Source organism: Fringilla coelebs (assembly GCF_963513975.1).
Source record: "Fringilla coelebs genome assembly, chromosome: 13".
NCBI classification, from domain to species: domain Eukaryota; kingdom Metazoa; phylum Chordata; class Aves; order Passeriformes; family Fringillidae; genus Fringilla; species Fringilla coelebs.
Window position 1 is genome coordinate 1,476,839 of NC_140039.1, and position 71,702 is coordinate 1,548,540.

Below are 71,702 nucleotides of genomic sequence, written 5' to 3' on the forward strand. Positions count from 1 at the left end.
CAGCCTCCCCTCTGGGCACTGGGAGGAGCAGCAGAGCCAAACCTCCTCTTGCCACCAGCTCTGGGATTTCTCTTAAATCCTTTTAAGAGCATGGTTTTGAGTTAATTTCTCTTGCCATGGGCAATTTCCTGATTCCTACAGTTCTGTCATTAATCTCTAATTGTTATTCTAAGTTTTGTGTTAACTTACCAACTTGCCTGTAAATTATCATTCTAAAGAGAAGTAGAATTAATTATCACAATGCCTCATATTGATTTCATTATGCAGATATTAGAATCTATTTATTAGAAGTAATAAATATGAGGACACCTGTAAAAAAGGAAGGTGGATATGCAGACCCTGTGATGGTAGGTAAGGATTGCTGTTACTACAGACCACTCAAAAGACATTGTGGTTGAAAGGATGATTTAAGGTCTACAGAATTTTAAAAATTATTAAAAAACCTGAGAAACTTTGCCAAACAAGCCAAACTACCTCCTGTAATCTGCACAGGAATGTTATTTTATGTATGCTTCAAATGCATCTAGGTCACAACTTTTTTAGGAATGAATAGAGTAAAAGAAAGTCATTAATTAGTCCAGTAAGTTATTTTCTCAGGAAAGTTTGCCATTCTACACTTTTCCTGAACCCCAAGAAAACGGTTTGCTCATCCTTGACCTGTCCCATACCAGTGTGCTGTGTTAAACAGCTAAGGTTGAATTACACTGATCATCACCAGCTTTCACATCAAAAATAAAGAAAAAATAATCAGAAAAATGAAGCATGAAAGCTGCGGATGTGTTTTCTGGAGGAGCCTGTGGAGTGTGGGCAGGGCAGCTCTCCCAGATTCCCGAAGCTCTGGCTGTCGCTCACCTGTCCCTGTCGCCCCCTGCTCGTGGCGCTGGAGCGCGCACAGCTCTGCCAGCGCCCACCGCGGGTTCCCTGCTGCTGACGGAGCGGAGTGGGGCACGGCCCTTCTGCTGCCTCCGAACGGCACTTCACTCTGCTGGGGGGTTTCCCCACCCAAGGAGGACCTGCTTCAAGCCTGGAATCTGTTCTCATCAATACCTGCTGCCTTCTACTCACCCCTGTGGGCTCTGGCCCATGCCCTTGTTCCTGGTGCTGGGTGCGCTCCAGGGATGGCAGTCTTGATTACATTGGAGGCTGCAAGAGCCTCGGGGCGGCTGCTCCCACCGCCCCAAACGCCCTGGAGGTGCTGAGGGCTGCCCGCTGCTGCCCGCTTTTCCCTCTCCCCTCTTCCTTCTCCCCTCTCCCCTCTTCCCTCTCCCCTTTTCCCTCTCCCCTCTCCCCTCTTCCCTCTCCCCTTTCCCCTCTCCCCTCTCCCCTTTCCCCTCTCCCCTTTCCCCTCTCCCCTTTTCCCTCTCCCCTCTTCCCTCTCCCCTTTTCCATCTCCCCTCTCCCCTTTTCCCTCTCCCCTTTCCTCTCTCCCCTTTTCCCTCTCCCCTCTTCCCTCTCTCCTTTCCCCTTTTCCCTCTCCCCTTTCCCCTTTCCCCTCTCCCCTTTCCCCTCTCCCCTTTTCCCTCTCCCCTTTCCCCTCTCCCCTCTCCCCTTACCCCTCTCCTCTTTTCCCTCTCCCCTTTCCTCTCTCCCCTTTCCCTTCTCCCTTTCCCCTCTCCCCTTTCCCCTCTCCCCTTTTCCCTCTCCCCTCTCCCCTTTTCCCTCTCCCTTTCCCCTCTCCCCTTTTCCCTCTCCCCTTTTCCCTCTCCCCTTTTTCCTCTCCCCTTTCCCCTCTCCCTTTCCCCTCTCCCCTTTTCCCTTTCCCCTCTCTCCGCTGCGCTGTCCGCGCCTGCAGTTCCGGCCGTGCCCGCCAGGTGCCGCTCTGACAAAGAGGTTGCGGCGGGAGCTCCGTGGGGCTCGGGGCTCTCCCGCACCCGAACCGAACCGAACCCCGAACCCGAGTCCCCGAAATCCTGCGCCCCACACCCTGCACCCTCCGAACCCTGCACTCCCCGAACCCTGCACCCCGCAGTCCTGCACCGCCACCCCCCGCACCCCCGCATTTCGCTCCGTGCTCCGTCCCGGGCCGAGGCCGGGCCGCCCGCTGGCTCCGGGCGCAGTGGGAAGCACGGCCCGGCTGCACGGAGAGGCTGCGGGGCGCCAAGGCGATGGGAATCATCCGCCGCACCGGGCAACGCGGAGCGATGGAGAACTGGACTGGGACACCCCTTCCCTGCCCCGGGAAGTCGGCAGGGACGGACCTCGCCCAATCCCCAGGACCGGCTGCGCCCGCTCGGATCCCCCTGCGGTGGATCGGGAGGGCAGGGGGTCCGTGCGGCCGCTGCCCCGCGAGAGGGGTTCCAGCCCGGCTCCTCGGGGGGCTCTGCCCCGGCTCCTCCGAGGGACGCTGAGGAATCCTGTCATCGTGTTTCTGTCATCAGAAAAACATTATCAGCAGAACAATTCCCGCACCACACCCCTGTTATCATTTAGGTAACCTCCCTGTTTGAAATATTTTAAGTGGATAATAAAATAGTCACCATATCCGTGTAAATTCCCGCAACGAGGAGCCGGGATCCTCTTCCCGGCCGGGCGCGCGCCCCCGCCCGCGGCAGGCGGGCGGCTCCGCGGAGCTCCCGGGCGGCCGCAGCCCCCGGGCCGCCCCCAGCGTGGGCTCGGACCGCGGACACGGACGTGCGTCCCCCGCCACGGGGACCGAGCCCTGCCCTGTCACTGAAGGATCGGCCACGGACCCGGCGGGGAGGTCACTGCGGGCACACGGGGCTCTCCCTCGCCCCCCCCCCCCCCCCCGCACCTGCCGGTGCCGCCTCGCCCCCCGGTGCGGGCGGGGCGGCGCTCCGGGGATGCTGCGGCCGCCCGGGGCTCACCTCGGCGCGGGGACCGGGAGGCTGCGGGACAGCCCGCGACACGCGGGAGGCAGACCGGGGGGAGGAGCGTCGGGACAAACGCATAAAACCGGCCCCAGGTGCTCGGCGGCCCCGGCGAGCGGGCGGCGAGCGCGGAGTGAAAGCTGCGGCCCCGCTGCCGGCGCGGAGCAGCGCGGGGTGCGGGCCCCCAATGCCGCCCGGCGGGCCGGGGCCAGCCCCGGGGGCGTCCCCCGGTGACACCCCCCGGAGCCCCCGCCGCGTTCCCCCGGGCCGTGCCCGCAGGAGGAGGATCGCACCGAGCCTGCCCGCAGGCAGGTGATCCGTCTGCCGCTCCTGTTCCCCTCCTGCCCACCTCCCCGCCTCGCTTTCCCCCCCCCGGCTGGACCAACTCCCTCCTTTGGAGAACACGCCCAAGTAGCTGAAAAAGAGAGAAAGAGAGAAAAAAAAAGGGGGGGGGGATTGTTGTGTGAAGAAGAGAGAGAGCCAATTCACACCGAAGGTGGGGACGCGGCTGGCGCTCGCAGGACCCCGCAGCCCGTCCAGCCCCGCGCTCCCGGACAGCGCCCGCGGCCGCAGCGGGGCCGGCAGCGCGGGCGGAGCGCGGCCCCGGCGGGGCCATGCTCAGAGGCGGCGGGGGCTCGGCGCGGAGCCGCGGGCGCTGCGGGGCGCGGCGGGGGCTGCCCCGCTCGGCCGGGCGGCCGTGACCGCCAGGGACGGAGCGGCCCCGGCCCCGAGCGCGCCGGGCATCGTTTCGCGTGTTGGTCTGAGCCACAGCAAGCAAGGAATATGAACAGGAAAACAAGGCGCTGGATCTTCCACATCTTCCTGAGCCTGGGGATTGTGTATATCAAGATTGGGTAAGTAACTTTTTTTTTTCTTTCCTTCATAACAATCGCGCTCTCTTTCGCGCTCAGACCAACCTGCCCAGACCTGTTACTATTTAACTCGAGAAGTCTCAAAAAAAAAAAAAAAAAAAGTGATGATGTTGGAGATCACGATTATTTCCCAAAAGACAGGTAAAGCGCACCTCGGAGCGACCCTCCAGCGGGGCGAGGCGGCGGCCCCGGCGATATGCGGGGCTGCGAGGGGCTGGACGGCGGTCCCTCCCGGGAAGGGACATCGGGGCGATCCCAGGGCAGCCGGCCCTTCCCCAGCCCGGCCGGCGGCGCGGTGCGGGGTGCCCCGGCCGCTCCCTGGCCGGTACCTGCCCGCGCCTCCCGCAGGGACATCCCTCGGCCGCCGCCGCCCGGGGGCACAAGGCCGCCCGGCCCGGGAGGGGCGCAGGGAGGGCGGCGGCGCTCCGGACCCGCAGCATCCCCGGCCAGGTGCGCTGGGTGCGGGAGGAGGCGGCGCGGCCCCGGGGCAGGGAGCGTGGGTTGTCCCCCTCCCTTCCTTCCCTCCCTCTCTCCTTCTCTCCCTCTCTCCTCGAACTGCTCGGCAGGTTTGGGAAAGCCCTCCCAGCCCTCTGCCAGTGCGCGGCCCGGGAAGACAACGCGCTTTAATTCTGGAAGAAGGAAGTTTGGTCCTGTTTTGGCAGGAGCCCGCGCGCTGCCGATCTCTGCCTGGGCTTGGAGAGAGGGACGGGGAGAGGGCAGCGCCCGGGGAAAGGGGGGCTCCCTCCGGGGCACCTGCCAGCGCCGGAGCCGCCGCACGGGAAGGCAGCGGGGGCTTCTCTGCCTCCGGGACCAGCCTGCCCTCAGCCACCGCCGGTGTCTTGTCGTTGCAGGGGTTTCTCCTCTGTGGTGGCCCTGGGAGCCAGCATCATCTGTAACAAGATCCCGGGGCTCGCCCCCCGGCAGCGGGCGATCTGCCAGAGCAGGCCCGACGCGATCATTGTCATCGGGGAAGGGTCCCAGATGGGCATCAACGAGTGCCAGTTCCAGTTCCGCAACGGGCGCTGGAACTGCTCGGCCCTGGGCGAGCGGACGGTCTTCGGCAAGGAGCTCAAAGTGGGTACGTGCTCTCGGCTCTGCTGCCGCCCGCCCGAGGGCACGGCGGGCACCGGGGGTGGCACGGGCACGGCTGCCGGGCTTGGCGACGGGCAGGACGGGGACTGCGAGTGTGGGCACCTGGGCGCTCTGCTGTCACTGCCGACCTGCTCCCTCCCGGCAGGGCACCTGCCCGGGCTCCACTGCCATGTGTGCCAGCTCTCACCGCGCTATTTCACAGCCCTGCTCTCTAAAATCCTCTCAAAAAAGCTTCCCGTTTGTGTGCACAGGACCTGATTCGTGTACCTAGGGATGGGAAAAGGGGCTGGCTCTTGCTGAAGGGAGCAGTGAGAGCCAGAATGCTGAGCAGAGCTGGAACTGCACTTGTGGGGTGCAGGCACCCCCAGGGATACTGGCCTGATGTTTGTTTCTGGTGGGACCCAGGCACAGCCATCAGTCTCGCTGTGAGAAATTCCCAGCACACAGAATCCTTCCACAGCAGCTGTGCCTCTGTGCCACGAGGAAGAGTGGGTGTGTTCTGCTTTGGGACATCAGGGCATTCACAAATGCTGGACCAATCAACTGACAGAAGATCCCACTTCCATTTCCCATGTTTTCAGTTATTGCAGCAGTACAAAATATATGCAAATTCTGAACGAAAGCAGCATTAATAATGACTAATGTAAATACCTGAAGAAATGGGGCTGAGATGAAAACTCTCATGCCCCCATCCTGCTGTAGTGAAATTTACCCAACGTTTCTTTGATTCCACTTAAAATGCAAAGACCAAGGAATGTGTTTTCCAAATACAGGCTAGTCCTTTTTAGAGCCACCACTGAAAGCTCACAGCACTGCATTCCACATCCAGAAGGATCTGTGGTTTCCAGTGTCTTCCCCATGTAAAATGAAGTTGCAAAACCCAAGAAACCCCATCAAGCAATGCTTAGCAGGGTAGAAAATGTGGATGATTCATGAGGAGAGAAGGCAGCACAGAGAACAGGGGAGCCCTGAGCAGCTGTGGGGGAGCCCTGGATGGGCTGGCCCCAGGCACTGCTCAGTCCCATGGCAGGATCTGTCCCAGGCCCTCATTCCTGGCGCTCCCGTGAAACAAGTGCAGCCTTGCCACTGTGCTCTGGAGCCCCTGAGAGCACTGAGAGTGTGTTTTGCCACAGGAGTGCACACTGGCAGGTGTTCTGCAGAACTTAGGTAAGGGAAGAGCAGGAAGAGAAGAACTCAGCTCGGTTTGGAAACCTTGCCTTTAAAAACCTTTGATAATCAGAGGGACTCAAGTAGACAAGGTAAAAAGCCCCCTGCCCAACACTGGGAAACATCTGAAAATGGAGCATTTATTCAGGTTAGCTCATTGTTTCTGTTCCTTGAGCTGAGCCCTTCCTGTCAGCGATGCAGGCAAGTGTTTGCCACTTCTGTCAGTGAAGAGTCCATTTGGATGGCTGGCAGGTTTGGGCTCTTTTAGTTCAAGAGTAACATTTCCTTAAACAGAAAATGTGAGAAGGAGTTTTCTTCTCCCAGAAATTAGAAAATTGCAGAGTTGTTGTGGTCTGTTGTGTAAACATGCTCTCAGTTCCTTCCCTCCCTCTGAAAATTGAATTATTTAGCTAGCAGGTTATATTTAGGTCCTTTTAAAGAAAGTCAATATCAAGGAAGTAGACTTTGATCTGTCTTTGAGGTGATAACTCTTAATATGTTCTATCTATCCATTATGAGGCTAAGATGGATAGGGCAAATTCTTCCTTGGTTTCAGAACACAGTCAAGAGTTGAATGGCATCCAAATTACAAAACTCCATAAAAATCATTTAAAGCATAACAAGCCCTCAAATTTAAACAGGTCATACATGTTATTTTTAAAGTAAACTTTGGTAAAAATCGCAGAGGGTTGAAATCCAATGGTGAATTTTTCTTTTGCATAGACATTCCTGTGGTCTCAAGGATAAAACTACTCAGGCTCTCAAACACCACAAAATATTTTAATGTAACTGTTCCTGTTCAGGTGGTCTCCTTGTTCTTCTGCTTCTTCCCTATCAGCAGGTATAGAAACTCTGAACATCTGACGCAGCTCATCTTTCTATGGCTATGGGGAAAAGGCATCTCTTGCTCCTTCCCAAGGAACTCTGCCAGGGTGCATTCCAGGTTACCATCCAGAGAAATAATATTTTCCTTGGTTAAAAAGGGTGCAACCTATGTGCCATAAATCCATAAGTCAAATTTGGTGCTCAAAACCAGGAGAACAGGCCAGAGGGCCTTACCCTGAATAGGAAAGAGAGATGTGGGACATGAAGGACCATGAAGCCCTATAGGAAGGGTTTCAAGGTGACAGAGCCCCAGAACAGCCCAGGTTACCATTTGGTGAGGATAATGTACCCTCGGTGCTTTTTTAATTAGTCTTTGATGAGGTGTGTTCCAAAATACTGTTCCAACAGCCCTGAGCACACCAGTCCCTTCCCTGGCATTTCAGAACTGACTGAGCCTTTCAGGCAATGGCACCCTGAAGTTACTGCCTGGAAAGTGCAGGGCCCCTTTGTCTTGACATTTGCAATAAAGTCAGTGAGCCGCAGGTGAGCTCATCCCTCTGTCTCTTCGAGGCTTCCTCTGCCTCTGGAGTGGCCCTGCTGGGCTGCTCTGTGACGAGGAGGTGACTGCAGGGTGACAGTGGTGTGGCTGTCCTGGCCATGGCCCTGAGGGGTGGGTGCAGCCAGCAGGGGCTCGCAGCAGCCTGGGAGGATGTGCCTGAGTAACTCCCGTGGAAATGGGCTTTGTGTTATCAGTCCTTACAAACAAGCTCCCTTAGGTACCAGAGCATCTTGTGATCTCTTTCCCAGCCCACAGCTTTGATGGCACACCAAGCCACATCTTCAGTTCCAGCTTTCTTTGCTTTTACCCTCGCTGGGCAATCTACTCCATGAATGTTATGCAACTGTACTGCAATTATTTAAATTCTCTTATTGCCCTTCAGGGCGATTCCCCTCCTGGCCCTGCTATTGTGTAGCTAAGGTTCATGGCACTCTCTTCTGTGTTTCTCTTTTCCTATCTTTAAAATGGCACCAGGAATATTAACCATTTGAAACACTTGGAATTCCCTAGAAGGAAAGCATCAAACAATATTTCCCTGTTCTCACCTGTAGCGTGTGAGTATTTTTTAAAATCCACATACAATTCATCGTCCAGTGAAGTGATAGTTTATTTGTGGAGTTTATTTGTAGAGTTTATTTGTAGAGGCGCAGTGAGAATCCCTTTGAATTCATCCTAGAGCATTTTTGTGCTCACGGGCTTGAGTTTCCCGCTGGTGGCAGTGAGCTCCCAACCAGTGCCCCACACTCACTCTCCATTACCTGGGTCATTTTATCTGCTTGGCCCATCCAAAGAGAGATTGTCCCCTCCCGAACCCCCGTGGATGTAACGCCGTGCCAGCTGGTGACAGCAGTGCCAGGAGCACAAAGAGAGGTCACAAAGCGCCATCCGACTGCTCTGCTCCAGTCCCAGAGGGAGCAATGGAGTCCAGATCGACACAGGGACAATTTTTCTAGACCATTCCACAGACACCTTATTAATAATGTAGAGTGGCAGAGAGAATTTCTAAAATAACCGTGGAGATGACGCAACGCTGCAATTACGGACACACTTAAACCCAAATATATTTGCCATGGTGGTCAGCAGTTCTGTTCCTGAGGACGGCCACAATCAAAACCAACGTTTTTAAAGCAGGATAGGCCAAAACCCTTCTGCCTGTCTGTCTTCAGGTGAAACATGGCTCAAGCCTAAGGATCTGAACAGCCAGAGATGCCTTTGATAGAGTCTGAAAATCAGATTTGGGCTCTGCTGGATCACAGGAAGAGTGAGAGCTGTGGCAAAGGCTTTCCATCAGGTGCCTCAGGGGCCCGTGTTGCAGGGTGCAACCTTGTGAGCAGGTGGCCAGCAGTGACTCTGCTGGTGTCTCAAAGGACTGCCTTGGGACACAACTACATTTCATGGGATCTAGAGGACACCACCACATTGGCATCATAGGGGGAAAAAACCCATCTCCTTTTGCCACAAGTGAGCAGCACCGGCACTGTCAAACAAGAAAGTGAAGTGGTACAAACTGTTTGACTGCACTTCCACAGAGGGACACGGCCAAGTGGAGACTCCTCAGGACAGACCTGAGAGAAGAGAGCTACAAGAGCCCTGCAGAGGCTGCAAGGACCCAGCAGAGGGGAGGATGGAGGGAGTCCTGAGGTGTGAATGGTGGTCAGCAAGGAGCATTTCAGCAAAACCTTTCAGCCAGGTCTTCATCCTGGCCTTACTAAAATGCATCAATTCTTTGCTCTCTTCTACCCTGGAAAATGCTTCAGTACAATCACATTGATTCTTCACCCACCTGACATTACTCTTGGGAATAAAGAAAGCTGAAATCAGAAGAAGAATCCCCATAGACAGGCTGGTCCCAAAGCTGATGAGCACAGCAGGGCAGCCCAGCAGCTCTGCACGCTGTGCCCGATGCCTTTGGCTCGGAGATCATCCCGGGCTGCCCTGAGGCACACACTAAACCAGGAGAGCCTGCTGGCTTTCCTCTATCCACTGCACTCTTGGCTCTGCACTGCACTGAATTAGCAGCAATTCATTTGCCAGGTACTAAAATCAACTTTTCTTCTGTGGCTTCAAACAATGTAAAGGAAGAGGGACATTCCCACTCCTGCCTACTGAAACAAATGGCAACTGTCCTACAAGGCAAAGCCTTCACTAACCTGTTCAGAGCTGTCAGCTCTCCTGCTGGTATGGAACAGAGAAGAAGATCTAGGACATTTTCCTCTCCGGCTGGGTAGATTTAACACAAAAATTAACAGGAAAGTTATGAGTAAATCTTTATATTGTCACTTTGTTATAGACAAACACTTGTGAAAGCATCCCAGTACAGGTCTGCTGAAGAACAGATTTAATCTTCAATCATTTCAGGGAGCATTTTGATTTTAAACACTGCTGTAGTCTCTCATGCTAGGTTTTAAAGTCTGATTGAATTCCAGAATAACAGACCAAGTGAACAAGCACTGGTGGAATCCCAGAATCTCCTGAGCTGGAAGGCACCCTGAGGGATCACAGAGTTCAGCCCTGTCCCTGCCCAGACACCCCAGCAATCCCACCCTGTTCATCCCTGAGAGCGGTGTCCAAACACTCCTGGAGCTCTGGCAGGAAAATCCTTTTTGTTTTTGTATTGCATGGAAGATTACCTGCCCAGCTCTGTGGGAAACAAAGTTCTGAGTGCTGCTGCACTATGTGGTTTGGTCAATATTTAGAGCAAAGTTTGAGAAGTACTCTGTTTTCTCAACCACTGCTGTTAGGAAGCCCCCAAGATGCACAGAAAAAAGAATGTAATTAACTGGAGTCTTGCTATCTAGTCAGGTGAGGTCAGAGTCTGAATTTCTGTGCTAGGTTTCCAGCCCCCACCACCAGTTTTTACTGTCAGTGTCTTGCAGGAGAACAGTTATTTGCAGGCAAAACAGAGGCCAGGCTGAAATATGGCCTGATCATCCAAAGCTGCTTTATGCCAAAAAGTCAATCTTTCTCAGCAGGGACTGTCACTACAAGATAAAACATTGCCCCAAGGTCACTGCAGTGGGAATTCCCACCACAAGGTTTTCATACTTGCCTTCAGATGTGTCTTGTGAGTACTTGTTCCAGAGGAACAGAGATTGCATCTGATTGGGAAGGTGGGAGATCTCCTGTGGCAGGGGCAGGGTTCCCCAGGGCTGGGCCAGGGGGCTCAGAGCCCCCTGAAAAGGGGACACTTATTTGAACTCCAAAATAATGGCTCTGACTTTTGCAGTGCACGTCTTGAGTAGTAACTTTACAAATTTAAAGGGGGTATTTTCAGAAATAATCACTTTAGATGGAATGTTTCCTCTGCAAGAGTTTCATGTGTCGATGAAAGGAACTTTAGCTCATGAAAGTGGGCAGGGCCTATACCCCCAGAGTCTTGAATAGCTCTTAAAGCCCCTCTGTATTTTATTTATTTGTACTAATCTTTGTAAAGCCACAGTGCTGTTTTATAGGGAACCATCCTTTTAACTCCAACTGAATACAATATTTTAAGACACCAACCCCCCAAACTTTGGACACATGGGGAAGAAAAAATTAGGAAGAGAATACTTCAATGATTTTTTTTTTAAGCCACCATTCTTATTAATCACTCGTGCTAGGTTAAAGAAAAACGAAAACAGAAAATCCTGGCAGACCATTTGTAGTCTACTAAAGAAGGAGGAGGCAAAGCCCAAAGCAGGCAGGGGATGGGTTCTGCTCTGCGTTTTTCCAGGCTGTGAGTTATGGCCTCTATAGAGAGATGAGGAGTAATGTTTGCTGTGGCACATAATTGGCAAGGTATGCTGTGTTTTCCATCTTTATATTTTCCCAATCATATTTCAGCTCATGTCACTGCAGATAACTCCCTCTCTGACCCTTTGGCTTTAAATAGCAGAAAATACAACCCATGTTTTCCAGTGAGATAAACAGAAATTTGTCTCTCTTTTATTTCACAGCTTAGTCAATTTATGAGGGGGACTGATAAGGCAGGACAGGCTGTTTAGAAGCACCCTTAGACCCCAAACTGCTGAGCACCTACTGACTTCCTGCAAGTAAATCCACTCTGCATTTTGCACTCTCAGGCTTTGTTTCCCAAACAACATCAAGGTATTGCACTTCTTTTAAAAAATAAGTTCACATTTCTAATCCGTGTGAATGAATTTTTTACAAAGTTTTCCAATTTAAAGATTAAACTTAAACCCAAATGAAATTAGTTAAATTAAAAGCAGAATGCAGACCAGTCTGTGCAGCTGGTAGACAGGCTGATCAGTCCAAACCCAGTCTGGCAAACATTCATATCCAAACTCAGAGGCATGCAGCGAGTGTTTGCAGAATTAAGGCTCTGAGGTGTGCATGGGGTGTGTATAACTGTGCTCAGTGTTAGGAGAGAAGCTGCCCTGCTAATACCTGTGTCTGCACCCACCTGGGACCTTCTCAGTGCTTCCCCTTGAGACAGCTGGCACCCCAGGGTGGTGCCTGACTGTGCAGAGCTCAGACACAGGTGCAGAGAGCTTGGGAAGGTGCCCTGCCCAGTGCAGGCTCTGCAGACAGGACTCCAGTGCTTTGGGAGAGGATCTGCATCAGCAGATGGAGCTGCAGAAATTTTGGGAGCTATCAGTGCCAAGCTCTCTGCCATCAGAGCAAATGGAGCTGCAGTGTGCTGCCCATCTCGCTCTAGTCCAAAAAACACAGGAAAAGCAGAAGAATATTTCTGTCCAACACCAGAGAGAAGCCCCTGGGTCCCACAGCACTGAGGCAGTGGCTGGGGCTGGGGAGAGCCCCAGGTGAGGGTGAGGGAGCAGAGCCATGGCTGGAACCTGTCAGGTCATCGGCCCTGTGAATGGCCAGAGCAAGCTCTGACTGCTGCCAGATCCTTCTCTGGAGGTTCCAGTGCTTGGAGTTGAGCTCTGGAGTGTTTACCATGGTTTGTCTGAGATAAGGAGAAGAATGTGTGATTTGGGAGCTGAAAGGAGGGCTTGTAATTCTTGTACACGTCCAGGGCAGGTTGGACGGGGCTTGGAGCACCCTGGAGTGGTGGAAATGCCCTGCCTGTGGCAGGGGTGGAATGAGAGGAGCTTTGAGGTCTCTTCCAACCCAAACCATTTGGGATTCCATCATTCTGTGACAGGTGGCTCTCCACCTTTGCCTATCATCTGTAGGAGCAGCTGCCTGGCCATACCTTGGTGAAGCCATGTTTCCCCCTCAGATCCTCCAGGAATTTCAACTCTGCTGAAATCCAAAGGAGGGGAGTAGAATTTCTGCTTAAAAGTGTGAGGTGCACCCCCATGCTCAGGTTCCCCTCTTTGGGCACAAAGCCCTGGGATCTCAAGCGCTGTCACAGAAGACACTCAGGCTGGTCGGAGCTTCCCTCCCATGCTGGCATTTCTGTGAGCCAGGCCAGGGTAATGAGACTTAAAAAGTCAATCATTTATGGAAAAACAGGAACAGTTGGATGCAGACGTGACAAACCCACATCACTTTATCACCACTGCACGAGTGCCAAGGCATTTCCTACTTGGGTTAATCCTTCTAGGCACTTGCTTTGTTTACCTTGTAATCTCCAAAACTTGAGCTTTTAAAAGCTGCTAAGATTTTCTCCCAAATAAGATGAACTTATAAAATAATTGATGCACTGTAGTTTATGATCAAGCTTGACATTGGCTTCTGACTCTCCTGGTACTAACTAATTTTGTATTTTCTACATTGTATTTTTCTCCTCTCTAAAAAGCAAAAGAGGTGCTCAGCTTCTACAATGCTGAGTATGTCAGAATCAAGTGATGTCCCAGTGGTTTTTGTTCTAGATCTGGAAAATAACTTGTGCTGAACAAAAGTAATCTGATCAAAATCAAAGGGAAAAAAGAATCACATGTAAATTCAACTCAGAAATATTTCTTTGACAATGTCCCATTTGTGGAGCACAAACCTGGTGTGATGCAGGGCTGCCCTCTGAGAGATAAAGTGGGACTTTTATTGTACACTGTTTATCAGTGCCTTTGTCATAGTGTTGTGCTTAAAATAGTGAGGGTGTTGATGAATGTAAACTGGAGGAGGACCTCAACTCCAAATACACCTAAAGCCTGGCATTTCTCTTTCACATTCAGATTTCTATAAAAAGCCGAGTTCTAGAAAGCTTCATCTGCAATTTCCATGGTCAAAACAAATAATTTTATGATTTTTTTTTGTTTAAGTAAGGAGGAAAAAGGAATCCTTTGAGAAAGTCGGATAATTAACTGTTCCTTAATATTTATTAAGTTCCTTGATAAATGCAGCACGTTGCAGCATTAGGGAATACTGCCTTTGCTAACAGAGGGCACGAAGCTGACTATTAACAGATTGTGATAATGTCATCTTCTTTTCCTTTTTACTTCCTCGATACAAGGAAGTGAACATTTATTATTAAAAGAGACAAGCAGAGAAATCCAGATCATATTACATGGAAGGGATGCAGTCAAGGCTGAAGTGTTGTAAGGTTTCTTTCCCAAATCATGATTTTTTTTTTTTTGTGAAATGCAATGAGCAGCAGAAATGGGCTTGTTCCATGGGTAACAGACCCTTGCCAGCAGCTGAGGTCTGCCAGGACTCAGCGAAGGAGCACTTGGAGAAGGGAAGCAAATCTTCCCATCTGTACTCCCCTAATTAAGAGCCTGATTCTGATCCTATTGAACAAGGGTGCGTTTTGTCATTGGAGAAATAAGAGCAGGACAAGTTCTCGGTTTGGGAGATCCAAAACTTTTTAAGGGCTGTTTGACATACATGGGCAACCTCTGCAAACCTCCTCAGGCTGTGAAGGGCCCTCTCTCAGCTGAACTGGCCCCCAAAGCCTCACAGATCCTGTAGAGTCCACGTGTGGGAAATACACACACCAGGATGCAACAAAACTTCAAAAAGAGAAATTAAATCTTAGATTTAAAGTGAGAACCCCCCTCAGGAAACAGAAGCCTGTCATTATGGCCTTGTTGCACAAAGTAATATTGGCCCAACCTCTGTCTCATAGCCCTCTGGTGAGGCTGTTACTTCACCTTGCTCTGGTCACGGTGCCTCCAACAGGTCAGGATTTTTTCTTCATTTTATGAGAAATTTTTAAATTAAACCAAGACTTATTTAATTGAGTCAGCACAGACATCGGTGTTGAAAATTTTTGACACGTATAGTATGAAAAAGTCGTCCCAGTTGAGTTAAAATGTTTTCAGAATACAAGTGAAACAGAAGTGGTCGTCCTGTAAAAATACAATTTAGTGTAGAATTAAATTTTTAAATGAAATCCTATTTCCAAGCTGAAAATTTAAAAGGTTGAATATGGGTGCTTTAACAATTTAACCCCCAAGCCCACCTATTTTGTTTTCCTTTCTTTCTTTGTTTTTGACCTCCAACATTTTCCACCCCATCCTTTTGTTTTAAGTTTAGCTTGCTACTTCTACTAGCATCTGGAAATATAGAGATGAAGCTGCCTTGATGCCTTGGAGTGGCCCCCTAGAACTGAGGCTAGGCAAGGTAAAGAGAATAAAGTGGGTATTTATTGAAGGCCTTTAACAGGTACTCCTTGGGCAGCCAGAAGCCTCCCAGAGGCTGCACCCAGGATGGATGGTGGTCATGAGTGTTTTAGACAATTATAAGTTTGACCGATTTATATATCAGGGGTTAATTCTTCTATTACATCTGCAGATATTGAAGTCATTTACCCCCAGTTTCCTCCTCCCCATTCACTTTTGTTTATACTTTTAGGGGCCCAAGGCTGTAGTTTCCTTGAGTTTCAGGCCTAGAGGGATTTTTTTGTCTGACCAAAACGTGGAGACAGTAACTAACACTCTGTATGGAGTTTAGAGTTATACTTTGATCAGTACAGGATTTGAACAATATAAAAAACTAAACTCCAAAGGCATTAGCCTGAACTACATTTGATCTCCCCGTGCCTCGTGGAGAGACGCTGCTTTAGGGATGAGCATGCAGCAGGTCAGTCCCATGGAGCAGGGCCCCGTGATGGAGCAGGTGATGCTGTGTGCCCAGAGACACTGCCCTTCATGGAGCAGGTGATGCTGTGTGCCAGGGCACTGCCCCTCATGGAGCAGGTGATGCTGTGTGCCCACAGGCACTGCCCTTCATGGAGCAGGTGATGCTGTGTGCCAGGGCACTGCCCTTCATGGCGCAGGTGATGCTGTGTGCCCACAGGCACTGCCCCTTATGGAGCAGGTAATGCTGTGTGCCCACAGGCACTGCCTTTCATGGAGCAGGTGATGCTGTGTGCCAGGGCACTGCCCTTCATGGAGCAGGTGATGCTGTGTGCCACAGGCACTGCCTTTCATGGAGCAGGTGATGCTGTGTGCCCACAGGCACTGCCCCTCATGGAGCAGGGGATGCTGTGTGCCCACAGGCACTGCCCCTCATGGAGCAGGTGATGCTGTGTGCCCACAGGCACTGCCCTTCATGGAGCAGGTGATGCTGTGTGCCCACAGGCACTGCCCCTCATGGAGCAGGTGATGCTGTGTGCCCACAGGCACTGCCCCTCATGGAGCAGGTTTCCAGCACTTCCAGGCGGTGCCCTGTGCCCGCAGGCCCTGCCGTCCCCCCGCCGTGCCCGCCGTGCCCCTGCCCGCTGCTCACGGCCGTTCTGCCTTGCAGGGAGCAGGGAGGCCGCCTTCACCTACGCCATCATCGCGGCCGGCGTGGCGCACGCCATCACGGCGGCCTGCACGCAGGGCAACCTCAGCGACTGCGGCTGCGACAAGGAGAAGCAGGGCCAGTACCACAAGGAGGAGGGCTGGAAATGGGGCGGCTGCTCCGCCGACATCCGCTACGGCATCGGCTTCGCCAAGGTCTTCGTGGACGCCCGGGAGATCAAGCAGAACGCCAGGACGCTCATGAACCTGCACAACAACGAGGCCGGGCGCAAGGTGAGTGCCCCGATGCCCCCGCGTCTGCCCCGGGGCCGGGCCGGGCCTTGGCGCCCTGCGCGGCGGGACCGCGGGGCTGCCAGCGCTCACGGGAGACAAGCAGGCCCCTCGGCAGGCTGTTGGACCGTCTGCTCGTCAAACGTTTGTCTAAATGTTATTCTTTGCGGCCATAAGAATGGGAAAAAAAATCAAACAAGTGTTTTATCTGGGAAGTCAAACGGTACTTCTGGTAAAAAGCTGCCTGCTGCTGTGTGGGTGAGCAGCAGTCTTGTCAGGTTCAGACATGAATGTCTCACTCAGCTGAAAAGGGAATATTTTCAACCCTGCTGTTCAAACGTTGCTCTTTGTGTGAGAACCACCCCTGCAAGGAGGGAAAGGCTTCGGCAGGCAGACCCCGAGCTGAGCCCTTGTCACTCGGTGTGTCACTGCACTGTGACACGGGTTTGGGTTCAGCACAGCAGCATTCCCACCACCCCATCCTTTGGGACTGAGAGCAGCTGCCACAGAGGCAGCCCTGGGAAAGGCAGGACTCCAGCAGCTCCCGCACCCAGGTTTCCTGGGGATCCCAGCACTGGACACCCCGGGTTTGCTGCCTTGGCCGTGTTTCTGATCTCCAGTGGCAGCTAGGCCAGGCCCAGGACCCAGCCTGGTCTGAGCCATGCTCCCAGGTCCCTGTGGGCCAGGCATTCCCAGGCAGTCCCAGTGGGGCTGTGGCTCCAATTCCAGCAGCTGGAACAGCCAGGGCTGTCTGTGTGCTCCCCACATCCCGGGCACAGCCCAGCAGGGCTCTCCCTGCGGGAGTTCTGCTGATCCCATCTCCCAGGGATGTCAATCCTTGCTTCCTCAGCTCTCCTTTTACCTCCTCCTATGCAGCAGTCCTGATTCCAGCATCATGTGAGTGTGACTTAGAGGCAAATGGGAGAAGGAAGCTGGGAGCAGCAGTTAATTTGTGGATGCTATTTTTGTTGTGGTAATTACCTGTAGGCTCTGAGACATCTCCAGTTATGCTGGAGCCAGGCAGATTGTATTGAAGAAAAGCCATTTCCACCCCCAAAAAAAGCCTAACCCTTCTTTAATTTAATGCTGTAGGAGTTTTATAGGTGAGATTCTGGGTTTTATTCTGTATAGTATCCCAAATGTCTGTGTCTGGCTCTGTGGTGCCAAAACTTGTGCTTCAACACCAGCAAAATGAACCCTGAATTCCGAGAAAAACTCAAGGATTGAGCATTAATATTTGCAAAATGAATGGTTCTGAGATCTTTTTTACTTAGCTTCTGGTAGCATGAAGGCACATCCTGAAAAGCTTGGTGAAGCAGTCTGCTCTGCTGTACAAGCACAGACCCAGTGAAAAAAAAATAGCAGAGGAGTTTCACCGTTGTGGCAAAGCTGCTTCCTTGAAAGGTCTGCTTGTATTTGATGGATGCTGGCAGTAAGATTCCCAGGAAGTGACACACCAGCCTACACCAGACTGCAAACATGGCTGGAACTGCCTACTGGCCAGAAATTTTTCCCCAAAAGCAAAGCGTAAAAATGCAGACAAGTAGAAAAGATTCCTTTTTTCCCTCGGTTGTCCCTGTGGGCAGAGGAGGGCCATTGGTGCTGGAGGTGGCTGTGGGAAGGCCGGCTGCCGGAGCCTCCCCAGCCTCCCTGCCAGGCTCCTCGTGTTTCTCACCTTTGTTTGCACAATTTGCTGTCCTAGAAGCTTGTGCCTGGAAGGTTCAGCTCTCCACATTGTAATCTGGGAGAGCAGTGGTTTGTGCTATCTCTGGCCATCTGCCATTTCTCCAGCAGGCTCAGGAACTGCTCTGATCTAGAGATAGCTCTGCGCTTCTTCCTGCATCCTCACAGAGCAAAATTACCCATCTTTGTTCCAACACATCTCTGCTTAAAATCTGCAGGGAGAGAAAGAGTAACAGGACTGAGAAAGAATAACAGGACTGAGGAGAGGCTTGTTGCTCCACTGTCCTATAGGGAATGAATAAATGATGTTTTTGCTAGAGAGATTTCTTTCAGGCTTTGCTCCTGTGTGAAAGATCACAGTATTTAAAGACAATTGGCAGGGGAGGCCATTACAGGTATTTGGCATGCCAGGACTCTCACAACCTGACTCTTCCACAACAAAGACAGCCTTGTTGTGAGGTGGAACTCCATTCTGGAGCAGTATGGATCTTATCAGCCTCCAAACAATCTATTCATGGTGGCTTTCCTCTGGGCTACAAATTCTTGTCTTCTTTCACTCGCCCATGGCTAGGTTTTGATGATATTTATGCACTTGGGAGACAGACTGGCACCTACCAGGCTTCCAAAAATAAATCAATTCTTATTGATTTCTTACCACCACCTGTAGGCACTGCTATGCTGTTCAAAAGTCAGTCCTCTCTACTTCTTTGGCTTGCAATGTGAAACTGCTGTGCCTGCTTACCTGGTGCTCACCTGTGACAAGGTCCTTCTTCAAGGTGACACCTGCTGCAGGTGGTTCAGGATGCACTCTAGAAAAGCACAGATCCATCAATATCAATTTGTCTTCTTGAAAACCACTAATAAAATCATCCATTCCATCTTGGTGGGTCAGAATGGTCTGCTGGGCTTACTGGGAGCACTGGACACAGAAGGGACTGCAGGGTATGAACCCGCAGAGAAGCACCAGGAAAAGTCTGATCCAGGATTTGTGGAGAGGCTTTCCAGCCTCTCAGTCCTGTTTTACAGAGGCAATATCTCTGTGCTCCCTGGGCTGCCAGCAGCAGCCTCTGAACATCCTGAACACACAGCTCTGTCAGAGCAGGGGTACAGTTATCCAGGGAATGGGCACAGCCCCAGGGCTGCCAGAGCTCCAGGAGCCTTGGGACAACACTCTCAGGGATGCCCAGGGTGGGATTGTCGGGTGCCTATGCTGGGCCAGAGGTTGACTGGTGATCCCTGAGAGTCCCTTCCAGCTCAGGATACTCTGTAATTCCCCAATCTGTCAGCTCTTGCTGGAAATGAGACAAGTGAGGGTGTCAGATGTGGAGGATTTCAAAGGTCAGAGGTGGAGAACATCCCTGTTCCTTTGCTGAACAGCTCGGGTCGTGCAGTGCCTGGAAACCCCCGGGGCACGCCCAGGATGCAGCCAGGAGCAGCCCTGGGAGCAGAGGGGGGGACAGGACCCATTCCCAGCTGCTCCCCACCACAAGTGCAGCCAGGGCTGCCCGTGCCTCCTGCAGCCAGGGCCGGCTTTCCTCACGCTGAAGGACAGGCTCTGACTCTGTCTGTCTGTCTGTCTGGGGGACAATCCAGCAGGACTCACTCGTGTAGCACAAGTTCCTCGGGCTGCTGGAAGGGCAGGGGCAGAGTTCTGAGCAGGGGTCACCAACACCCCACCAAACTGGCCCTGAGCACACCCAGAGCCTCACTTCATTTGTCAAAACTGCTAGAGAGCAGTGATGCCTGACCTTCAGAAGCAGAGTTTAGGGTGTCTTTCCTCTTTGAATTAGTGTTTCCTGAAGTGCTGATTCACTGCAGGAAGGAGCAAGCAGTACAGTGAGAACAGGAGGAGAATTCATAACAGCTGGGTCAGAAAAGGGAGATAAAGCTTCAATTAATTTAAAGGCATAATCCTTATTTGCCATGCAAACTTCCATATGAGGGGGTATAATTGCAAGACTGAATTGTCTGTTAGCAAATTTGTCTTCTCAAATATGAAGTTGATTAAATTACTGTAAGTAACACAATAATGTATGTCTGAGAGATATTTATACTCCAGGAAACAGAAATGTTATTCTCCAGGTTATCCTGCTAAAAAATAACGAAGTAGATACTGAAAGGCTCTACACATTCTGGCTGTAGCATTTCATTCTGACAGCATGGCAAGGTACATGACCAGACTGCTCTCTCCTCTCTTTTTCCCTGTGACATTGAAATTCCACAAATGGCATCTTGCATCAGCGTTACATCATATTAAGTATAATGCAATATTATGAGTCATTGTTATAAATCATGGGCACAGGCTGCATTAGAAGGCTTTTGCCTTCAAGAGCACATCAAGGTGGATTTTTATTCAGCATTTCTCTTTGGAGGCATGTGTAGGTGCACTAACTTTGCAATGTCTCTCCATCGTCTCCATCAGGAGCATTTCAGATTTCTCCTTCAGCTCTGAGGCTCCCGGGGGATGTGGGGAACGTGCCTGACAGAGCTGCTGCAAACAGCAAGCAAAGCTGGGAGCACCCAGGAGGTGTTCCTGACATGGATCATGCAGGGATCACAACACACTGGTGTGTTTAATGTTTTATCCTGTAAAAAACTGCAGCAAGGCTGAAGCAACACAGTGGCATTAGGAGGAAAAGGAAAGCAGGGAGCTCAGGGCTTCTCCCTGGAAAGCCACACTCTTTACTTGCTGCTTCTCTGACCTCAGGAGAACACTGCTGCCATGAGACTTCCTGAACATGTTCCTCTTCTTGTGGGGTGTGCAATCACCACTGCAACTAACTCTCTCTGGAGGGGACAGCTATTTCTACCTCTCTCAAAATACCTTTTTGTTTAGCTACCCTTTCACCTCACTACCACTAGCAGCACAGAACACAACTTCCTGCAGATGAATGACTTAAAAAGCTGTGAGCATCATGTTAGGAAGGAGGCAAGGCTGATAAAAGAGGCTGGCAAAAAACATTTTTATTTTTCTGAGTGTAGGCCTGAAATTTTGGAGATTTAATAGTTCTGCCTGAGCTAAATCTTAAAGCAGATGAAACGATGCTGTGAAAGGGGAGTGCAGCTTGTGGGCTTGCAGCCCCACTGGAGTGGCCCTGCCTAGGGAACACCAGTCTTGTAGAGGGACCCCAGAATTCCAGCAGCTCCTGGTAGGAGCTCTGCTCCCCAAAGATGACCAGGGATGCTGGTCTGCTTGGCAGGCACAGATGGGTGCCAGGGGGACACAGAGGAGCCAGGAGATTCCTTCCACAGGGATGTGGCTGCTGTCAGCCAGCCCTGAGCAGTGCCTGCACACAGCCCAGCTGGCTGAGAGAGCCACACCTGCCCTGCTGCTCCTCCATCAGCAGGAACAGCTCTCATAGCATCCATCAGAATAAAGCTCCAGTGTCTGGAGCTGCTCACAATTGCTGAAGACTCCAGAGAGTCTCAGAGAGCAGCTTCGAGCCAAGCAGGACTGGGAGAGGCTGCCCTGACACTGCTGGCACCAGCAATCAAGGGATATTGGAGTACCAGCAACACAGCCACATTTGCTGGAGTTCAGGATTTAGCAGTGCCTTTGCAATTGCACTTCACATTTTCAATGTGTTTTTGTTTGTGGTGGGATTTTTTGTTTTGATTTCGTTTTTAATTTGGTTTGGTTTGGTTTTTCTGGCATGGGCACAGAAATGTTCCTCATTTTCCTTTTCAGAAACTCCTGTTCTTGATGTTAGGGATGCTCCTCAAACACTCAGCTGAATGCTGCCCCTTGTTGATAGTGGCAGTGACAATTCTGCCAGACCCCACTGTCACTGTCAGGGCTGTGACAGGGGAGGGTGGCAGATGTTGACCTACAGCCTGGCCATGGCCCCACTGTGCTGGAGACAGCCATGCCCAAAGCATCCTGCAAGCCGTGCTCAGCCAGGACTGCACACAGCCCTTCCACTCACAGAGCAGTAGTATTAATAGATGACAAATTGGCTCCACTGCTAAAACATCACACAAACTCAGCTAACCTGGTGCTGGGTGCAGCAGATGTGCCTATGGAGGGTGTCCTAGGAGCTCTCCTGGTACAATATTTGGCCTAGATTAGAACCAGGCAGACAGAGAATTTGAGGAGAATGTTTACACACGCGGCTCGTGCCTCACTGTGATGAGACAGAATCTGTAAAAGTATCTTCTGGCAAACCTCTGATGTGGCTGTGGAGGCAAAGAGGAGTGTCCACCCAATTACCAACTACCAGACCCAGTTCCATCCATCCAAGGTACACCCAGTGCTCAGTCCCTGCCTTCCTTCCAGGCCCCCAGGGCCTGGCACCCCAGCTGTACTTCAGTGCAACTAGAAAAGGAGCCTTAAATGCCACAAAGTCTGTCCTGGCAGCTTCGTTGGCTGGGGCAGCAGGATTCCCAGAAAGGCCAAGCTTTGAGTTTGGAGTAAATCCAGTTCACTGAATGGGAAAGCTCCCATTGAGGCTGGTGGGACCACAGGCTTCCAAAATCCCATCCAACTCCATCCCAAGGCTCTGCTGGGCAGCCTCCTAGGTGTGAAAAGAAGTACACATCCCTTGCAGCCTTAGAGCATTTTGTTTGTGTTTGAAAGGATCAAAGCACTATTTATGGCTTTCCTACTTTTTAGATAATAGTCTTAAAGCAAGTCCGAGCTTGATAGAAAAACTCTGCATCTTCTCAACAGCCCAGAGTAAAGATAAAGGAAGCAATAATGTTGGTCTAAATTATGAGAGGGAATTGGACTGCACAAGAATTGTAATCCACAAAAATGAATTTTCATTCCACTTGTCCTCCACTTTCAGCTAATCAGAAATGGTGATACATGGTCCTACTTGTATTTTGGCTTTCAGCTCCCTCCTATATCTCATGTGGTTGAAAACTGAATTCCTGATTTACACTGGAGATTAGGGAATGATAAATGCTATCACTCGCCTGGAGTCGCAGTTTTAGGGGATTCTGGCATTATGAGCACAACATGCATTTCATGTGTGTGATTACTGGAGCTGACAGTCTGTCATGCTGCTGACAGAGAGCTGGGACTGAGGGCCAGCCTCTCCTCATAAATAACGGAGATCTCAGATTCCAAATTTGATAGTGGGCACCTTTTATAATGGCAATAATCAGATGCTTGCTTTGGTAATTAATTTGCTCAGCAAAGCCACTGGCTGGGTCACAGGTTTCTGGACAAATTCTGATTTAATCTGGCCTTTCTCTTTGGACAGTGAGCAACAATTCCCGTAGGACCACGCTTGTCATTCAGTGCTCAGAGGGGAATATCAGCTAGACAAAAATGGGTGCTGTGTAGATTATTCACTTCTCCCAGGTTTTCAGCACTTCTGGAGCCTTGATAGAGTCTTTGGTGTCTCTCCTGTTGCAGAACAAAACATTAATGATTTGAAGCATCTGCAGCTTTCACAGAGCACAGTCATCCCACAGCAGATTCCTGCTGTGTTTGGGGGGTGTAAAACTTATCCCGGTCATGGGAAAAAAAACCTGAGAGGCTGGAACAAGATGGGCTTCAAGGTCTCTTCCAGCCATTCTGTAACTCTGTGAAAAGCTGCAAGAAAAGAAACACCGCCTGTTAGCCTTAACTGTGACCTATGAGCTTGGCTGTCCTGTCTTGTAATGTTTTTATTAACCTGTGCTCCTCGATGTTTTGTTGAGATCAGAATCCAAGATTTTTGAGCTTCACACCTGAATTTTGGCCTAAGTTTTTGAAAAAATTTCAGAAACAGCGGCTGGGAACTGTTCTGTTTCTTCCAGTTGGCATTTGTCACACTGGATATTCAGGTTTCCAAACCCAAGACTGATCTCCTTGCCTGTTATTGGGATCTTCCATATCCACACTCTAGCAAAACTCAAAGAAGATTGGTATTGGCCAAGTCAGCAGGAAACCAATGGTTAGGCTGGTTCACTGAGACCACTTTTAATGCAGAATCAGTCTGTGTTTATACATGAAGTGTTCACCAAATTCTGGTGCAGATCTCCCACTGTGCAGCCTCATTCACTAAATCTCTGACAAATTAAACCCAAGAATCGGATGTGGGGCAGGATCTCTGCTACATGCTGTGTAAAACTGGAGTCCTCTGCAGTTAGAGCCCAGACCTCCTGAGCCTGAGCTGAAAGTATCTCCAGGAACGTTTCCAAGAGCCTCAGTGATGAGTCAGGAACATGAACTCAGTTACCTGAGCTAAGCCTGTAACTCAACAGAGGTTTTGGTAAAACTGAAAGTTAAACCAAGGTTTGGTTCAAACTGTGTCATTAACACGTAGTGGCAGAGAACTCTGAGCTCATGAAGCCCTGAATGCTCACCAAGAGAAATAATTGCCAGCATGTGCTGTACAAATGGAACAGACTTTTGCTTTAATGGAAAGAGTTTCCAGGTATTTTGAAGCAAACAATTTAAAAAATCAATGAATGAAGAACAACCTTTTAGTCCAAGGACACAGACAAGGCCTGTTGGTACTGGAAGGATGCAGAACTGAGCTATGGAAGGACAGAAAGGTTTCAAAGAACTGCAGGGAGGATGCTTGGCTCTCATGCCCAGTTAGTGACAGAAGGCACCAGGATTAATTTCAATTAGTGCTGGTTATTGAAACCAGCCCAAGCCTTCTGGTACTTGAAAGGGAGCTGCACCTAAAGGGTGTCCCTGGGCCAAGAAGCAGCAATGCCATGGCATGGGCTGGAACCCAGATCTGAGCCAGCTCCATCCTGGAGCTCCAGCCAGGCTCTCCTGGGAGCAGGTTGGGGGCCTGCACTGAGGAAACCAGCCTTGCCTACAGCATTCCAGATCCTGTACCAGAAATGAGCCCACACACAGTTAGGGGACAGCCACACACCCTGTGACAGACCTGCTCTCCCTGGAGATGTTCCTGACCCCAGCACACACTGTTATGTTTGGGTGGATAAACCCTGCTGCAGGCGTAGAACAATTAACCGTTGAGAGGGCACAATAGCCTGGAAATAACGAAGTGCATCAAGGAGTCAAGAGAATGTGTCCAGAAAACATGGATTAAGACTTCACAGAAGTTTTTTCAATATATCTACACTTTGTCATATTTAGCTGAATTTACTTTGAAATTTCCAGTGGGAAATGAGAAGGCAGAAGGAAGCCAGACACCAAGTGAGTGCTTAGGCTTTGCTTTCCCAGAGAATCAGCCTGAGAAGTCTGCCTTGCTATACTTAGTGCAAATTTAGACCAAAAGGCGTAGTCAAAGTCCTAAAATTATTTCTAGAAAACTGTAGATTTGAATAACTATGCTAAGGAATACCTTAGCATTAAGATATTTGTTTAATTTGATCCTACAGGCTTCTGCTTTATATTAAGGTACTGTAATATAAAGAGATTTATAAAATTGAGATCAGATTAATACACTAAAGGTGCACTATGGACATGCATGGTTTCTTCAGCTGATGGTTCATGTACTGGTGGGACTGGTGTTTAGCTCTGTTACAGGCATCCTGGGCCCTTCTGTACTGGAGACCTGGAGCAACTGGTTAACCCTTTGTTAAAACATCCATCTCAAGGTGAAGACTCACTTCTGCATGGCTTATAAAGAGCAACCATCAAAGGCATTGTAGGCTGCTGCTGCTGTTGAAGTCATGTATAAGTGGTGAGCAGGTTCAGAAAAAGCAGCAGCACTGGGTGGTGTGAGGTGAGCTGGCTCAGGGGAACCCCATCCAACCACACAGCACACTCAAGAGTGAATTCTGTCAGCATGTGATTCCTTTGTCAGACAAAAGCTTCAACTATAGCTCAAAATGGTGCAGTCACAGAATCACAGGATGGTTGGGGTTGGAAAGGACCTTAAACCCATGAAGTCCCAGCCTGGCCTTGGACACTTCCAGGGATGCAGGGGCAGCCACAGCTCCCCTGGGCACCCTGTGCTGAGGCTGCTCTCAGCATTACACATAAATTTAGGAAATTCCACTTTCTTCTGCATGGGAGCAAATTTTCATTGAGAACAGGCCAGAAGATCCCTCTTAAAATTCTTGGCCCGGGTCTGGGCCTGCTGCTCTTGGCAGCTGTGGGGCTGCAGAGAGAGGCTCTGCTGGTAGGATCTTATCTCTGATAATGGGAGCTGTTTGAAAACGTGGAAGTGTGGACCTATTGCCCCAACTGCAGCAGGAGGGGGAAAGCACTTATGGATTAAACTTAATTAGAAAATCATCTTTGTAATAGTACAATTAACACCAAAATCATGTTACTTTATGATAACATGAGTATTTTGAATTGTTTACATAAAATGTGTGGAAGTCTGTTCACAATATACACTCTGTCATTGTGATCCAGCTTCTGCTTTCCAATAACTAACATAATTGCATGGAGATTATCTGGAGGAATAATGAGACATTTCTTTTAAAGTGACAGGAATGGCTCTCACTTTCCTGAGCAGCTGTGCCTTGATGTTCCAATCTGGTGAGATCCCACCCAGGGTACAACCACCCGTGGTAATGGGCTTGGAGCCTCTGCCACAGCCCAGGTGGTGTTATCCCTGAGAGCAGGGGGCTGGGAGAAGGGAGGGAGTGTGGTGTGAGTGGTGTGAGGTAGCTCAGGTGCTCTTCCCAGATAAACAAATGGCAGGTAGGCAAAGCAAGCCATGGATGCCTCTCCAGGGCCATTTACTGAGCAGTGTTAGGACTGAAGTTGAAAGATGTCTCTCTGTTTCAAATACAAGCATAGCTCTTGTTTTGTTCTAGACCAAAGCAGTTAATGGAGAAGTTGAGCTAAGAAACTTTGTGTTTTTATAAAGGCAAGTACTGCAGAATTGATGGAGAATTACTCTGACATTACCTAAAAAGGCCAATAGAAAGGAAAAACATCCTGTTCAACTAAAACTATCGTCTTGGAGAACTGAAATTTATCGACATTTTTCAGCATGATGAATAATGTCCACTGTAGTATCATCTGCTGGGTACCCTAGGGTTAACTCTCACAGTTTGGTATGCAACCAAATGAACCTATAATTAACTGTGTGTGGCTATTGGTTGGAAATGTTTGGAAGCAATATGAAGTGATAATATTCTGCAGCTCATGCTCCTGCCAGTACCTGGCTTTGTTAGTTTAGCACAAGAGGTGTTTCCTGATTACTTGTCTGGAACCAGCCAGGCTGCTCTCTTGGTTTCCATCACTCTTTGGAAACTTTCCTCTCGACAACTTCAGTATTTGTCAAAATGCTCTACCTGGTGGCTCCCAGTTCTTTATACACAATCCTTTACTGCCAGCAGCACTTCCCTGGAGAGCTTCCCATCCACTGGGGAGGGTCCCACAGAAGGTGAATTTCAGGGGATGAGTCAGGCCTGGGTCATTCCGTGTGAATCCGCTGTGACGAGGACAAATTCCAGTTGTGTCATTTCTTGTTTTCCCTGCATGGTTTTTATGTGCAGAATGACTCAGGCTCCATGGCAAAGCCCAAAGCAAGGGGCAGCAGTGACGTCCTTGTCTGAATAACCCCAAGAGTTTAACTCATTGTGTTCCCAAACTGAGGAGCATAATTAAATTCAGTTCCTCTTACCTGGGGGTGTTTCCCATCTCTTCAGAAATATCACAGTAAAACATAAACTACAAGCACAATTACCTTCTTAATGCCATCTTAGTTCAGAAGTCCAGAGCATGGGTGAAGATCACTGTCCCAAGATCAAAACTTAGAGCAGACACTCAGGACACAGGATGCTGGAAGGATTGCATTGGCTTTGAAGGGGTCAGGGCCAGCAGCCACGGCTCACCTTGGGTCTCATTGACTTCACTGTTCTGATCCATTGACTACAGGGATGAGCTTGCAGGGTGAAGCAGGGATTAAGGAAAATGATGGCAAATTTTTAACAATGGACATCCATGACATTTTTAATACATATGTCACAGAATACCTCACAGATCACTATTTTAGAGAATCCTAATTGGAAGTATCAGTATTTTAGGGTGATTTTAAGTGGTGACCAGAATATAAGGGAGGTAGATATGACCTAAGAAGAAATGTTATGTGGGTAGCACATCAAAAGGCAGAAAAATTGCTGCCTCATTTTCTTTCTAAACTTAGTGTCTTAGTGTCAGTGAGCACCATGCTGTTTCTTCATTTCCAAAACTCCTCAATCATCATCTTTTATTCACTTCTGGCATGAACCTTCTATGCAGTATCTTTTTGGAAAGGAAGATATGTACTGTGGAAAACTTATGTAGTGATAGGAAGGAAAGCTAGATAACATAAGCAACAACTCTATCTGTAATTCTGTGCCGCCACCCCCATTCCCAGCCTATTTCAGCTTCATCCTACAAAGTGCTCAGGTAGGCCAGACAACAAGACTGTTCAGTATTTCACAAGCTGAAATCCATCATGTCCACAGTGTCAGTTTTGCTTGGACAGCAGCAAATAATGATCCTAGATAAATTTTCCCTTAATCTCACAATCCCATTTCAGTAAGGGGCTAGGAAATCCCATTTTCATTTAATTATAGAATATAAAATCACATGTTGAATGTCTTTAAGACAATTCAGCTATATTCTAATAATAACAAGTGAAAGCACATTAAAAGAAACCAAGTTTTTTTCAAAACTATTTTTTCTAAGTTCCTTTTTATGACAGATCTTCAAACTTCCTACACAGTGACACTTACTTGGCACTGCATTGATCCAGTCTAATCTAGGTGATAATGTGTCTCACAAGAGTTACTTTTCAAAAACAAGTAGTTTATCAAACCCATTGAGAGTTATGTTTTCAAATTATTTCCATTTTTTCTGTTGAAATATTTGCCTTTCTTTTAAATAGAAAATGCCTCAGAACCAAAAGACAACTGGTGCTTCAGGCAGCTGTACCCAGGAGCCAGAGCAGCAGTGACCCCTCAATAAACTGCCAGGCCACCTTTCAGATAGTGAGCCTTTGTCATCAGCTGCTGAGAAAGCACAAAGTGCCACACCAGGATCCCCCCATTCCCCAGTTACTTCCCACAGATACTGGGAAAATGCTGCTCTCAGACTCTGTCCTGGTGTAAAACCTACCTAAGCACTAATTTGGAAATTTGCAGTTGAAATTTGTAGTTTTCTAACAGCATTTCCTGTGAAAGGGTGGTGAGGAGGTTTTGCACTGAATGCACCACAGAAAACACAGAAAACAGGAACTTTGTTCCAGCCATGTCCCTTCAAAGCATGGGAAACCCAGTCTGAGGCTCCAGCTCGGCATGAATGGCTTTGATTTGCATTTTGATGGCCAAAGAGAGATGAGAGTGCAGCTCCTTACTGTCTGGGGAGAGCTGGAATGGGACAGAGGAGAGGAGAGGAGAGGAGAGGAGAGGAGAGGAGAGGAGAGGAGAGGAGAGGAGAGGAGAGGAGAGGAGAGGAGAGGAGAGGAGAGGAGAGGAGAGGAGAGGAGAGGAGAGGAGAGGAGAGGCCCTGAGGTATTGTGACACCTCGTTTTATTTCACAGAGCAGCTCCTACAGCTTGAGAAAAGGCAAGGGCCAGGCCTTATGTTTGAGAAGAGCATTAATTAGGTTGTGTGAGAATCCATCTCATTAAATCTCACCTTTCAAAACCAGCTATGTCCTTTGTGTTCCAAGTTCAGCTATTCTTCAAAAATAACAACTATAAAAGTATTCTGTGAAATTTACTTTCTGGACCCAGAAGTGGTGATAAATTGATTTAGTCTACAGCAAGTCACAGAGGTTATCAGAAGTATAAGAAAAATATGCAGCAGAAAATATTTTTTGCTGCATTCCTCTCAGGTTTTGCTGGTCCTGCTCTCGTTCATTTGCTATTCTGCACAGTGTTAGGCAGTGGCTGAAGGGCACCAGCTCTGTCATTTAAACAACACAGCTTGCCCAGGGAGAGAGGATCACATCTCATTCTGTTTGCACATGCTGGCAGCATGGAGTGAGCACTGTGACCATGCAGAAAGTCTCACTAATACTTGTTCTTCTTTGACACAGTGGGGAAACAGAAGCTGCATTTCAAAGATAATTCCGGCATATGATCAATTTTTTATAAAGATGAAGTAAAGGGCAACTAATATTTCAGGCAGAAAGTACAAAAATAAATATGAAATCCTGTAAAGGGCACACAAGAAATGAATCTCCTGCTTTGGGTGGCATGGAAAAAGGTCAGAAATAGGACAAAAAAAGATTGAACTTATGAGAGTATAAAATTTCTGAAGCCATCATTTTTCAGGGTGTCATGACTTCAAATCTGGAAAAAGTTTTTCTGCTCTTTAAAAGAGGATATCCCTTAGTGAAGGTAGATGGTGGTGTTGGGAAGTCCCACCCAGCTGTGGTGTTTGCAGCAGGGTGTCATGTATCAGAATGCTCCTGGCTCCCTGCATAACCAGCCCTCAGACCAGCACGTTGCCCAGTTTTCCTGGGACACCAATTCCCAGGAAAGTGCAAAGGGGGTTTGATTGATGTAGGTCACGTGCTGTGGTGATTCCCTGCTCATTTTTTATTTAAAACACAAAAATTCTTGTCATGATAAAAAGGGTTCAGCCCGCCTGGGGTAGCAGGATTTCTGGGATAGTCACAGCTCGTGGTGTTCTGCAGCAAAGTTGTTTGATACTGACTTCAGATATTCTTTTGCACAGATTTACTTATCAAAAACATGAGAAAAAAAATCTTTTGGCTGTGCTTAATAAGATCTTCATAAGATTTTCAAGTGAGGTATCAAAGCCTGTCTGGAATGAGTCACTCCGTGTGGGACACAATCCTTTCCAAGCTCATCCCAGTCAGTTTGCCAGAGGAGTTAGTGCAAAATGTGCTCCTACAGAAGACATCTGACAGCAGCTCTGTGTTTATAATTAGTGGCCATCCCCTGCTGGGAATATTTTCCATCTTTTCTCTTTAAGTACACCTTTGCTAATTTTAAACTTGCGTTTGAGTGGCTTTTATCTGGTTTCTCACATTTCTTAAAGGTTCCATATATTTATCTCTGACAGCAGGGTTTCTTTTTTGGTGGTCTCTCTTGTTCTTTTTTTTTTTCCCAATCAAAAAGCACCAGGAATTACTTGTACTGCCCTCAGATTTCAGAGCTTTGGTGCTAGAACAGTCCTGCAAGTTGCTTAAACAGTAGCATCCTTTTGAGATTAATCTCACACTTGGATAAAACAAGTGGCAGACACATTATCCTAATAACTTTAAGAGACATGATCCTTTTGCTGTCTGTCCAGTCAGTGCTACACACCCACCCAGTGCCCTTTCCAATTCCTGGTCTCTACACATGTTTTGGTTCTCACATTATTTTGCTGAAAGACATGGCTTTATTTTATTAGCTTAAAACATCCTTTTTATTCAATGAATCTTTCCAATAGCAAAACAAATGTATCTCAACATTATTCCCAAACTTTGAGGAGCTTTGTCTTATTTAAAGCTACAATTGCCTCTGCAATAATGTCAATCACCAATCCTACTTTCCACCAGCTGAAAGGGGCATCTCCCCCTGGCCCTCCCCAGCCCACAGAAATGTTGTAGCCTCTCTCCAAGCCCTGCCATGTTCTTCTCTGGAAAATCTCACTAATTTTGCCAATAATTACACTTTCCTTGACCTTTAGTGAAGGTGTGTGTGCAGGCATTTGCAGGAGACAGGAAATGCCTGACCCAGGTAATCTGATGTCAGACAAAATTAGGCAAGACCATGGCCTTGGTGGGCAGGAGTCAGTATCTCACTAATTACTAATTCCCTGGGCTGCAGCTGCAGCCTGGGGCTGGGGTTATTCTGGCTGCAGCCCTGCAGGGTGCCTGGCCCTGCACTGATCCCATGGGAATGCTGCTGGAGGGGGGATGAGCTGGAGGTGGGATGATCTCCAGATTTGAGGTGTAGGTCTTTCAGCACAGCTTTGGCATCAAGGGCTGCAGAGCTCTGGCTGAGCTGGGGCTGGACAGTCCCTGACCCCATGTGAGGGGGGCTGCTTCGGTGTTGGGAGCCCAGGACACACCACTGAGGGACTCAGGACAGACTCGGGCTGGGAAAGCCCTGTGTGGGTGTGAGGGCTGTGTCTGAGCATGCCAGGCAAGAACCAGCTCTCCATGGGGCCCCCAGCAGGGTGGGACAGCCAGGAGCCCTGGCTGAGCCTGCCCCACCAGGCTCCAGGGCCATGGAACTGGAACAGCCCCACCAGGCTCCAGAGCCACAGAGCTGGAACAGCCCCACCAGGCTCCAGAACCATGGAGCTGGAACAGCCCCACCAGGCTCCAGGGCCATGGAGCTGGAACAGCCCCACCAGGCTCCAGGGCCATGGAGCTGTTCCAGCCCCACCAGGCTCCAGGGCCATGGAGCTGGAACAGCCCCACCAGGCTCCAGAACCAAATGGAGCTGGAACAGCCCCACCAGGCTCCAGGGCCATGGAGCTGGAACAGCCCCACCAGGCTCCAGAACCAAATGGAGCTGGAACAGCCCCACCAGGCTCCAGGGCCATGGAGCTGGAACAGCCCCACCAAGCTCCAGGGCCATGGAACTGGAACAGCCCCACCAGGCTCCAGGGCCATGGAACTGGAACAGCCCCACCAGGCTCCAGGGCCATGGAACTGGAACAGCCCCACCAGGCTCCAGGGCCATGGAGCTGGAACAGCCCCACCAGGCTCCAGAACCAAATGGAGCTGGAACAGCCCCACCAGGCTCCAGGGCCATGGAGCTGGAACAGCCCCACCAGGCTCCAGAACCAAATGGAGCTGGAACAGCCCCACCAGGCTCCAGGGCCATGGAGCTGGAACAGCCCCACCAGGCTCCAGGGCCATGGAACTGGAACAGCCCCACCAGGCTCCAGAACCATGGAGCTGGAACAGCCCCTGCAGCTCCTGGGCTGCTGCTGCCTCCCTCCCATGGCCAACCCCATAAATTCCCTGCAAATCTAAAGGGGGAGAGCAAACATGTTGTGCTCCCAATAGCAGTGCCCAAAGGTGCTGCATCTGGAGATAACATCAGCAGGGAGAGCCAGCCCAGCTCTCCCCACACAAACTATTTCCCAGAGGCAAATGGCAAAGGGAGACAGAGAGAGAAACAAGTACTGACAGTTTGCTGTAGGAGCTCAAAGAAAAAGTGGACAAAGCTAAAAGAACTCCAGCTCTTTGTCTGCATTTGATCCAGTTCAGAGCACACACTGGTGCATACAGATTTACTTCCCATGGCTGGTGGAGCTGGATGTGGTCATTTGGTAAGAAACATGGGATCTGGGATTGAAATTTTGTGCCCTTCAGGCTCTTAAATTTTAGGAAAAGTCAGTTTGTAACACACCTAAAGTTTAAATCTGATGTAAAAGTATGAGCTGCTGGATAATTCCTTCAAAGAAACAAATTCTGAAACAAAAGGTGAAGAATGCTTTCTGGTTTTAACACAGACCAAGTTCTTAAGGGAAGGGTGCTGCTTTTGGCTCACAGACACCAAGGAAAAGACTGGTCTGTGTCCCTACCCAAAGAATCCCATATTACAGGCACTGATTCATCAGAGGGTACTGGAATAATGTAATAGTATTAAAATACCACCATCCAAATATTTTAATGTAGAACAAATAGTCCAGGCACCTGCTATGAGGCCAGACAGTTCAAGTTCCATGTAGCCTCATTTCTACAGGCTGTGGAGCCAATTCAGCCTTGCTGAATTTGCAGGACACGGCCCTGAAAGCCCAGAGAGGAGGATGGATTTGTGTGCAAGGACGGCAGCAACAAAAGGGGTTGTGAGCCACAGGTGGAGGGGATGGGTTAGAGAAGGCAGGTCTGGAGGGGACAGCTCAGCTGCAGAGGGCAGGGGACACAAATGAGGCAGATGTGCCAGAGAGATTCCAGCAGTGAGTTTAGAACCTCTGGCACCTCTGACAAGAGCAGAGAGAAAGGGAGAGGAAGCCAGTAAACCTTAGGAAAATACAGAAACAATAAATGGGAGAGAGAACAATAAAGCAGAACTTTCTCACCCATCTGCTCCTTCCCAACCCCTTCCAGGTGTTTTTGGACCTCTAGGAAGGACCCCTGACTCTGGGGCTCAGCTGGTGTTGCTCAAACTTCTGTTCAAAAGCAGCCCTTTTAACCCTGAGTGCCTGTGGCCAGGCGTGGCTGAGAGCTGCAGAGCAGGGCCTGGCTGGGGCTGGGGCTGGGGCTGGGGCAGGAGCCCAGCCCAGGACACCAGGCTGCCCCGAGGAGCCCCCACCTCTTCCCAAGGATCCTCCCTCCCTTCCCAAGGAGCCCCATCCCTTCCCAAGGAGCCCCCATCCCTCAGACACTGCTGGCTCTAAATGGGACGGTAATGAAATAAACCAAAAGGCAATTAAGGCTACTTCACTTGAGGGCAAAAGCCCTACCTGGATAGATGGCACATGATGTGTTTTGTGTTCGTGTTCCAAGCCAATTTGGCGGATCCCCTTGGCAGATTGGAAATACTTTGTTGCAAGTTTGAACATCTTACCAGGATGTAAGGCCTTCAACAAGAGCAGTGATTGAATTAGGGCATCAGAGAAATGTATCCCTGGCTAGTTTCAATTTCAAAAAAGAGAGCTTTTAAAAAGGTACAAATGAGGCTAAAGGAATTTATGTTATTTTTCCGGTTTCTGTGCTATAACTCCTTTTCCATCTCCTCATCTATCTTCAAGTGTCCTGCCTTATGAATGAGTGAGCAATAAAAGAAGTATGCAGTGGCTGAGAGAGAAACTCAAGATAACAAGATAAAGCCAAAGCTTGAGCAGAAGTTAAGGTGTAGATCAGAATATGGAATTTTCTCACATCTGAGTTTTAGGCAGTCATTAGATCATTTGCATGAGAAGCTGATTTAAAATCAGTAGCACAAAATGTGACCTAGCATGTGCTGAGTTCACTTGCGTCAAAGGCTTGGACCTGTGCTTTTGGGGGTTGTGATCCTGTCTTCAGACCACATGTGCTGACAGTCTGCTCCTAGACTAAAATAAAAATAAGGCTATTTCATAGAACCAAAAAAATCACAGAACCAAGGAATGATTTGCATAGGAAGAGATCTTAAAGTTCATCTAGTTCTGACCCTTGTTCCATGGGCAGGGACCTTCCTCTGGGTCAGTGCTCTGTCCTTGCCACCCCCAGCTCCCACTGAGGTTTTAGGCTTGAGGTCCCCGCACGTGTCCAGCCTAGGAGCTGGACATGGATCCTTCAGTGTAGGCTGCTGTTTTTGCTGAAAATGGCCAGTGACAGTGTCTGCTGTTTCCAAACACCCCAAACTGAAGGGAGAGGCTGTAAAAAAGGGTTAATTCCAATTTCCACTGACTGGCTGCCCAGGTTTGGAGCTGCATGGATCAGCGGGGTTTTCTCAGGGGAAAAATGATGTGACCACTCCCTGAGCCCTGATAATCCCTCTGGCTGGGCTTTCCAGTGCTGGGCTCTGCCAGGTTAGGCAGAGTGTCATCATCAAAATTATTGTGTCCTCTTTCAAGTAAAAGACAGTGGGAAATTAATTGCTGGAATTAGGTGTGTTTGCTTGTGTTATCCCAACGTCACTGCTGCTTGGGGTCAGCTGCAGGGCCCAGGACTCAGAGCAGGGACTAAGCTGGACTCCAGTTTTCTATGCCAAAGACTGGGCTGGTAAATAGCAGAAGATACAGGGACAGTTTCAGGGGATGTGAGGGCCGAAGGGAAGATGAGGCTTGTTAACTTCAAAAGGAAAGTGTCGGGCACTGGGCAATCCTGTTGAAGAAAAGCTGTGCCTGAGAAGGGTCCCATTCCAGCTTTGGTCCCTTGGCTGTGGAGTTAGGCAGAGTTATCCTCCTGCTGACCTCACAGTGCAGAAGGGGAATCAGCTCTGCGGGCAGAACCGGGTCAAACTGATGAGCATTTGCTGCCTGGGACAGCAGCATGACCTGTGTGTGGTGGCAGCTCCCAGCAGAACAGACCCGTCCCTGAGTGTCACCCAGTGTCCATCCGGCAGCCCTGCTATTGACGCATCCTTCTTTGTTTTTCTGACCACAGATCCTGGAGGAAAACATGAAGTTAGAGTGCAAGTGCCACGGGGTCTCGGGGTCCTGCACCACTAAAACCTGCTGGACAACGCTGCCCAAGTTCCGGGAGCTGGGCTACATCCTCAAGGACAAGTACAACGAGGCCGTGCAGGTGGAGCCGGTCAGGGCCAGCCGCAACAAGCGCCCCACCTTCCTCAAGATCAAGAAACCCCTTTCGTACCGCAAGCCCATGGACACAGACCTGGTGTACATCGAGAAATCCCCCAACTACTGCGAGGAGGACCCGGTGACGGGCAGCGTGGGCACGCAGGGCCGCATGTGCAACAAGACGGCGCAGCAGTCCAACGGCTGCGACCTGATGTGCTGCGGCCGCGGCTACAACACCCACCAGTACTCCAGGGTGTGGCAGTGCAACTGCAAGTTCCACTGGTGCTGCTACGTGAAATGCAACACGTGCAGCGAGAGGACAGAGGTGTACACCTGTAAGTGAGCGCCTGCCCTGGCCGCTCCTGGCCTGGATACATTTGCACAAGCACTCGGTGGAGCTGAGCAGAACTGCGGGAAGAGCTGCTCTCCCCGAGGAGATGCTCACCGACGGAGCCCTCTCTTCTCTTCTCCTCTCCTCACGTTTCGTTGCTTATGTGGATACACATTTCAGACTCTTACAAAGTCGGCCAAGAAACAAAAACAAGCAAACCCCTCCCCGGGCCACCAGAGACATGAAAGAGAGAGGAAGGCATCACCCCAGTGAGCCTGCCCCTCGGGAGGGAGGAGCGCTGGCTGCCTCGCGGGAAGACCCCAGCCAGGGAGGAATCTCTGGGGATGGCAACAACTCTTGGTTTGGGAAAGAGATGGTCAAACACCTCTGTGTACGAGGAGCAGGGAGGGGTAGGGGAGAAATCCCTACCAAAGGGCTTTGCACAGGATGGGATGGACAGAGCCTCCCCGTGAATTGCCCGTGGGAGCGTGTGGATGACGCAGATTTAGGCTTCCACACTCGTGAAAAGCTTCTGCTGGTCTTGCCCATCTTTCCATTTCACAGCGCTTGCTGCAGCAAGAAGAACTGTGGAAGGGTTCTGTAGACACTGCTTTATCTGCCTTTCTCGTGTGTGTGTGAGCTGCAGATTTTAGCACAGGGATTTGGGACACTTGGGCATAATAATAACAATATTTAACAATTTATTCAGATAAAACTAATATTAATTTATTTAATTAAAAGAAGAACTTTACCAACCTTTCTGGAACTATTCTGCAATTAAAGTAGATAGCTGGCTTTCTTTGTGGAATAATTTTGTAGGATCAGCAAGGAAACACTGGAGCTGTACATATTATTCTTGACTAGGATATTTCTATTAGTTGGACTTGCAGGATATGTTCTACAGTACTGGATGTTTAAGGACAAAAGCTGACGTCTTTATATATATGTACATACACAAACACACTGTATTTGGGGGTTTTTGTTTGTTTGTTTCCTCCTGTTTGCTGCTAGTTGTCTGGAACAAAAGTGGAGTGGTAGGGGTTACAAATCTTTACCAGTTTTGCGTTTTTTTTTTTTTTTTTCCTTCAATTAAAGAAAGAAACATTAATAAAATCCTGTTTGGAATATGTCTAAAAATAAGAAAATCCAGACAAAATTCCATCTTTTGGAAAAAATCAACCATAGGATAAGAGAGTATATTTTGTAAGAGACTATTTTTATATAAATATTTTATTTATACTATGTCTGCTTGTTCAACCTGTACTTTTTCTCAAAACAGGCATACAATTTGTAATTCTTAGGCTATTTAACTGAGAAAGGGTAATTAGTTTGTGAACACAACAGCAGCAAGCTGGATGCATTCAGCTGCAATTGGTGGATGTGTCAGAAAGCAGGATGAACTTTCTCTCCTGGCTCTTTTCCTGCAGCTCAGTTTGCAGAATATGCAAAACAAGAACAGGGTATGTAGCATCAATTTTGTCACATGGCTTGAATTCATGATTGGTATTAACTGGATGCTCATTTATCCCATTCAAGAAAAAAAAATCCGAATTAGCTTCCCACATGCGTCAGTCATTAAACGGTGGCGTTATGACTCGCAAATGTGCTGTGTGTGCTGTCAGTTAAACCTCTGCTTTGTGCTGCTGTCAAAGCTGATTCCCATCAGGGCAAGACTGTAGACTGTGACTGTAATAACTTGCATGACACACATCGTCTGATTCTCATAGATAGGATACAAAGCTTACTTTTTGTCCAGCTCCTTTTGGCATTTACATTATTCTTTCCCCCCCTCCAAAGGCCGGAGCCCAAAAATACAGAAAAACATTCGGTCGAGTTTAAAGAGGCAAATTTAAAGACTACTCACTTGTTTTTCAGAGCCCAACTAAGCTGTTTTGCATTCCCCTTGTGGTATTTCCTTTTTATCACTGCTGATTTCTTCAGACATTCGAGTGGTAAATATTAGAATCGTTCTGTTCCTACTGATTAACTCATTTGTGGCTGATAAAAAACCATGTCTAGTTCTAACATTGTTTTTCACTGGGTAAGAAACGTGGCCCAGCATTACAGATGATATTGCACATTGTCTGAGACAGATCAGGTTCTCTGCTCCTTCCAGACTGCAGGATCTCCCCAGTTAATGAGGCATCAGTGATGAGAATGTCACTGACTCCCTGCACAGCAGCAAGTGCCACCAGGGGTAGGTGAGACACCTCTGTCCTGTGTGCACTGGGCCTTCTCAGGCAAAACTCCCACCCAACACTGTGAAAACAGAGGATTTCTGAGAAGGGACACAGAAGCATCACAAAAGATGCTGCAAAGTTTGACGACTTACCTGTTAGGACTTGGGGTTTAACTCACTCCTTGTATATATATTATTTAAGAACACAAGCCCATGCAGTACCTAATCCTAGCAATGTATATCAGGGGTTAATACACAGTTTCTTTGCAGACCTGCCACTTAACACAAAATAGAATTTTTATTCAATTCAGGCACCAGAATGTGGGGTATCAAAATAAAGTTATTAATGTAATTTACTTTCAATCTTATGACTTGTCAATTTTCATTGAGTCACTGCTCTTAGTCCTCCTCAATTCCACACAACTAGATTTAAAATGCAGCCACATACAGCAGGGATGTTCATTATAACTCTGTATTATGGTTAAATAATTCAGATCTAACATTTAATATTGGAATCTCCCCCCAGTTTGTAGTGGGCTTTGATTTAGTAAATACCATATCATAGTTAAAATTGTGTTTTCCTCACTAATTAGAGTTACTTTACAAGTTATTACTTTTGCAGCATGTTTTTACCATAGAAAAGTAATGTGCAAAACTCCTGCTTCCTGTAAATTTCTATATGCAGTGATGTGCCATGTACAGCTAGCAGAATAATTATGGAAGGACAAATACCTTTAAACAGTTTTACTCACAATAATAAAAAACAGGATGCACAAGGAATTCAATTTGGTACACATTTTCCCTATATTTTGCAATATTGCTGATGAGAAAATGGAGGGGAAAAAAAGAAAAAAAAAAGCTGTCAATTTGTTTCATAACTAGAATAACAGTTTGGGAACCATGAATTAAAGAGCAAGTAAAACCAAAGGCTGCATTCAACTAGAAAGTATTTAGAAATTTGGCTGTGTCACCTTAGATAGGAGAAATCGGGCCCACCAGGATGTGCCATGAATGTGGAGTTAATTGGTCATTGGCTAAATGAGCTTGAATGCCCAGAGAATAAACAGGAGAAGGGGGAAGATTTACGGGTTTGTGGATATTCCTCCCCCACAACAGCTCGGTCTTTGTGCTCCGGGATAGAGGAGCTCTGTTTTTACGTGGGGAGGCAGCTCACAAAGGCGCTGAAATGCACACAAGTGCAGGACAATGCAGCCCTCAAAGGAAAATCCACCTTTTCATGCGTGCTGCCAGGGCAGCGCTGGGCACAGGGACAACCTGGATGGGGCAGAGCAAACACAGCCCGGGAGCAGGGGCAGGACAGCAGTGGGAAGCAGAAGGGGAAAAGCCTGGCTGCAAGTTGGGAACCTGTTAATTGGGGAATCTCCCTTCCCCATCCTGTAGTGGAGCCCCGGTTTGTGGAAATGGGGATGTTCTGCCTCAGGATTCCCAAATAAGTTTTAAGGATTTTACCTCTCAGCCTTTCTAAAAGGAAACTAATCTGAATTCACTCAGCTTGATACTAGAAGCATTTACATAAAACATGAATCAGTCCACGATTAAGTTTTCTCTGCCACGTATGCACAAAGCTAATGGAGATATGTCTTTCAACAGTGATAATTAAACTGAAAACATCCTTAAAATATACTCCTAAGTGGTTTGTTTAATAAAGTTATTACAAGGGGGCACAGTAACTTAGAAAAGGCAAATAATGGCTACAAACCATATTGCACAAGGCTCTCAATGAACTCTCCTGTGGATTACAAAACTCTTTTTAACTGACCACACTTCAAAATCAATTTGTTAAACAGAGAAACATCACAGACTGCAGTCAGGATGCACAAATTCAAATTAGGGTGCTGTATAAGTATTTCTGACAATATTTTCACATTTGTCATTATAATAGACATGAGGAAATATGCACTGTGGATGTCCCAAATGTGCACATTAACTAATACTGTCCCTTGTCCCCAACCTGTAACCAAAGGAGTCCACGGAGCAAGAAGGTCTCTGAGTCTGATCTGCAGGGTGGATGGAAAGCTCCATGTGAGTCAGCAGTGCCCGGGCAGCCAGCAGGGACATCCCTGTTCTGGGGGGCACCAGACCCAGCATGGCCAGCTGGGCCAGGGAGGAGATTGTCCTTCTCTGCTCTGCACTGGGGCGGCCTCATGTCAAATATTGTCTGAAGTTTTGGTCACTGCAATATAAAAAAGTGTTCCAAGGAGGGTCACAGGATGGAGAAGGGTCAGGAAGGGCCCTACAGAGTGGCTGAGGATGCTTGGTTTGCTCAGCTGGAGAAGGGAAGATTGAGGTCAGAGCTCCCCAGGAGCTGCAGCTCCTCCCGAGGGGCAGCTCCAATCTCTGCTCCCTGGGACAGCACCCAAGGAACAGCTGGAGCTGGGCCAGGGGAGGGCTGGGGTGGACATCAGGGAAAGGTTCTTCCCCCAGAGGGTGCTGGGGCACCGAACAGGCTCCCCAGGGTTTGGTCATGTCCCCAAGGCTGCCAGAGCTCCAGGAGCATTTGGACAGCACTGCCAGGGATAGCCGGGGTGGGATCCTTGGGGTGTCTGTGCAGGGCCAGGGGCTGCACTCGATGATCCTTGCAGGTTCCTTCCAACTTAGGAGGTTCCATGATTCTAACTAGGAGACAGAAAAAGACATTTGAAAGATAAAGAAATGAAAGGCCTGTAACAGACAGGGTGCACTCCAGAAATGCTTTGGAGTGCAGAGGAAAGAGCCTGAACAGATCAATGCAGGGAAGGCACAGCACCGAGTCCAGCAGGGAACAGGACGGGCTCAGCAGCATGGGCAGATTGCAGCAAAGCTGAGCCTGCCTGCTGCTGCACAGCCCATAGAGCAATTTCATTCACATCAAGCCAAATCCAAGTATCTGTTCCCTGGAACCAGCAAGAAACCTGTTTTGTGAGTTGTTTCTCGCACAGAAGTTTTAACCTAGCAACTTTTCTTGTACACATGGAAATATGTTCTATGGACATCACATACAGTGTATTTTTTAGCATAAAATCCCACAGAGGATGCTAAATACCCATCACCTTGAGAAAGAAGTCAACGGAGAAAGACACAAAACCAGTGAAGGCAGTCGTGTTACACCATAATGTCATCACACAGGACTGAAGATAAGTCGTTTATTAAAAAAAAAAAAAAAAAGTATTTTCCACATATTAAAAAAACCTCAGGGTAATTCCTCTTGGCCTTCTCTAATGCTGTGATGTCAAGTTGTACAAAAGTTCTGAGCTGAGCCTGGACCCAGCCAGCCACTATTATCCCTACAAACAGACAGGAAATCAGGAGACAGAGCCCAAGAGGGTTGGCCAGTGGGCACAAAGGCAGCCTGTGAGAGAAATAGGACTATGGCCCAGATTTCTCAGCTTCTGCCATCCCTTTTTTAAAGGAACTTGAGCAATGACTGATTTGTCTCCTTGTATAAAATACATATCCAGATTTGAGGGTTTAGGAAATGTATTCGCTGCATGCAGTGATTTCCCTGTGTGTTCTGGGTAGCTGATGAGAGGAGACTCCTTCCCAGGCTCATTAAATGCTGAGCACACAGTAATTAATATAACCTCCACATTAAGTATGAGTCATGCACCAGGGAAATGGAAGGAACCTGGTCTCATGTTTTGTCTCCTCAAGTCAAGTGATCAGCAAAGCTGGGAGACAGCAAAGGAGATAGCAGAGCAGGCTTTTTGAGGGAGGGGATGTGGACAGCAGCTCCACAGAGGGAGCAAACAGCCTCTGGCAAGCTGAAACTCAGCTCAAAGTCTCCACAAAGCAGGGGCACATTGCTCTGATGCCTCAGCACTGGAGGCATAGAAAAAAGTTAGGGAATATTCTCCTGGAAAGTGTTAAATAGGACGGTGTTAAAGCACATGGTGTTTGCTGCCACCAAAAGAGGGGGATGTGAGATGACTCACTGGGGTCAATGAGTTGTACCAACTAAGTACAAATTATGAGAATTACAACAGAAGCTAAAACAAAAAACAAATGCATTAAAGCCTTTCTGAGAAGTTAGAAAGGCAATTTATCTGCTTCTGTCTCTCCTTTGTGCTCAGCTCGGGCACCTGTCAGAATATTTTGACGCTTGCCCATTTTTAGTTGTGAGCCACATGAGCTGAATTCAGATTAAACAGTAAAGAAAAAAAGCATCCCAGAATATATATTGTGTTTATTTAGGCCAGAGCAGCTTGGACGACAGTGCAAAATCAATCAGAGCCTAAAAGGAAGCTGGCAAACCGTCAGTGCCTCGGCACATCCAGGCTGCACTGGCTCAGGAGGACAAGGGAGAGGGGCTGGGAAACTCTTGGTGTTTGTAACATACCCTTGGTTGATATAATAACCAGAGGAGATGAGGGGCTGCACAGACCTGAATTAATGGCTACACATCAAAGTTGTCATTTTGATGACTTGTTTGGGCAGGAGTGGCAGTGGCCGGGTGATAGATTATTCTCCCTTTATCCTGTCACAATGACATCTGCTTTATTCACAGATCAGCCACCAGTTGCTACAACAACGCCAGTGTGCTTTAGAAAATGTTGTTGAGCTGCTGAGAGAATCTTGGCTACCCATTAGCAAAATGTTAACTATGCAAAACCAAAGAGCATTTGGTTTTGTTGTAGGAAAGAAGTCAATGCTCTGCAATAACTAAGAATGTCAAAAAGAATTTACATTCAAAAAGTAGAGAAGGGGTTTAACCCATGATATCACCATGATTCAAAAATCCCCCTGGAATTCATTAGTGAGACATTAGGTCTGAAGAATAGAGAAAATAAATAATGAGTTTTAAAAAGAAAGAACAAATACACTTTCCTCCGAGCAGCATTTTAACACGTCTGCTGCCCTTCACTTTTTCCTGTTCATTGTCTTGGAGTTTTACACAGTAAACCTTCACTAACAGGGGTTTATTTATTTTTATTTATTTCTTTCCTGCCTGCTTAGCACTTGGAGGAGACCCTGGGTGCTGGCACACCATGCCAGGACACTGAGCTGGCTGCCAGTAAATCCCCGGACACACACGTCAGGACAGGCTGGGAGAACCTCAGCCACCTATTCCTTAGAAAGGCAATTCCAGGAGAGCATCTGCAGCAGGAATGGCTTTGTCCTGCAGCCAGACAAGGCAGCCCCGTGTCTGAGGGCTGTGCTGGGAGCAGGTGAGCATCCCTGGAAAGAGGAGCAGCCCTGGAGGGAACAGTGCAGAGCTGTGCCCAAAGACACAGAAGCCCCAGCTGCTGAAGGGGCTGCTCAGAGGGAGAGGTGCCTGTGCTGCAACATTTGGAGTGAAATTCCTCCAATTTCTAGGAAAGCTCTGCCTGCCATGGCCCAGGAGATTGATGGGGGCTGCCTGCCACTGAGGGTGCTGGTAATCTGTGTCAGGCAGCATCCTCCTGTGAGAGAGGATCCCTGCTCCCAGCCCTCTCTGCCTTTGGAACACAATGGCTCTATCCATCTTGGCCATAATTTTTCATCCACTTCAAAGTTAAGTGAATGTAATTCTTAATTTGTTTTCCAAATGACTCCAACAATTTTCTTCCCTTTGTCTCCCCAACAAGATCAGATCGATTTTACAATGTGTTGTACTTCAAATTTAACTTCATTAAATGTTTATAACATTAAGAGGCTAATGACATAAGCCTTGTCTGTGGTATTTATAGGCTTTACGAAGAGACTGAAGACCTGAGGGGGCTGAAGTTCAGGTTAATTCTTTGAGAATGAAATTCAACACCTGCTTGGAGCTGTAATACACAAACTACTAGTACTATGTCAAGACTATCACGTTAATTTAATTTATCAACCATATTTACTGTTGAAGTTGGAAATCTCAACCCAGCCCACAATAGATCATAGGTGTATTGTTTTCCTGTCATGGTAAATAGGTCCCAAATGCTGATCTAATGATCTTGTTACATAACCAAGCTCAAGATTTGTTAAGCTACTTATTACTGGAAGAATATATGTGAAAAATTGCCAGGAGCCATTTTTTGCTACATTCTGAACACATCTGGAGTCCCCTCCCCACAGTGGTTTCCTGGGTTCTATCTGCCCCAGTTTCATGCTATAATTGCAAAGTGGTTTAATGAAGGATTCAGCTACATCCTGCTGCTCACCACTACCCTGTCCAGTTCCATCAGTCTGGTTTTCCCCCTTGGTCCTGAGCCTGCTTCTCCCAGAGATCCTTCCTGGAGCTGGTGACCTGCAGCCCATGGGAATTCAAGTGACACATGCTAGTGTCAGCCATGGAGCAGCATTAGTTGAATCATGTTCCAATAATTTTCAAGGGAGTGGTCTTGGGGTCTTTGGGCATTTTTAGTGGGGTTTTTTTGCTTTGTTGTAGCTGCTGCTACAAGCACTCAAGGCAGCAAGGAACAGGGAAACAGGAGACTAATGGGTTGCCTGAAGCTTTTGAATATGTTGGATCATACAGCTTTAGCCAGGAGCACTGTTTCTGTGCAGATATTCCTGTGTAATCCTAAACTGGGATTTCAGCTGCTCTCAGGTCTATCTGAGTGAGCTTTTGGGACTGGGTGCTGTTCTTTGAGGCTTGGTGCAGGTCAAGACCGAGCTCAGAGCTCAGCACACTCAGCCAGTGCAGCCCAGGTTCATCTCCTCGGGGGCCAAAGCTCACTCCCAGCTTTAAAGGACGAGCACAGCACAAGAGGTCATTTTCAAAAGGACCCTTGTGTCTCAGGTACAGCCAGCAGGGAACAGCAGCACTCCTCAGCATCGTTGTCATGGCTACAAATGGCAATCTCTACCTTCCACATGCATGGAATGCAATCTGGGAAGAGTCCAAGGAGCGTCCTTAAAAATCCACTGCCATGAGAAGGCAGCAGGTCCTGGAGCCCCACCAGGCCACCAGCAGCCATCCTGTCACTGTCCCCACGGGTCTGTGCAGCACTGGCAGAGGGCAGCTCCTTTCCCTGCTATCCAGTTAAACCCACCAGGAACCCCCACTGCCCTACTGTCAGCCAATTTCAGCTAATTATACACTAGGAACTTTATTTCCTGAAAATGGATATTGCCTAAGCAAGAGGTATGGATAACATCTTCATCTGCCAGAAACAGGATTAGTTTTGACAGAGTTATGTTTACAAACATAAAATTTATCACCTTTTTTTTGTCTTAAATAGCACCTGTGTACACCTGGAACAAGACAGAAGCTAATGATTTATGTTGGATGGTAACAAGGGCTGGTTTTGCTGGAACTCTGCCACAGCTGAGTGTCTGTCACTCTGCCCTGCTGGGTCAAGACAACACATCAGTCAAGTAAATCACTTAAGTAAATTATTGAGGACTTAAATTGACTTTTTCTACATAATATGTAATTACTTCCTTGAACCAACATTCCCTTACATCACCGATCTAAAAAGCTTTCTATTTGTTTTTTAACTGAATATTGATTGAATTTAAACGACAGCCAGCGTGTACTATTTATCTGAAGTTCAGATGCTGGGGAGCAAACTTCCAGCAGCCCTGTCAGCCCTGCAGGCCCTTCCAGCCACACACCCAGCTCAGCTCTGGCCACCAGCTCCCAGGGCAGGAGCAGCTCCTGCAGGGCACCTGGGGGAGAGGCAGGGCTGGCTGGGGATGCTGAAGCAGAGCAGCAGCACAGGGAAAGAGGAAAGACAGCTCTGCAGCACCAAGCTCCCACCCTGGCGTGCTGGAACAATGAGGATTTCTGCTGGAGCCAGCAAAGCTGTTAAAGCCAGAAGTGAGAATTACAAGTGTAAAATCTCCATGGGGACTACAGGGATTTAGAGCCCCACAAGGCTGCATCTGCTGCTGGCTGTGCCTGCGCTCCTGTCACAGCTCTAGAAGAAAAGCCAAATATGCAGAGAGTCCTCATGTCATCCCAGGAAGGCGAGAGATTTTGGCAGATCACATCCTGCCTGTGAGCTCTCTCCCTGTTTCAAACCCAGGGTGTTGGTCTGTGGCACTGCAGTGGAGCCAGAGCTCAGCAGCCCTGAGCCACAGAAACCTGCCCAGCTCAGCTGCTCTTCCCCAGGCTCTGTGTGAGCAGCTCAGCTCAGAGCATGTGGGCCTGCATCACTGCAATCATCTCAGATGTCAGGGAAAAATCCTCTGAGTGCAAACATCCTTCCTGTCAGAGAGTTTGTGTGTCCTGTCCTCAATCATCCTCCCCAAACCACCCTTCCAAATCCTATTAAACCCCTCCAGCCTGGGCAGTAATTTTCCTGTTTTAGGAGACAACCGAGGGGAAACAAATACCAATCATTTTCAAAAGTGTCTGCATGCAAGTTAGGTGGAGGGCAGGAGAGGCAGGAAGGAGACCCTGGGCTCAAAGAAGGAAGTTTTCAAGTTGGAGGAGTCTTATACCCACAGGGATCACACACCCCCTCCTGCTTTGGGCATTCATAAAGAGCCCTTTAAATTTGAGTTTGAAACTGGTCAAGTGACCCTGGGCTGCAAAGTATGTCTGGCTTTGAGAAAAGGCTGAGGAGGAGGCTGCTGACCCCAGCAATGATGGGCAGAGATCAGATTTGTCAATGTGCAACATTTAATATTCCTTAGTCAGAATCGTTTCCGGTTAAAATTGGCCGAAGTGGTGAATATAATTCTCTCAGTATTTTATTAGTGAGATGGGCAGTTAATGGGAAAGGGCAGCTAAAAGTAGTTTTGCTAAGGCTAGAAAATACATTAAAGTCAGCATTGTCATGGATTACACCCAAGGTCACAGGATTCAGTCACGGGAATTGATTGGCATTTACAACTCAACAAATTGCTTTAAGCAAGAGTGACATCATGGCCCACACTGCTTACCACAGAGCTGCACACACAGTGAGGCTGCAGAGCAGCACATCAGCTGTGGAGGGGTTAATGCACTTGCTGGGGGCTCAGCTACAGTCAAGAGAATTCTGCCCTCCCAGCCTCATGCTCTGCACAAAGCTGCACTCTGTGAACCCAGGAAAGTGGGGATGCTGTTTTTAGGTGAGCACCTGAGCACTGCTGACCGACCACAGCATGACCACAGCATCCCTTTTTATTCAGATGGGAGATTGGAGAAAGCCACCTTCTGCTTCATGCAGCTATTTGCATTTTAATTAAGAATAATTTCAGAAAGCAAGGTCCTACTTGCATCTGTTGCAAGAACAGGGTGCTCCCAGCACCCCAGCAGGCAGAAGAGCAAATCCCCTTTCATGTAGTTGCATGTGCTTCAAGGTGCTGGTGGACTTTGACCAACTGGTTTGTACAATCAGACTTTCCCCCTCCCTGCTGGAATCTGTCATTCCCTAATGCATTACTTTACACAGCAAATTGAACGTGGGTTTGTGGGTATTTTTGCCAACCTTTATGAATCCTCTTGAGTGATCTGTGGATGGGATCAGCAAACAAATTTTGTTCTAGCTCTCCAAATCCTGACACATGAATTGATTTCAGCAGGACACATTAAGTGAGTGATGGATCTCTGCCAAAAGGGCATGTAGAATTTTGCAGGGGGGAGGAGGAAAGAAGAAGACTTTACTTTCTCCCTTTTTTCTTCTTCTTAGCCAGTCTTGTTAAGAAAGGGCAAAGGCACTTAAATTCATTGCTCTCAAATAAATTGGTTTTCTTTTCTACCCTCTCAGAAATGTTTTTCCTCCCGGGCTTAGCCAGTTGTTGCCTTCCTGGAAGCAAGAACAGGTGAGATCCTGCTGGGTCCCCGAGCGGCACCGCGGGCCCTTCCCGGGGCTCGGCTGCCCCTTGGCACCACCACCCCTCCTGCCCCTGCCCGAGGCTCCCCTGACACTTTCTCAAGCACATTGAGGCTGGCAACAAGAGCAGGGCTGTTTTAACAAATGCCATGGGCTCGGGAGATGAGGGAGCCTGTTCCTCTGGCTGCTGGGCAGCTCTCAGAGGCTGCTCTGTATGCTGGCCAGGGCTCTGGATGCTAATTTGTTGGCACTGCAAAGTCCCACTGCAAACGAGAGATCCCATGACCTTCTTCAGTTACAGATAACACAAACTGCAGTTCTATTTAAGTGGCAGATTGGTTAACCTCAGGGACTCCGTTTCTGTCATTAATAAAGGGTTACATTACAAAGGCACCTTGGAGTTCTCCCAGGGAAATGTGGCCAACCTGCCCTTTCTTGGGAGCACTTTCCTGCACTGAGCTCCTGCTTTGGGCAGGCTGTGCATTGCAAATGCTCTGAAACTCCAGCAGCAATGAAGGCACTGCTTTAGGACAGGTGGTGTGGCAAAACACACTTTCCAAATGAGGTGTGCTCTGTGGTAACTGCTATTGCTGCTGTGATTTCCAAATCCTCCAAAAGTGTTTGTGCACAGAATCATCGTGTGAAATCTCACCTGGGCTTTCAGTCATCTCAGGAGGAGGGCTGGTTTCAACCCAAAAAAAGGCAAAATAGAGTTATAGAGATTTTTCTGTTTCTCAAAAAGGCATTCAATACCTGAACAAAATACTCATTACCTCTTATATTATACTTCATATAGCTACTTTTACCTGCAACTACCTAAAAATCCACACAGGATTTCAGAAGACAGTGCAATTTTTGTCTTATTACAAGCGGTGATGTGCAGCCATTGTAAATTTAGCCTTGTCTGTTGTACACCCTTTATCTTGGGCATTAAGAATATCATCCTGTCCATCACAGAAACCTTATTCCACATCAGAGATGAATCCGTGGCTCCAGATCTTGGGAAGTTGCTGCTTTTCTGTGCCCAGCAGGACCTGCAGTGTGTTTCCATCCAAGCATGCCAGCTGTCAGCTCCATCAGCGTCTCAGGGTACCACCAACCTGTGTGAGCAAAAAGTGCTGGTGACAGGAATCCGCAACTTGAAAAACTGGAGACTCCCAGACTTTGGCAAGTTTTTTTGAGCAAGGCTGTTCTTGTGCAGCTGCTCAGGGTAAAGTTCTAGGTCCTTGTTTGGAGACAGCCAGAGGAGTCCAGTGCTCAGTGTGCAGAACCAGGTGATTCCACCCAGTGAGGCAAATCTGCTCCTTGTGCTCATTTATCACTGCTGGGGCAGTTCTGTGCCAGAACTGTCTGAGACCTTCTCAAAGCTGATGTAGTTACACAAACACAAAGTCATTATTGCCTTGGCTCCAGATCTGCTCATTCATCTAACTCCTCAAGAGCTGGTTCAAGAATGCTAATTAATAGTAGTTTATCATTAACGAGCTGGCTTAATTTACCGAGATTTGCCTTTGGTTTGCCAGGGACAAGACTGCTGGAGCTCTGTTGTCTGACGTGCATCTTGTTGAACATTATAAACTGCATTTATATGGTAAGAAATGATGAATGAGGGCTGAGTCATTTCATGTATTAGCATTTCACACTGGCTGAAATGAGACAATTTGTTAAGTTCTACAACCTGTGTAATTATTCCTCTGCATCTCAGGTAAGGAAATGCTACAGCTCCACTCTGCCACAGTGAGTCTGAGCATCAAAATATCTTAAAGCATTCAGTGAGATTTATGATCATCTTCGCCTTATTACTAAAATGAGACTCTAGCATATGATGGAGGTGCATCTGGAACACTTAAAGCCACCCAGCAGTGCACCCACCCTGCAGCACGTGCACTCTTACACAAGTGATCCTTACAGAAACCATTTTTCTCCTTTTTGTAGTTCCTGGAAATATTTATCACCAACTCAGTATGGTGAAGGAGAGCATCCTGCCTTTAAACCTGCTGGGTCAGATTATGCTGCCAGTGAAGGGGGGTGCCTGGGGCCACTGGGACCCACAAGGGGTGAATTCTGTCTCTGTTCCTCTGCCATGGCACAGGGCAAGTGCAGATTGAGGGGGTGCATGTGTGAGGGACCATGCACTGGGAATGAGCTCTCCCACTCCCTTTCCCTTTTCTCCCGGCTGCTAAAGGTGATGAACAGGATACCAGTGAGATAGAGAGGTAAAAAAACTGAAATTAACAGAGAATCAGAGGCTCTGCCCAAAAGCTCAGTGCCAAGACTCCATTTCCAGCCTGCAGCACATGGGGATGGCTGCTGGATCCCACTGAGGGTACAGGGATGGCTGCTGGATCCCTGGAGGAGCACAGGGATGGCTGCTGGATCCCAGGAGGGGCACAGGGATGGCTGCTGGATCCCAGGAAGGGCACAGGGATGATTGATGGCTCCTAGGAGGGCACAGGGATGATTACTGGATCCCAGGAAGGGCACAGGGATGGCTGCTGGATCCCAGAAGTGGCACAGGGATGGCTGCTGGATCCCTGGAGGGGCACAGGGATGATTGCTGGATCCCTGGAGGGGCACAGGGATGGCTGCTGGATCCCAGGAGGGCACAGGGATGGCTGCTGGATCCCAGGAAGGGCACAGGGATGGCTGCTGGATCCCAGGAGGGCACAGGGATGGCTGCTGGATCCCAGGAGGGCACAGGGATGGCTGCTGGATCCCAGGAGGGCACAGGGATGGTTGCTGGGTTCCAGGAAGGGCACAAGGATGGCTGCTGCATCCCAGGAGGGCACAGGGATGGTTGCTGGGTTCCAGGAGGGGCACAGGGATGATTGCTGGCTCCTAGGAGGGCACAGGGATGGCTGCTGGATCCCTGGAGGGGCACAGGGATGGCTGCTGGATCCCTGGAGGGGCACAGGGATGGATGCTGCTCCCAGGAGGGGCACAGGGATGGCTGCTGGATCCCTGGAGGGGCACAGGGATGATTGCTGGATCCCTGGAGGGGCACAGGGATGGCTGCTGGATCGCTGGAGGGGCACAGGGATGATTGCTGGATCCCTGGAGGGGCACACAGTGCCAGAGGCACTCGAGGCCCTGCTGGGCTGAGTGGGGCAGTGCTGTCACCTCCCCAGGCAGGGTTCCAGCTGCTGCTGCTCTGGAGCAGTCCTTGAGGCCCTTGCCTGGCATTCAGAATTCCTGGCACACCCCAGCAGCTCCTGGCCTTGCTTCCCTTCTCCATCTGATCCACCAAAGCACCTGGAACTCCTCCTGACTGATTCCATCTCCTCTCCACAGCCCCAGCCGGAGTGGGACCCCCTGGGATTGATATTCATGGCACAGTATTTTGAGGTAATTGCGTTAGATTGGTGCTCTCCTTCCTCACTTATTGCTTTGGCAATTAAAAAGCATTAACCAACAAAGTCAGAGATTGGTAGATTTACTGAATGACTGAATATTTACAAGTATATTGTACTTCAAATTATTCCTCAGCTTTCAAGAGAAACTATTATAATGTACATTAATTTATTACATTGAGCACTTCCTCCTATTAATTCTAGTGTAATCAGATAATTTTCTTCCTTCAAGCACAGAATTCATATCAGCAGAGGAGAGAAAAACACTAATTCCTTTCTTCTGTGGGTTATTTGGGATAACTCTGCAGTCCATTCTTGCAACTGGTTATTAAAGCAGTTGGTAGTTCAACCCAGCTGAGTGGAGTAAAATCATACAAGTTTGAACAACTTTAACTCTGTGATGCTCTGCTACATTTAATGATGCAACAAAGGGAGAACAAACAAACAAACAAATAAAAGAAATCCCCAGACTCCAAATCCCTACAAAACACATGGTGTGAAAAATTACATTACAGTATGAGATTTTAAGGCATGTATTATTCAGGGCAGCTGAATTAACACAGCCAAATATCATTACACGATAATTATATTATTCCTTAGATTTGCATTTTGTGGGGGGCCCATATTTTCATGATTTAGAACACAATGTCTCCTTCTCTAAGCTATGAAGCATTACAAATAAGATTTGTTTGAGCTTCAAAGGAAAGCAAGCAAAATGAAGAACTGTACATGTGTGGGAAAAGAGGGGCAGCAGGAACAGTGTAACCACCAGCAGCTGACTCCTACCATCTTTCTTCTTCAGGTTACTGAGCTCTTTAGTAGAAAGTCAGTCCCTGAAAACAAACAAAAATCCCCTCCCCAGTGCAATGGAGCTCTGATGTAAGACTGCCTGGGACGATTCTTGCCATTCTCTGCACAGGCTGAGGTGATGCCTGGAGAGCACAGGAGAACCTTGGCTGCACCAGGACCACGCGCAGGATTCGACTCTGCAAGAGCCTCACGTTCACCTGAGCAGGGCTCAGGAGCTGCTGGGGAGAGCCTTGTGCTAAAGCCCCAGTGTGCCCTGTCACACAGATGTGCCACAGTCCCGTTCCCCCGTTCATGCCAGCGGTCTGAGCTGTGCCCGCTCCTGTGCCAGAGACTGCCCCACACTGAAACCCAAAAAATTGCATTAGCTCTCCCTTCTGTGCTTGTGGGTTTGGGTACAGGAGCCAAAAGGGTCAAAAACAAGAAGCTCTTTGAAGTTTCCAATTTTTGCAGACCCAGATAATTTTGGCACAGGTCATGTCACAACCGTCATTTGTCCTGAGGCTGAACTTTCTGAGCCATTTCAGCACCAGCTCTGAGGCTCTGCTTTGAAACACAGATAAAGTCCTTGAATAATGCTGCTGTGAACTAAAGTAAATTCAGGTTCTGTCAGGGTGTTTTGAAATGCAGGATTTGGCTCAGAACAGATTATCTTCTAACACTTCAACATTTCAGTCTTTTCTTGGATTTCATTGTCTTTCCTTTGCTGTGATTTAATCCAGGAACAGGGAAAGCTGGGTCCTTTGGAACTGCCCCCTGCAATGGCTTCTGTGCCACATCAGCCCCATTCACTCTGTCACTTGTGAACCCATTAAAAACAGCTTTTGATGTCAGTGGCCTCAGGCATATCAATACCAGGGACCTCCTTCTCCTTGTTCCCCATATTCCATCCCACACCCGGACTTAAGCTGGTTTGCAGTTTATAAAATTGTTGAGAATATTCAGGGGAATGGACAAATTCCAACTTCACAGATCCCACTGACAATTTTGAGTCCCAGCAGACAGGAAAAAACCAACCCATTAGGGTTTGTGACAAAACAGAATAGTTCCTAAATTTCGCAGGTTGTATGGCTTGTTCCCTCTTCTTCCACATTCCTGAACTGTGTCCCAATTCCCCCCAACACATCCACACTGGTTTCGCTGAAATCTTTAACCAGGAATCAAACCAGCAGCTGAGAAATGTCTTAGGTGCTCCTGGCACTCTCCATGGAATTAGCCTGTTGGCTTGTCACCGTGTCTTGTCCCTGTTTAGGACCACATGGGTTTGGGTACCCAAACTCTCTAATCTCAAATAGAGACAATTTCATGAAATGTGCTACTTCTCTTTCCCATGGCAGAGGAAATGGTGTTCAGGAAAGGGACTGCCAGGTCAGCAAATGGTAACAGCATACCCAGTGCAGGGCTGTGGGTCACCTCGAGTTCTCCTGTTCCCCTGGTGCTGGAAGGATCACCCCAAATCCCAGGGTGAGATGTTGGGATCCCCTCAGAGTGTCTCCTCTAAAGTGAGTGATGTATGAAGCCTTAGCTGCAAGTTCTACTTTTCCTGAAACCTTCAGAAATGTTAATTTAGCACTTGAGGACAAAATGCTGATTACTAGAAGAAGGGAAGCGCTCACATCAGGCAAAAGTCCTACAGAAAACACATTCATGCTGTCTGCAGAGTCCTACAAGTCAAAATTTTGTTGGTGTTAATTGCAAGTCATGGCTGGAGTCCAAATGAATCTGCTGAGCTACCTTTCACATGTATTCCCAGTCTGTGCACCAGTGATATCAAACTGTTTAGAGCTCTTCATGTGAGCAGTTGTTAACTGACTTGGATTTGTAAACACTTGAAAAAATTCTTGCAACTTAAGTAAATCTTATTATGATTGGGGAAAATTCCTATCCTTTCTCCACATGCTAAGCAGTCAGAAAACAAGGATGTTTTAAATTCCTTCAATTTAAAGGAGTTTGAGGTGTTCTTTGAAATGACATATGCATTACCTCTTCCTGCCCCAATTTCCATTTACTGTCAATGGCTGAAGTTACTCTAAAACTCTTTCATATTTTGTATAGCAGAAAAATGACAGCAACCAGAAAAAACACAGACATTTCAGAGCTCAGAGTGTGTTTGTTTCTTTCCCTCCCCAGCTGCCTCTGTGTTGGTTATCAGACCCAAATGGGGCCAGTGTGTTGTGAACCAAGTCCAAGCCCAACTAAGCTTGCAGGTGTGTCTATGGGAAAGGAGAAGGAGCAGATGAGAGGAAACACAGTTCTCATTCCTTCTAGGAGGATTCCTCCTTCCCTAAGTGTGGCAGCACCTGGCCTTGGTGCACTCAGGGAGTCTCCCGTCCCCTGGTCCTCCCCTGCCCCTCTCTTTTCCTGACCACATGGTCATTCACAGGAAAACAGACCAGGAAATTCTTTTGGCACTTCAGTTCAAATCAGTGTCCCCAGCACTTCACACTCAAGTGGCACAAAGCACAGGTACAGCTGAGTTTCCCCAGCCCCCAGAAGCCTCCGTGCCCCTGCTCCCACTGGGAGCTCCTTGCCAGGGCCAGCATCGCTGTGTCCAGAGGAACTCAGCTCTCATTCCTTGCATTTTTAAGGGAAGCAATCCCAGCACTTCACAGAAGCAGAACCAATGCTCAGTTGTTTCACCTCTTTTCTTCTACCGCCAGGTGACTTTGAGCTGAATTAAAATGGGACTGGTAATGAAAAATAGCCACTTTTGCTCTGCAGCCTCTAATTACTCAAGTCATTAAGCAGCTCCTGTAGAATGGAAAAGCTGCAGTGTTATTTTCATTTCTCTTTTCCCTTGTTGGTAACCCGTGCAGCATCCAAGGCACTGACTTTGTGCACACTGAGCTGGGGCTGTAAAACAAAGTCTGTACTCCACACTCCATCCCACGAGGCTGTTTGAGGCAAAGAGCCCCCTGACACCCTTTGAGATTTTCCCTCCTCTCCTTTTTAATTCCATCTCAGCAATCACCAGAGCTCTGGCTGAATGCAAGGCCCTTCCTCTTCAGAAGCTGACTGTAGCAAGACTTAGATTCTCCCCTTTTCGAAGAAAAATGCTTCTTGACAGCTCTTTGGAAAGCAGGGGGAGTTACGTGCAGGGGTGACAGTGGCAGAAAGAGTTGGCTCTCACTGTTCCTTGCTGCATAATGAATGAAATGTTTAACAGAAGAGAGGATGTAGGGCTGGCAAAACCTATTAGTTAAAGGGCTTTTTGAAGCCATCTGTCCACCAGCTTTAGCCACCACTGAATGAAAATTGGTTTTGAAAGCAAAAGGGACAGACACTCTTAATCTTCCAGCTCTTCATCCTGCACCACCAGGCAGCCAAAGGCACTTGCAGTGCTCAGGGGAGGAACAAGTTCCTCAGCTGAGGGAGGGGTGCTTTGCCCTCTTTCACATGGTTCTGCTCACAGTATTTTTATCAGTTACAGCATTTACAAGTGCAATGTACCAATGAGGACTGAAACAACGAAAGCCAGCTGTATAAAAATCTGCTATCCCTTATGTGAACTTCAGAGGGCAAGTCAACAGAATTTTAGACAAACCAAGGAGAGCTGCAGTCTCTTTTCCAAAAATAAAACAGTGCTTTAGTGCACCAGTCGGAAGCCCTGACTTCTGACTCCTCTCTTTAATCACTGAACCAAAATTTCTGTGCTAACACTGGCCCTGCTAATGCTCATTTTGGGGGTGCCCGTCTTCATGGTTCATACTCACCTTGATTTCTGCACAGATTGAAGGACAGAACAATTCCTGTAACATGGGGATAATTTGTGATATTTCCTCTTCATACAGCTCAGACCAAAGGAAAAACTTCAAGTTGCTCAGTGCAAAGCTGAGATTTGCTAAGGGCATACAAGCAGTTTATTCACAAGTTTATGAAACCACCCAGCAAGAGGATAAACTGCAGACTTTAGAATTCTACCATCAGACTTGTAAGTAAAGAGTGAGAAACAGAGATAGTTTCCCACACAGCAACATGAAGACACAACAGCTCTCTGGTGAAGCTCATCCTACTTGAGACCTGCTGCTGATTCAGTACAAGGGCAAGAGAGAACAAATCCCTGCTGAACCACAAACCCTCCACCACCAAATGTGGGAACATGACGTGTTAATTTATGCAACAGGATCTGAAGAGCAATGTAAAAGGAAAGAAAACCATCTCAGCAAATGTCTTGGGTGCGCCCTGGCCTACTGGATCCGTGCACCTGGCAGATCAGCAAACTAAAGCAAACAAAAGTGGGAAGTAAGTTCATGTTTCTGAAGAAAAGAAAATAAGACAATTTCCCTCACCCCCATTCCAAGTTTGCATTATTGTACTTTCCCAGGGCTATTCCATGTGAGTTGTTACCCTCCTTCCCAGCCGTTGTTTAGACAGCTTGAGCAGTGGCTGCAGAAGTGCAGTAGGTGTTTATGCAGTTGAAACTGTAGCATACAAGTGCATCTTTGGTCCTAATTTCAGCAGGAAGAGATTATACAGAGAGAGAGACTTAAAATAGATATAAAGTCCAAGGAAGAATAAGTCCTGGAAAGCTTTGTGCCAAAATGATAAAAAGTAGCATTTGAAGAGTGTTCCCTTAGTGGTACCTTGCTGTTGAGTTGCAGGGTTTGCTCTCTGGAGCCCAAACAGCTCCCACAAAACTGCAGCCTGGAGAAGAGAGAGAGGAGCTCCAGCCCTGCTGACAGGACATTTTTCAATCAACTTGCCAAGGGCCAATTTGTTAATAACAAAATGTGTGTGTGAAGTATGTGTGTGCGTGGCAGGGGCAAAATCAGGTACATTTGGAAATACGTGGGCTCTTGGCAAGGCCCTGAATCTGTGACTGACCCCCACGCCTGAGGGACAGCCCTGGACTCACCAGCCACCAGCAGGGACCAGCCTGGCCCCTCTCGGGTGGAGCACAGAGGCAAGGCTGCAAGGAGCCCCAAGGAATTGAAAATTAAGCCCCTGTAGTGAATGAATGACTTATGTCACGGGGGCCTGAAAAGCTGAGCCTGGGGCTCTGGCAAACCTGCACCCAGGCTTGGCTGGAAGAGCAGGCACAGGGAGAAGGACCAGTGGGGCTGTTCAGCGTGGAGGGGAGAAGGGTTAGGGGAGATTTCCTTGCAGGATTCCAGGGAGAGTTTATGAAAAGGAGGAAGAAGGGCCTTTTATATAGGCAGATAGTGCTAGGGGGAAAGGTTTTAAACTGTCAGAGAGTGGAATTGGATTGGACATTAGGAAGAAATTCCCCCTGTGAGGGTGATGAGGCCCTGGCACAGCTGTGGCTGCCCCTGGATCCCTGGCCAGCCTGGACGGGGTTTGGAGCAGCCTGGGACAGTGGAAGGTGTCCCTGCCATGGCAGGGGTGGCACTGGATGGGCTTTCTGAGGTCCCTCCAAACCAAACCATTCTGCGATTCTGTGATTCAGTGGTCTTTAAAGACCCAGAGGAGTGGCCTTAGGGAGGGAGCTGGAGAGGTACAGCACCCAGGAACAGCTCACACACAGTGAGTTGTTTGCCATTGCTGTTGCTTCATTTATTACCATTGATCAAAATATTTATCTGCAAAGCACAGATTTTTGAAGAGCTCAGTCCTTTGCTGTACACAGAGTACCAAATAATTACCAGCCTTTTCAAAAGAGCACATTGCAGAAAAATAAAGGAATAAGCTGAAGGTAGAAAGTACCATCTACCAATTCAACACCAGCCTGAGCAGGTGTGTGTGTAGCAGACTGTAATTCACTGCTGGGGAAAAATGGTCACTGTGACTTGTGTGCTACTTTCTGCCCTTTATTTAATTTAAACAGGGCTGGGCAGAACAGATTAAAGCATAATATAATGAAATACAGAGAATGTGCTTTGTCCAGATGGAAGTGGCATTTGAATGAACGCTTGTGCAAAACAGAATGTGTATTCTTGTTTATGTGAAATCAGTATCTGCAGACTAAAATGACTGAAATGTATCTATATAGGTCTACTTAAAACTGGAAAGAGAGAGGCAATTTGGAAAATAACTATTTTATCTGCTAGCAAGCTGATAAGGGAAGTGGTGTGACTGAATGTCGCTTTTGTCTGAAAGCACCCGCAGAGATAAGAACCAGAATCCTTGCAGGGATGTGTGGCCAGGCTACATTACCCGCTGGACACCGCTTAAAAAACCCACCCCTGACTAAAATGGCAAATTACCGACTTGGCAAATAGAGCACCAGAGCCCCGGCCGGTGCCAGCTGCCGGCCCGGCCCGGCGAGGCACCTGAACAAAGGCGTCTCAGAGCGCCGTAACCGAGGATGCTCAGGTGGATGCGGGGCCTCCCGGAGCGCCAGACACAGACAAATTCACAGGCAGGCAGCGCAGCAGCCTCGGCTGGCATGAGGACGTGGGTTCCGGGGGCCATTCCCAGCACAGAAGACAATCACTGGCAGGTAATAAAGGAGGCATTTATGCGATATGTCAGCGGTTAGTGCAGAGCTTAAAAGAAATGAGATCATGTGGCGAGATAGCATTCTGTGCCTTCCCCCGGGGGAAGCGGCAGCGCTGTTATTACTGTGAGCCATTGTTACCGCTACTTCTTTGAAATAAAGCGTGCCACGGCAGCGTCAGCCGATACCTGTGCGAGCGCGGCCGCGCCGGCGCGGAGCTCTGGTTACGGGGTGCCACCGCCGCAGGGGACAGGGGGGACCGGGCTGCCACCCTCCTGCAGCCCCGGGACAGCCACCATGGCCGGGTCCTGCTCTGTCCTGAGCCAGGGGCATCCCCGGGTCCTGCTCTGTCCTGACCCCCGGTCCTCCTCCATCCTGAGCCTTCATCCGGTCCGGCTCTATCCCGAGCCTGCCGCCATCCCCGGGTCCTGCCCTTCCTGCCCTCTCCCGGACCTGCTGCCATCCCCCAGTCCTGCTCTGTCCCGGTCTTACTGCCATCCCCCGGTCCTGCTCTGTCCCGGTCCTGCTCTGTCCCGGACCTGCTGCTATCCCCCAGTCTTGCTGCCATCCCCCGGTCCTGCTGCCATCCCCCGGTCCTGCTGTGTCCCAGTCCTGCTGCCATCCCCCAGTCTTGCTGCCACCCCCCAGTCCTGCTGCCATCCCCCAGTCCTGCTCTGTCCCAGTCCTGCTGCCATCCCCCGGTCCTGCTGTGTCCCGGACCAGGCGCTGTACCAGTCACAGTTTCATTCCCTCCTTTCCCTGAATTTTGCAGCTAGGTGAGAGAGGAGCAAAGAACATTACAGTCTAACAACAGCTACTGGCTTTAGCTCATTACTCTTTGGGGAACAATTATTGCATGTGTAGAGAAGGTTTCATTTAGTAAGAGACCCTACAGCTGACAACCTGCACAGTGGCCCCAAAGTGAACTAAAGCTAAAGGTAAAGTGCACTAAAGCTCCTATTCCCATCAGTTCATATGCTGTGAAATATTTCACACCGTAAACTCCACAGACTAAAACAACAGGCTTTCATGTGGATTAGAATTAGCCTCATTTCTCTAATCACACGAGGTCAAACTTTTCTCTCAGGACAGTTTAGAACCTCACAGTCAGGTGTTAGTGCTCAGAAGGAGGGAATTGAATAGCTGGAGACTTGTTTATGCTTCATTTATGATTAACAGTGTCAGTGTCCTTAGTCAGCTGCCTGCCAACCGTGTGCCAGCTGCCATTTTATTTCAGACCCCAAAGAAGGCACAGAAGAAGACCCCGTGTGCTGCTCACGCATGGAACATGTTCCCAAATCAAGGGCTGGCAGGTGCACAGGGGATTACTGAGGAAACAGGCTGGCTGTGGCTGGCAATTACAGTGATGTTGGGCCAGGAAAAGGACTTTGGGTGACCACTTCAGTTCTTGCATGGCCAGCTTGAAACGGAATCCCTGGAAGAAGCTGTGGGAGCCTTCACAGCAAGAGGAAGCCAAAGGTGGATGGCTGACAGAGAAAAGTGCTCCATCTCCACTCTAGAGCAGTTTCCACCAATTACTTCAAAAACTTCCAGGACCTCCAGGTAAGCAGGAAAAATGATACCACAGACTGAGATTTATATTGAAAAGCAACACATTCCAGCGCACAGGAACCTCACATCTCAGTTTACTGAAACCCCTGCTCTTCCCTGCAGGCAGCTCATAAAATGAAGAGAGCAAATGGGATTTTATTTCCAGCTTGTACTTAGCAACCAAATTACCATGCAGGCTTGGGCAGGAGAGCCAGGCTTTGCTCCATTCACACAGGGGCAGCAGGTGGGAAGAGCTAAAATCCACCTCAGTCCTGAGAGTTCATTTCTTTGTTGGTAGCACTGCAGAGGTGCTTCAAGATGCCACAGTCCTTCAAATCTTTCAACCCACCTATTTTCCACTTTTGAATTTTTTGTTAAAATAGAAGTGAATGACAGAGTCTTTTCTAACAGGACCTAATGACAGCCTTCTTCCACCCTCAGAAGATTTATTTCTGGGGCATGGAATTGTAATTACACAGGGGATTCCACTAAGACAGTATTTCAGCCTCGAAACAAAAAATTAATTTTACCCAGATTTTGCCAAGATAATTGCTCCAGGTATTCCAGTGGCAGTTTTAGATCCCATCACTTGTCCTTGTGAATACAATTGCCTGACCTATAGGCAGGACTAGCAATTTGAAAAATGATGTGTTTAACTATATTAGATTGTAACTCTACAGACAGTGGCTACTTTTTCCCTTTGACAATATTCGATCAAGGAAATCTAAAACACAATCCCTAGGAAAAAAAAACTCCAAACAAATAAAAAGATTATTACCTCTAATTAAATGGATTTTTTTTTTTTTTTTTTTTTTTTTTTTTTTTTTTTTTTGTTGATACAACACACACAGATACTTCTCTTGTCTGATCTGCCTCAACCCATAGCCTTACCTACAAAGAATCAAATAAAGACCTTCTGGAACAGCAGTTCTGGCACTGCCCAGAGATTTAGCCCCTCACAGCTGATTGCCATAAATGATGAGATTTGTTAGAAATTCCCTTACTTCCCTAGAATTCTGTGAATAAGTCCCAATTGCTGGAAAACTGTTGAATATTGAATTAGAAGGATGTTCTTTCATTTGCTGCAATCTAGCTTTGGTGGGCTCAGGGGAATTTTAAAAAAACTAGTGGATTAAAAATTAGCATGAAGCCCACTTGTTACTTAATGATAACAGATTTTAAACATTCTTTTTTTCAAGATATTATCCTATTAAACATTAAAAACTGCAGTCTTAAAGGGGTGGGAAACCTAATATGGCCTCCCACATAGAAGACTCCTCCTAGTCTCTTACACCAGGGCATCTGACCTTGATTTTCATTCAATTTTCAGCCTGGGACAGATAACTCACTTTGTGGTTAATTATCCTGCACAGGGTCCATGGCAGTGGTTGGAGTGTAGAGCTCTTGTGGGCACAGCCAGATCCATTAGAGCCTCACTGAGGACACGAGCAGACCCAAGCTGAAGAATTTACCAACTCACTCCACATAATTACTGCCAGCCTGAGACAGGCAGGTATGGAAGGAGGAAGAAAACGGATTTTTTTTCCTTCCCTGTGAAGTGTCTGGTTATAAATGGATGGTAGTGCTAAGGTGAGGACAACCTGAAATTCCTGTATAAGGAGACAGGATTCTCTAGGTTCCCAGCCTTCAATTTCTCCTTCATGTTTGTGACTTAATAAATACCTGAGCAGACCTGCAAGTAATTAGTTTAAGCAGGGATTGCTTTTGGAAGAGGAGGAAAGTTAAGGATGTGTTGTGTCAGAAAGGCAATGAGCAAATCACAGGGAAAGCGGTCAGAAGATGCAAAGAATACAATGGAAAGAGCTGAAAGGTATTTTGGAAGCAGCAATTGCGACACTGCAGACAAGTCTTGGCACAGAACTCATAAGCAATTAGAGAGAATCCTAATTGCATTTCAAATATGTTGAGAACAGCCTTGCAGTTTCACATCCACGTGAAGTGGGGCTGAAGTGCAATTCCCTGCAGAGAGGAGCCAACCCCTGCAGGGTGGCAGGGTCCTTTGGCAAACACCCAGGCAAAGCTCACCTGGGCAAACCTCAGCAGAGCCAGGCAGAGAGGGCACAGTCCCAGCACAGAGCTGTGCTGCTGCTGCTCCTGATGGGCCACAGTGACACCAAGGGGGGCACTTGAGGGGTCCTGGCCCTGCACAGGCAGCCCTTGCTGCAGGAGAGGCTCTGCCTTTGGGGCTTTGGGGAGGTCAGAAGTGGTGGGAGCCTGGGGAAGAGCTGTCCAGCTGCAGGCTCACTCCTGCTCCAGCAGCACCCCCTGCTCCCCCAGCCCCAGGACAAACCCCACAGTTACGCTGAAAAGGAACTGCTGAGTTTCACTCCACAGTTCCCATGAGAACAGGAGCTGCCCTCCAAGGTCTGCCTCCTGTGCACCCCAGAGTGGCTCTGCAAACAACCAGGACAATCAGGCTGCTGTCGAGTGGCCTGTTGTTAATGACTATAGACTTTCAAAATACATATTCCCTTAAAATAAATGAAAAAAAAATCACCTTTTCATGGTGAAATATTTGCCAGAATTCTTGAATTTAATTTGGGTTTTGGTAGCACCACTGTTCACCAGGATTTGCAATCTCAGCAATTGGGGGCGGGAGGGAAGAGAGAAAAGACTGCAGAATGGGATAATTCAGTCCTTTCTGCACACCAAGTGCTGAGCTGTCACATTGCACTTTTTGGTCCTTGCACTCCTGCCTCCTTGCCTGTGCTGCACGGTGAGGGAGGAACAGCTCCACTCTCTGTTACAAACATCCTCAAAAACTCTCTGTGAGAACTCAGTACAAAGTAAGCACAATTACCTGGCTGCTATTTGTACCAGAATGGCATTTCCATTTCTTTCACAGGAGCTGAAGTTTTGTGGGTCCTGGACAGATTAAATGTAATATCTTCCAGCAGGACAGACAGCTTGGGAGTTCTGGGAGAGGCTGGTGCTGCAGTAGGATCCTGACCCTGTGAGCTGTTTGCAGAGCTCTGTGGCATAGCAGAGGCAGCGAAGCAGCTCCAGCCTCCTGGTCCCACCGAGCCCAGTTGGTTGTCTCCTTATTTTCCATGTACCTCACTCTGCAGCCTCAAGAAGGATTCATTCAACACTGTCCTGCAAATACTTTGAATATTCAGTTTGCAGTAGATTTATCGAAGGCTGAGATAAAGCTTTTCAGCATTTCAGTACTTGTTCAGTTTCACTTGGAATTTACTTGAAGTATTAAAAAGAAATTAGTACAAACATGACCTGTGCCTATATAAATATTTGCCCATATTTGGTAAATGTTTATATATGTAATTTCTGAAAAGCACCTCTTACTATGACAATTTCCAGGTTTTAGAAAGAAAAAAAAAGGATCTTTCCTCCCTGCTTTATTCACACTGTTACAGGAAATTAGTGGTTAAGCAAACTTTTCTAAAAAGGCTTTAAAAAGCACGTTTTGCAAGTTCGTTTAGTTTTGAATGAACTTGACAAATTTTGAAAGCAAACATCACTCGAGGTTGGCTAATTTAAGAGGACCAGGGAAAACCTCCTTTGCTATTTGAATTTTAAAGATTGGCCAAAGTCTTATGTCAGCTGCCTTGTTCTGCAGCCTGTCTTTGAATCCTCTTAGGAAAGTCAGGGATACCCACTAACAATAGAATTAAAATCTGTCTTTAGGACTGGCAAACCATTCAGAGCTGTCTGGCTGCTTAGCATAGACTGTGCTAGGCCTCAAGAAGAGAATAGGCCCCTAAAGAAGCAATAATTTTCAGATTGTTGTGTACAATGCAGTGATAAAGCTCCCTGTCACATTTTTCTTCCCAGTTACTGAAGTTCCCATTCAGACGAATTGTCACAGCTTCTTCAATCCAAACAAGCACCCTTCCGGCCTTGTTTGCATTAAAATGTGATAAAACTAAAGGTGACTTTAGCACAGCTGTGCAGAAAAGTGGATTAGGTCAAAGTGACAGCGTTTGTTAGGCCTCGCCACAAAGGTGGTTCAAGATTTGTCTAGAGCGCTGATGTGGGAGAAGCAGGAGCTTCTTAAACCCAGACATTTGTAATAAGGCCACAAACAACAAACAGCACTTCTTTCATCCCCGCGCAGGTTCCCAATGGCCTCAGGCCGTGCTGCTGACCTGCTGTCAGGGGGGATTTGGCATTTGGGGTTCGGGCCATCCGCACACGGGGAGACCCTGCCGTGCCCCATTCCCGTCCCTGCCGTGTCCCATGCCCTGCCCTGCCCGTGTTCCATGCCGGGCTCTCCCCGTGCCCCATGCCCGTCCCTCATGCCCGTCCCTGCCCGTGCCCCATTCCCGTCCCTGCCCGTGCCCCATTCCCGTCCTTGTCCGCTCCCCTTTCCCGGCCCTGCTCGTGCCCCCATGCCCGGCCCTGCCCATGCCCCATGCCCGGCTCTGCCCGCGCCCCATTCCCGTCCCTGCCGTGCTCCCATACCCGGCCCTGCCCGTGCCCCATGCCCGGCTCTCCCCGTGCCCCATGCCCGGCCCTGCCGTGCCCCATTCCCGGCCCTGCCCGTGCCCCATACCCGGCCCTGCCCGTGCCCCATGCCCGGCTCTCCCCGTGCCCCATGCCCGGCTCTCCCCGTGCCCCCGTGCCCGGCTCCCCCCGTGCCCCATGCCCGGCCCTGCCCGTGCCCCATACCCGGCTCCCCCCGTGCCCCATTCCCGGCTCTCCCCGTGCCCCATGCCCGTCCCTGCCGTGCCCCATGCCCGGCCCTGCCCGTGCCCCATGCCGGGCTCTCCCCGTGCCCCATGCCCGGCTCTCCCCGTGCCCCATGCCCGGCCCTGCCGTGCCCCATGCCCTATGCCGTGCCCCGGGCAGGAGGGAGGCCGGGCCGCTGCCGGCAGCGCGGAGCAGCCGCCGCTCCCTCAGCCGGCGGGGCCTCTCCGCACCTTCCCTTCAACTCCTGCTCCCATTTTATTTTACGGCCGAGGGAAAACCCCACCGAGGCAAAAGCCCTGGGAAACAGCACCCTTTGCATGCCCCCTGCTGGAAATTCTTTGTATTTGTCTAAAGTGGGGGCAGAGCGTTTTCTGCAGGACGAAAAGGACTCATTCTGTCAAAGGCTGGCAGAATAATCATCGCGAGTGCCACCTGAGCACTTCGGGTAAGCTGTGTGGAATCGGAGAGAGGCCACCAAACCCCACCTTCTCCCCACCCCTCTTCAGTTCATTTATGGTTTCCAGCCCAGAAGACAGAGATCTGCCATTAACCTTTACAGCCCACAAAAACTGCAGAATTGGACAAGACTATTTCACAGGAACGGCATTTACACCTCAGCTTCTCCATGGTGTATTTTCCTGGTCAAAGGTAATAGAAAGCTTCCACATTTATGGGATTAATTTCCAACCAAAATTTTACAGATAGTTGTCATCATTTCCATGCCCTGTGCTGGTGGAAATGTGCACCAGGAATTGTGGTCCTTCGGCAGGGGTGTCTGTGCCACAGGATGCTGCTCCATCCCGTGGGACCAGCAACAATCACTGCGTGAAGGAGCTCTGGGAGGCTAAACTGAAGAAAAAAGGGAGTACTTTAAAGAATTTTGGATAAGTTATAAAAGTGAGAAAAGTCTAAAAGATAAATCTCTGCGTTGGGTATTTCTTATTAGCAGAAGAAAACATTAATTTTATACTTTTTTTGGTGCTTTTTAAAGGTATCAATCTGCTCTTTTGATGTACATCACTCATTCTCCAGTGCCAGGGAAAGCCAAGCAGAAGCACATTCCTATTTTTGCATGTCTAACCAAAGTTAGGTCTCCTCAGAGGTTTCCTCCAGCTGGTAAGAGCTGGAACTGAGGGTATCCTAGTGAACCAAACCCAGAACCAGACACAGCACCACTGCCAGAGAGCTGCAGCCCCAGAGAGCTGAGCGCCAGGAAGAGTCAGGATGTGGGGGAGATACACTGGTTTATTGGAAACAGAGTGAAGAGGTCAGGCAACTCTCAAAGACAGCATTTAATATAAACTTAGACAATCTCCTGCACCTGCAAAACCGTGAGCGTCCTCTGTCTCTGCAGAGTGAGGCCCTGCAGGGACAACCAGGCTGAGGAAGCCCAGGAAAGCCCTGAGCTGCAGAGCAGCAGTGCAGCCCCACAGCCCAGGGCAGGGCAGTCCAAATCCCCTCCTGGCTCTCGACACGGCTGCACGAGCCTTTCTGCAGAACAGGCAGACCTACCCATAAGAGAGGTCTGGGGCGGGGATGACATTTTTGGAAAGAGTTCAGGAATTCTAAAGGATAGAACCTCAACACAGAGGGCAAAAACCTGACTTTGGAAATTAATACACCTTGGAAGCACGACTGCCTGAAGCCCAGCCAGATAAGGAGCCAGCTGACATTTGAAGAGCTCTGGAGCTGGCAGATGCTCTCTCTCAGAGCTCGCTGCATCCAGCACCCATCCAAAGGTGTAATCCCAGCACCTCCCCCGGAGCTCCACACGGCCAGCTGGGCAACAAGGGAAGACAGGTGAGACAGATTTTAATGACTGCATTGTCTGCAGTTTGATTTACAAATGCATTCTCCATGGAAATTAACCCCAGAATTTCCAGTTAGGCATTTTTTCCCCCAATTACTACTGGAGCAGTGCACAGCTAATCTTGTATTTTTCTCTAAATAAAGTCTTATTTCCTACAATTCAAAGATTCCCTCTACAAGGAACTTTTGAAGTCTCAGACTTCAGGGTCCACCTTGTTTGTGATATTATTCCTCACAGAAGATTCATTACTCCCTTTTCATCTCTTCAAATGTATTGAAGACTTGAGTTTGAGGTCATGCTGATGACTATTAATTAACCTCAGCCCACTTGTGCCTTTGCAAACTCTAACTAGGAAATCCACAAGTGCAAATATTTATAATAAATCCCAGAATGGGTTGGGTTTGGAGGGACCTTAAAGCCCATCCAGTCCCACCCCTGCCATGGACAGGGACACCTTCCACTGTCCCAGGGTGCTCCAAGCCCTGACCAACCTGGCCTGGGACACTTCCAGGAATGGGGAGTCCTTCTAGAAATTCCTGTGAAGGAAAGCCAGGGGAGAGAACAGAAAATGAATGAGTAGTATATCAATGGGGAATCAGGTCTAGAGATTATTACGAGGATTCAGTTTTACTGTGGAAATATCACAGTATTATTACTTTGATAATTAGCCTGGCCAGGCAGAGGGCCAAGGTGTTAACACTACTGACTGACTTTAATAATTGGTACTAGGATAGAGTTTCTGTAGCTTATAACCCGATTCTTCACACTTACACTGCTTAATTGAAGTGCAAACTCTGCAAGCCTGTGAGAGTGGTATAATTCCCTTAAACTAAGCCTCACTCCTGAGACTGACCTTTATTTTATATTGATTAAATACAATTTATTTCTCTGCCCCTGCACACACCCCCCATACTCTGAGCGCTGTAAGCGCTGTAATGACACTCCCAAATATTTTTATCCCCTGGTTTCTTAATAATTATGATCTTATTATTCTTGTTGGAGGGCTTTTCACCGTGCTGCAGCCCCGCTCTCCAGAGGCAGAGAAGGAGCTGGCTGTGCCTGTGCCTGCTGCCTGTTGCTGCACGCCCCCAGGTCAGCAGTACACTCCAGCTCTCATCATGCCGAGATGACGCGAGCTGCAATTCTTCCCAACCTGGAGGCAAATGCCTTCTTCATCACCAGAGTGTACTTTCATTTCAAGGCACACAGAGTTAAACCTCCAGGCTTTGGATTCAAAGTCAATGCATTAAGCACAATTTGGTGCAGCAGTTAGAGGATGCACACTGTTTAACCTGCAATCAGGGCTTTTCCTTCTGCTTCTCCCAGGAAAAGAGAGAGAAAGAAATGCCACTCACTTTCAGAGATATGATAAATGAGACCAGCTCAGTTTGGCATTCTGTTTCAAGAAGTGCATTTTTACAGTCAAGTGAGGCAACACTTCACTGTAGAAAAAACATGAGAATATTTTACATGCAATTTACTTAAACCTTTCCTTAAGTTGGAAGCTAACACTTCAAAATGTCTTTAGGGTTAATCATTCAAGAGGTTAACGTATCCTGACTACTAAATACAACTTTCTGTGGTTCTTTTTATGTACCCACTTGCCTCAAACCAAATACATGTGAAAACCCAAAGCCCAGAGAGAGAGATTTTATAGCTCCCAGTCCTGACAGAACTGACACTCTGACAGAACTTTGATTAGGTACCAGATTAGGTACCAGGCACAGGATCATTATGTGTTAAAACTTTCAACTCATGCAGTGATTTTTTTGCATGATCTTTTCACTTCTCCCTTCTGCATCCCCTCAAAATTCCTGGGCTGGGCGCAGTGGGATGAATTGACAAATGACACTGTCAGTTAATAAAGTAAGGAACTATTGGGACAGCTATCCAGGGGGGCAGAGTACCAGCCCCAGAACATGTCCCTCCTCTCTGGTGGGCCCCAGTGGGTTTTCTAGGGAGTCTGCAAAGACAGCTCTGTGTCCAGGATGGTGCACAGGTGACCTGTGAAGCTCAGGTCACTCTCCTCCTCTCTGTCCAGCACTCCAGCCCTGTAGAGCTCTCCACGGCTCTGCTGCTGCCTCACATAGTTGCTAAATCAGAGCAAACACACTCCAGTGCTGCCCAGGCACATCTCTGGGAGGGCTGGTATGTGGAGAGCAGCCCTGCTGGCTCTGGCACGCTGCAGGAGCGCAGGGAGAGCAAACTGAGCTGTTCCACAGAGCAGGGCTGCGAGCTGCTGCGCCCGGGGCTCGCTGGGCAGCCGCACGCCCCAGGGCAGCACAGCGAGCTCTGCTCTGCCTCTCTCAGCACCCTTCTTGTTCAGCATTCCAACAATGACACTCAGTGATATTCCCAGGCCTCCATTTCCGTCTGTTACATAAGAGTAATTTATGCTATTCTTGTTAAAGGATATTACGGTCAATGAAATCTAAACAAGTGCAGCAAAACTTCCACTGGGTCTGAACATTGATTTGTGTGTCAGGAGCATCACTGCAGGTATAAACACACTGAAATATCCATCCTGGAGTAACAACCTCACAAACAAAAGCCCCACAGCCTCCCTACCTGCTGATTTTAATGAGAGATCACAGCTTCAGGAGCATGATCTCCATAGAAAGCTTTAGAGTGGCTTATTATCACTTACAACAAAACCCAAAGCACCCTAAAACTTTCAGAGCACCTCCAGAAGTGACCACAGCTGACCTGCCACTCTGATCCAGACCCTCAAGCTGATAGCAGGGTTCCATTCTTAAGTCCTTTCACTGTTCTCCTCGAGGACTGTTCAGAGATGTTCAGAGCTCGGTAAGATCCTTCAAACGTTCAGCACCGTTTTTCCACCCTGCAGTGCCTCTCAGATTTTGTGGGAATGTAAAAGATGGTGGGGGAAATCAAATCGGGACAAGTGAAGCCCATTCTGGAATTTCAGTGCAGGCATTGTGATAGTAAACTATGACATTGTCAAAGTCCTAGTGGGATGCATAAAAAATTGAAGCAACCTTTTAATTCCTGCACTGATACTGTGAAGAAATCCCATGGGTACGGAGCATCTTTCACTTGGTTTCATTTCCATTTCAAATTACAAAGGCTCTTCTGTGCTCTTACTTTATAGTGAGTGTGGCATAATGATTCCATCCTTGATCAGAGATTTGCATAACTTATGTTAATAGTAGTTGGGTTCATGTTTCATTCTTCATCTTAAAACCTAGAATTGATCAGAGAGAATCACTATTATGAGCCTTATTAAACATTCTCCCCCCTTTTCACATTGAATTTTACTGCCCCATATTTGTGTTATACAGTGAAGGCAAAGAACTTTAAAGGAAACTAGGGGTACACTCAATTTTCTGTATAAGGAGATCACTCTATCTTTATTCATTTTAACCTTTCTCCAGGTTTGAAGATGTAGGAGCATCAATGTTTGTACCTAAATAGACTTGAAAGTGATTACTGCAAAGCCAAGCAGCTGGAACCTGCTCAGTACTGGTGAGCATATGCTAAAATAATTGCTAATAATTGCATAATAATTAAATAAAGGGAATATTGTTTAAGCTCACTTGATTAGAAAATCAATCAGCAATTAAGATAAAAGATGCCAATATTTTTAACAGCACTCCAGTGCACATGAATTATTACAACTTTAAAGAAATATACATAAAAGCCCAACAAGCAAAACCAAAATACCAAAATCCTGTTTGTGTAGTCCATTGCGTTGCTTATCTTTATTTAACAAAGTCTTCTGCATTTTTGAAAATTTGGTTGCTTAGTGCGTGGCTTCATCCTCTGTGCAGACCCATCAGAGAAAGTGAAGTGTTTGTTTTCTAAACACAACATTGTCCAGCCTGGAAAATGTTTACACCAAAACTTTCCTCTCCTTTCACTTTCAAAAACCTCCAAGCTCAGACCTACTGAAATGTTTCAATGTAAGGTTTTCTCATGGGCAGAAATATTAAATACTGAATTTTCCCCAGACAACACTGAGACATTTGCATGCATCACAGAACCATAGCATGTCCTGAGCTGGAAGGAACACACAGGCATGGAAATACACTGGGAAGAAAAAAATAATTTAATAAATCCTTGAATCCTGCTAAAATGGCCCAGTTATTTCCACCTTTGCGAATTTCTTTTGTCAAATTTGGCCAGGAGCACAGTCCTAGGGTAAAGGCTGTGCTATTCACTGAGGGCTATTCCTTGTCACCTCCACAGGGAACTCCCTTCCAAAGAGCTCACAGCGTTTCCTGAGTTGTTTAACTTCGACCTTCCACTGTTTGAAAGTTAGTAAATAGACCAGTGAATTTTATTCTTTTCTTTTTCAAAAGAACCCCCAGGGCTCAGTTTTTAGCTCCTGCTGGCAGATAGGGAGGTGAGCTTTGCACAGCCTGCTCACATTCCCTCTGCACACAGGGGAAAACTCTCCTATGACAAACGGGTATAGAAAATTACAAGGATTTGTACAAAAATAAAAGCCACTTGCTGGTATTTCATGTGTTTGCAGGAGCTCACAGGAAGATCTGTTGGGGCAGAGCTTGGCCCACTGGTTACTGACACCCTGAGTGAGGCATTTTGTCATTCTTTTGGCCTAATATGAAGTGACATCTACATTGTTGCTGTCACAGTTTGCTTGCTTATCATTACTGTCACTATTACACACTGGAGGTTTTACTCCCCAGTGATGATTCAGAGCAGAAAGCAAAGTTGTTGGCAATAGGGTTTCAAGAATTCCCTTTCAAAACAGTGCTGAGACAAAGCTGGTCAGATGCTGGAACACAATCTGAGTGCACCCAAATGTAATAATTTATTTCTGTCTTATTTTGTTCTGCAGACACAGCCCATCATTACGTCCTCCCAGCATGGGGGGTTCAGCTTTCAAAGGGTTTAGCCCCAGTTTCCATTAACACCAGTGACCCACCCAGCACCACTTTGGGAGTTACCTGGGGCAGTTTTCCTCTCTGGCTGCACAGGGGTTTGTGGCCCCAGCTCCCCCCAAGGTGAGGAAGAATTAACTTTGTCTCTTTTCTGTTCCCTGATCACAGAATGGT

General features: G+C 48.2%; 1 protein-coding gene across 1 annotated transcript; it reads left to right on the forward strand.

The window, feature by feature from the left end:
- Positions 1-3,611: 3,611 nt before the first annotated feature.
- Positions 3,612-36,242, forward strand: WNT7A (Wnt family member 7A; the record flags this gene model as incomplete). Its single annotated transcript, XM_084214351.1, has 4 exons — positions 3,612-3,682; positions 4,552-4,778; positions 15,939-16,210; positions 35,763-36,242. 4 exons carry the CDS (start codon positions 3,612-3,614, stop codon positions 36,240-36,242), a joined length of 1,050 nt encoding a protein of 349 aa, XP_084070477.1.
- Positions 36,243-71,702: the final 35,460 nt, after the last annotated feature.